The sequence below is a fragment of the Homo sapiens genome, chromosome 14 (genome assembly GCF_000001405.40).
Source record: "Homo sapiens chromosome 14, GRCh38.p14 Primary Assembly".
NCBI lineage: Eukaryota > Metazoa > Chordata > Mammalia > Primates > Hominidae > Homo > Homo sapiens.
Window position 1 is genome coordinate 37,989,019 of NC_000014.9, and position 72,089 is coordinate 38,061,107.

At 37.9% G+C, this 72,089-nt stretch overlaps 1 long non-coding RNA gene across 2 annotated transcripts, besides 2 other annotated features; it reads right to left on the bottom strand.

The window, feature by feature from the left end:
- Positions 5,700-6,373: an enhancer, noted in NCBI's record as "NANOG-H3K27ac-H3K4me1 hESC enhancer chr14:38463923-38464596 (GRCh37/hg19 assembly coordinates)". NCBI's record gives its function as "activates a minimal SCP1, AML or CMV promoter by ChIP-STARR-seq in naive H9 embryonic stem cells {active_cell/tissue: H9 hESC(naive)}" and the evidence as "EXISTENCE:reporter gene assay evidence [ECO:0000049][PMID:30033119]".
- Positions 14,093-50,597, bottom strand: LOC105370456 (uncharacterized). 2 transcript variants are annotated; one of them, XR_943761.4, is made up of 4 exons: positions 47,785-50,597; positions 41,470-41,573; positions 41,109-41,251; positions 14,093-14,350 (listed from the first exon to the last, which is right to left on the bottom strand). It is a non-coding gene; the product is annotated as an uncharacterized LOC105370456 (long non-coding RNA). The 2 variants fall into 2 exon arrangements; XR_943760.4 differs by lacking the exons at positions 41,109-41,251; positions 41,470-41,573 and adding an exon at positions 18,166-18,235.
- Positions 15,408-15,944: an enhancer, noted in NCBI's record as "OCT4-NANOG hESC enhancer chr14:38473631-38474167 (GRCh37/hg19 assembly coordinates)". NCBI's record gives its function as "activates a minimal SCP1, AML or CMV promoter by ChIP-STARR-seq in naive H9 embryonic stem cells {active_cell/tissue: H9 hESC(naive)}" and the evidence as "EXISTENCE:reporter gene assay evidence [ECO:0000049][PMID:30033119]".
- Positions 50,598-72,089: the final 21,492 nt, after the last annotated feature.

The window sequence follows — 72,089 nt, forward strand, 5'->3', positions numbered from 1 at the left end:
TAATCTTAATTATAAATTTCCTCAGTTTAAAGTCACTTATTCCCAACAGATAGTTTTATCACCTCAAGAATTTAGAATTTCTTTCCCAGGTAAACTTGGGGTTATCTTCTCAGCCAAATGAGGTTCATATTTGTCAAAGATTTGGGAGTACTGTGAAGTCTGCAGCTGTAGGAACCCAGGTGTTTTTTTGAATAGAGGTAGAATTCTTTTTATATTGACTATGCTCGTGAGGACCTCAAATCTATTCCTCCAAGTGAGTCCCTGGGATGTAAGTTACACATTCCCTCATTCTCAAAGCTGATTTATATCGACAAACTTCACCTAAGTTGCTTCATTATTTGATTAAACCAACGAATTTATTGACTGTTTGATACTGTTATTCTTTTCAGATTTTTCCTATATATCAACACAACAACACTTGCAGATATTTATGTGATAACCCATCTCATTCTGAATATCTCTTAAGTCTTTTGGTAAATTATCAAGTGAAGTTAAGGACATACATCTGTTTTATTTTAATTTAAAATATATCAATGTACAAGTATTTGCCAAAAAGCATGGGCTTTTCTTTGAATAAGGATATACTAAAAGAGTTTGTCCTTCTTGCATAAACCATAACAATGGTGCATTCTTTGTGATATTCTTTTGGAATAAGGACTTAAAAACACTTGTGAGGCAATCTGAGTTCAAGATCACTCCAGATCGTTGCAATTTCCCATCCGCATGTTTTACAACAGTTTTTCAATTTTTTTAAGTGGTTTGCTTTTATCATGTCTTTCCAAGGCATTTCAAACTTAGTTTTCCTATAAGCAATGTTTTTCTTTTTATTATCCTATTCAAGAAGTGTATATAATATTTTATCAAATTAAATAATTACAAATAAAAATCAGTAACACAACTGACTCCAGATGGTCATACATGCTAACTTACAGGAGGAGTAATGTACATGTGTATTATCAGAGAAAAGCCTTTAAGCTATGAGCACTTAATGTCTTTTGTAGAGGAAATGGAAAAATATTAACTCAAGAAGAAACAGAAAATCTGAATAACAAGTAAAGAAATTGAATTATTAATTAAAAATCCTTCCACAAAGAAAACCCCAGGCCTGGAGGCTTCACTGTTTAATTTTATCAAATATTTCATACAAAATAATGCCAATCCTCACAAACATTTTTAGAAAATAGAGGAGGAGGCAATACTAATTAATACATTCTATGAGGTCATTACAACTGCAATATCAAAGCCAAAGAAATTGTAAGAAATGAAAACTACAGACCAATATCTCTCATGAATATAGACAAAAATGTTCTTAATACATTATTAACAAATAGAATTCAGCAACATATAGAAAGGCTAATATACCGTGACCAAGTGGGATTTAGTCTAGGAATTCAGGGTTGGTTTAACATTTGAAAAAATCAGTTAGTTTAATGTACCGTATTATAGGAATAAAGCACAAAACCATATGGTGATCTCAACAGACTTAGGAAAAGCATTTGACCAAATCTAATGCCTATTCATAATAAAAACTCTTGAAAAACTGGCAATAGAGGAGAACTTTCCCCATTGGATAAAGGGTACTTATATGTTTAATAGTGAAAGACTAAAATCATTTTCCCAATTGGAAAGAAGAAAGTAAATGAGTCCTTTTAATAAGATATTAAGATACTATTAGAAGATGTGATATTGTATGTATAACATTCGAAAGAAGCCAAAACTACTAGAGCTAATAATCATGTTTACAAAGGTTGTAGGATAGATTAATATACAAAATTAATTGTATTTCTACATACTTCCCAAATTGATCTATATATTGAATGCAATCCCTATAAAAATCACAACAGGTATTTTTATATAAATTAAAAAGCTTTTTGAAAAATTTATTTGAAAATGCAAATAAAATAGCCAGAACACCTTTGTAAAAGAACAAAGTTGGAGGACTTATTTAACTAGATTTCACAACTTATTATAAAGCTATAGCCATCAAGACAATTTGGTATTGTCATTGATATGTTTGGCTGTATCCACACCCAAAATGTCATCTCGAATTTTAATCCCCATAATCCCCACATGTCAAGGGTGAGACCAAGGGTGGAGGTAATTGGAACATGGGGGCAGTTTCCCCAATGCTATTGTCATGATAGTGAGTGAGTCTCATGAGATCTGATGGTTTTATAAGTGTCTGGCATTTCCCCTGCTTGCACTTCTCCTTCTGGCCACCCTGTGAAGAAGGTGCCTTTTTAACCCTTCACCTTCCATCACAATTGTAAGTTTCCTGAGGACTTCCCAGCCATGCACAACTGTGAGTCAATTAAACCCCTTTCCTTTATAAGTTACCCAGTCTCAGGTATTTTTTCATAGCAGTGTGAGAACAGACTAATGCAGTCATAAAGATAGGAATATAGATTAATGAAACAGAATTGAAAGTCCAGATATAAACTCATATTTATAGTTGATTAATTTTTTTAAAAGGTACCCGTTTCAATGGAGAAAGGATAATCTTTTCAACAAGTGGCACTGGAGCAATTGGATATCCACATGCAAACAACAACCAAAACAACAAAACAAAAACCAAACCAAACCAAACCAAAAAATCCTTAGATTTTTACCTCATAACATAGACAAAATTAACTCAAAAGATATCGAAAGGAGGAAAATAATTTCTTTTTTCAGTCTTCATAAATTTATAGCTGGAGCAGATTCCTGTTAATTAAAGACAGATTAACAAGAGAAAAAGAAACATTTTTATGTTTAATGCATACTGTATGTACATCATGTGGGAGGAGCCTCTCAAAAGTCTCTCACAAGGTAGTGGCTTGGAGCTCTGCCTTAAATGGTATTTTAACAAAGAGCCATAAATTCTATAGTGATAAGACAAAGGGGTTCCTTGCAAAGGCAGAAAACCTGTGGGAAGGTAGTAAAATTTGTTCCCAGATTTTCCTAGCCCTGCTGGTGCCAGCTTCTGAGCTAAGAGCTGAGTTATGACCAATAAAGACAGAATTTCCATCTCTGTCTTCAGGAAGGAAGGAGAGGGAGCAGGTAGAAAGATATTTTGTCTTTGTGAATTGCTGTCCCCATCAGGCAAGCACAGGGAGAGGCAGATGTCCTTCTGTGTTTTAGTCTTCTTCAGCTCAACAATCTTCGGTATTTTAGAAAGAAATATTTTGGTTTTCTTTAGTGTTATTGACCTAAATGTAAAATTTTTGTTGAAACAAAAAATTTCTAGGGGAAAACACAGGAGAAAATCTTCGTGCTCTGCAAAGGATTCTTAGACACAAAAGTTGGAAGAGCCATTAAACAAAAAGAAATTGCTCAATTAGATTACTTTAAAATTAGAACTTCTTGTGTTTCAAAACGTAGCATTAAGAAATTGAAAAGACAAGTCACTTCCTGGAAAAAAATATTTGCGAATTATCTATCAGATACAGGGCTTGTATCCAGACTAAACAAAGAACTCGTGCAACTCAATAAAAATAACAGAAACACCAAATTTACAAATGGATAGGTTCAGAAAAGATTCTAGTGAGTGTCATCTACAGGAACAGCTACCACTATGCAGTTACAGGGATCAGCAGACACTGATGGGAGCACCTCTAGGAGCCACATAAAGACCTGCTGTTAGCAAGAGGAGCCAAGTGGAAAGCATCTTGTGAGGTTGCTGGGAGAGGCCCACAGGGGTCAATGCATGCTGTTTGTGAACAGCAGCAGGTGGTAAAAACAGATGGTGTTGAGTGCATAATGTGGGTGGGAGTACCTTCTTGCTCACACAACCCCAGCCAACTGTCATCACCATCATGGGCCATCCTCCAAGAAAAAAGGGGTGTTAGCCCCAGTTACCTATTTATGTGTGTGTGTGTGTTGGGGAGAGGAGTGGGAACACAGGGATAGTTGGTATTTTAGCATACATTTCACTGAATATAAAGAACAACAACTTCCTGCCTTGATACCAAAAGTGGTTTCAAGCCCAGAATCTCTGAGTAGATACATATATTAGGCATCTAAATACAAAACAAAACAAACAACCCCTCCCAAACAAAACAAAAAACAGTATAAATTTATGTGAGAGAAGTCTAGGACCTTTGAGTTTCAACCAAGAAACACTTCAGAAGTAGTAAATAAGTCCTGATTGTTTTTTTCTTTGTCCCATTTATTCTGCACAATAATCTCATGGAATAGGTATATTGCAAGGCAGAAAACAGAGACTCAGGTATATAAATTAATGTATCCAGGATTGCACAAGGAGCAAAACAAAAATACAGTTTTGGTTTCCTGACTTCAAATCCTGTGCTTCCATTCTGCCAAGATCTCATATTTTTTGACAAGTAAGATCCAGGAAAGATAATTTCATGTTTCTTAGCAACACACAAATTGGAAATGGTACCTTTAGCCTTGGCAAGACATATAGTGGCACCCCAGTGGGAGTGGGCCTTCTGGGATTCTTTTTTGTGCTTGTGAATAAGACATGATGTTTATATTTTGGAAAAGTCTTTCTGAGCCCCAATTTTCTCTAGAAAATGAAGATAAATTATATTTTACATTAATTAATTAATTATTTTCTGTCTCCTTTACTAGAATGTCACCTATATGAGAACAGGATCTTTACCCTATTCCCTTCCCATAGCACTGAATAAGGACATTTTGTAAATATTTGTTGAATTTGTGAAATAAATGACTATACTTTGTACTTGTCACTGTTACAGTAGGTAGCTAGTCAGACATGAGCGGGGCAGGAGAGAGGTGTCATGAAACCATCAGGTGACAGTCAGGTGGTTGTAAAAATATCTCTCTAACATAATAATTGGTCACAGCCCATGCCAGGGAAAGGCAGATTCCCAATAGACAGAAAGAAAACCCCGAAACTGGTAATCAGCAGCTTCCCAATAAGATCTCAGGAGCTGAGTGAGTGGACTCAAGCATGCACATTAAGGCAAAATGTTAGAGTTTAAGTGATATATGACCTTCCTCCAGGAACAGGGAAAAACTGCCTCAAGTAAGGGAAAAATGCCTCAAGTGAGCAAGCGTACAACATCAGTAAATCCACTTGGCCCCTCCCAAGTGCTGGTAGGCCACTGCACATGTGGACAGCCCATCCCAAGGGAAGAATCAGGGTAGAAGAGAAACAGACCCCCCAAAAGCATGCCAACATATAAAACCCCAAGTCAAAGTTCAAACTATGCACTTGAGTGTCTCAAGTCGCCCACTTGTCCCTCTTCCAAGCATACTTTACTTCCTTTCACTCCTGCTCTAAATTTTTTTTTTTTTTTTTTTTTTTTGAGATGGAGTCTTGCTCTGTAGCCTGGCTGGAGTGCTGTGGCAGGATCTCTCAGTTCACTGCAACCTCCGACTCCCTGGTTCAAGCAATACTCCTGCCTCAGCCTCCCGAGTAGCTGGGATTACAGGTACACGCCACCACACCCAGCTAATTTTTGTATTTTTAGTAGAGACGGGGTTTCACCAAGTTGGCCAGGATGGTCTTGATCTCCTGACCTCGTGATCTGCCCTCCTCGGCCTCCCAAAGTGCTGGCATAACAGGCGTGAGCCACCACGCCTGGCCTCTAAAACTTTTTAATAAACTTTCACTCTGATCTAAAACTTGCCTTGGTCTCTCACTCTGCCTTATGCCCCTCAGTCAAATTCTTTCTTCTAAGGAGGCAAGAATTGAGGTTTCTGCAGACCCATATGGGTTCACTGCTGCTAACATCACCTGAGTTAGTTCTTCAGGGCTGCTGTCACAAAGTGCCACTAACAGAATGGCTTGAACAACATGAATTTATTGCCTTATAGTTCTAGAGGCTGGAAGTCCAAGATCAAGTTGTCAGCAAGGTTGGCTCCTTCCAAGGGCGGAAGGAGAAATAGGCTCTTTGCCTATTTTCTGATAGTTTCTGATGATTTGCTGGCAATGTTTGGCATTCCTTGGCTTCTGCTGCATCACCTTGATCTCTGACTTTGTAGGAAATCAAAATAGTTTACCTCAAAATATATTTCTTTGATATATTTCAAAATGGCTGCCACAGTACCAGCTGACTGAAATTGCCCTGCAATGCTGTCTTTTGTGGGGGAAATTTGCATCTGTAGAAACACTCGTTAATGCAGCCAAGGCTTCCCTTTCTAGGCCTTCCCAGGATCTAGGAAAGATTAACTGAGACGATGACACCTTTTAAGGCCTGAAAAAAATGTTTTCCAACTATTCTACCTGAGGGCTACTACCTGTGAGGCTTCATCTACATAACAAGACCACCTTCGCTGGACAAGCCTCTTCCTTTCTCCCTCCCATAACATGTCTTGCCACTAAAACCTGGTTTACCAACAGAACCTGGTTTTGGGTTTTTGGCCATGCTTTTTCTCATTCTGTCTATATTCTCAAAATAATATATAAGCTTCTGTAACTTGTTGGGGAATTGAGTCTTGATTCTGAAAGCTCCCATGTATACCGTTAAATTCATGTGCCTTTTCTCTTATTAATCAATCTGCCTCATGTCAGTGATTTTTTCAGCAAACCTTTAGGGGGCCTTGGTGCCCACAACTTAATTTCCACATGAAATTTTCCCTGTGTGTGTGTATGTGTCCAAATAGCCCTTTGTTCTAAGAAATTACAACAGTTCTATTGGATTAGGTATCCTTATAGGCCTAACCTACTCCAGAATAACTTTATTTTAACTAATTACATCTGCAATGACCCTGTTTCTAAATAAGGTCACATTCTGAGGTTACTAGGAGTTAGGATTTCAACATATGAATTTTTGGGGACACAATTCAACTTATAACGTCACACAAACACACAACTGAGTAAAATATAGTCCTTGCCCTTGAGGCCCTCACAAAGTTCCGAAACATGACCTAAGAAGCAGTTCATAGGTTTCAAGTAACAAATGGATTTTGTGCAGTTAGAGGACCTTTTAAAATTTTAAAGTAGACTTTAATTTTCAGAGTAGTTTTAGGTTCACAGCAAAATTGAGAGGAAGTTTTAGAAATTTCCATGTATCCACTCCCCCCACACATGCATAGACTCTTATGTTACCAACATCCTTCACCACAGTGGTACATTTGTTATAATGGATGAACGTATATCATTATTACTGAAAGAATATAGTCTACATTAAGGCCTGCCTAATTGAAACAGAGTTTTGAACTGATTTGGTTTTTACATTTTAGGAGAGAAAAGCAAGTGGCAGATTATGAGGTGAAAAGTATAATACATCAATGCTTATTTTGAAAATAGGCATTGTTAGGTTAAAATGAAATGTGCACATGGGACTGAATGCTCCTAAGTTCCTTTTCCTTAACAAAGGAAAAATGCATCTAATTCAAATTGATACAATTTTGGAAATAACCATGGTTACTAAAATGGATGCACTTTACACTGATTGAGAGAAAGCATTATGACAATAGCTGCTCTTTTCACAAGAGCAAATCTCTTCATGCAACTAAAAATTAAAGAGTCAGCCTATGATTTTAAGCAACAAATTTCAGCCTGAGACTATTCATTTAAGCTAAGCAACATGAGGGCTGCTGAGATTTGGTAAACACACAGACATGTACTTCAATGAGGGAACTGTGTGATGAAAGCACGACACAATGGTTTAGAGAAGCGGAATAATATGTTTTTATTTAGTACATTTATTAGATATGGATCTAGAGAATGGGATGATATCACTAATTTCAGACATAAAGACTGTTAGACATAAAGAAACCTGAAGTTCTATTAACTGAGTTGTTGTCCACCATTATTACCACAGGGTATTGATTTTGGGAATATCCACAAACTACAAATACATTTTGTGAAAGAAAACTGACGTTTATTACTCTTAATGAGTTTCCAAAAGTCTGGGGTTGTATAAAAGTGAAATTCTTGTAGTTGAAGGTGATGCTATCACAGAGCCAGGGCCTCTGGAGCTCTGTGGCTTTCTCTGGCTTCCTGAAGGCCAGGGGCACAGGTCACAGCCATCCAGACCACACTGGCTGCTTTGCTTGAGTTTATACCTCACTTGTGGTGAAAGTCATTACCTTATGTTAGCATCTGTATTAGTCTGTTCTTGCACTGCTATAAAGAAATACCTGAGACAGGGTAATTTATAAAGAAAAGGGGATTCATTGGCTCATGATTCTGGAGGGTGTACAGGAAGAATAGCGGCTTCTGCTTCTATGCTTACAAACATGGCAGAAGGCAAAGTGTAAAATTATGGCAGAAGGCAAAGGGGAAGCAGGCATATTTTTACATTGCTGGAGCAGGAGCAAGAAGAGATGCGTCAAATAGGATGCAAATACAGAGTGTTGTTTGATTTTTCGTGTCTTTATTTAATAACTTTTTCAGCAAATATGCATTGAGTGCTATCTATGCACTATCTTCTTTGAAAATCTTTCTTACTTAATTTTAGGGAACTCTCCTAACATGATAGGAGGATGTATTTTAAATACTAGTCACAATGCACATGCTAGAGAATATATATATATATATATATATATATATATGTAATTGACCACTTTGTACTTCTAAAAATAACACTTTTATAAGTTTTGGTATGCACACATACATATACACAGGACTGCAGCTATACAAAATTTTGCATTTACAGCCATGGTTTATTTTATGTTTGTTGCTTATTTCTATTATTTTCACAATTATTTGCATTATGGCTGAGTTAGCTATTGCTATGTAAAAAAGAATTACAGAATCCCAATGACATTAACAATAAACACATACTTATGCTCCAGGTCTACTGGTCTGTTTCATGTAATCTTTTAATCTCCTTGGACCAGCAGACTCCCTGATGCATGTTCTTGTCATGGCAGTGTCAAGCTGCAAGGGGGCATGCAACACATCTTAAGGCCTAGATGTGGAATGGACGCAATGTCACTTCCAACACGTCATTCCATTAGCCAAAATATCCAAGACATGGATACAAAGAGGAGGTGACGAATTGAGGCCAATAATACAATCTACACCATGGCCTAATATTAAAAAGCAATAATTTGTCTTTTTATATCACTAAAGTGTTCGAGGAAAGTGCTTTCCAATTAGGAAGGGAATCATCATCATCGTCATCACTGTTGTCATCATTATCACCATGATATCAAACACATATCATGCCTTCCATATCCCACACACTCTTCTAAAGCTTTACATTTAATTTTTGCACCACTCCTATGACATAGTCACTAGCGCTACTTCCATTTACAGCCAAGGAAATGGAGGCACAGAGGAATTAGTAAAAATGCTAATTTTTCCTAGGAACTCAAGACTATCTGGATGAATCTCAAACTGCACTATTCTAGCACAGACTCATGTGTTGAAGGATGTGGTAATATTTAACTTCTTGTCTACCTTCAAAGTCACAGAGAGAATAAAAAGCTCTACAATGGAGTAGCCATACCACACCAGTGGGTTCTGCTAGTTACCTCTCCAATTCAGTGGCTTAGTTAATCAGATATTGTTCTGGAATGTTAGTTCATTTTACCGCCAGTAAATGAGGGAGTCGGGACCACCATTCATTATTATTCTTTTCTTTCTTAGTGATTGTTTTGTTCATCCAGTATATTTTCCTTTTAGCACACTAATGGGATTTCACTTAAACATCTTTTCTAAAGATTTTTTATGCCTTTTACATTCAATACATTAATAAATCCACTGGTACTATCTGAAGTACTTAACCCTTTATTATACAGAGCATGACAAATTTGTTCTTTGGCTATAGGAGTAACCCAGCCTAAAGAGAACCAGAAAGCCAAGGCCAGGGAAGAGTGGGGAAAAAAAATAGATTCCTAAAGCATTTCTTTCCATTTAGAATCTAGGAATGAAAACATAGGCTAAATCTGGTCCACTTTGAGAAATTACCCTCAGTAGTTTATTTAAAAAAACAACAAGGCTTCAAAGGAGTATGTGAGAATACATAGATTCACATTTTTTGGTATGTCTTTATATATCATCAATTTTATGGGATTTTAAAAGTCCTCTAATTCAGTTTTAGATGTGATTCTCAAACTTTTTGACTCAATTTTTGTTCCTATATATCCCGTGTATTCAAAGTTTTTCGCTGCATGTATTAAGTTATATCTTCCCCCTGTTATTTTCATTCATAGGCATTTAAGAATTATTTATACATTCAGGAATTAGGAAAACACTTGCTAATTTGTTCAGTAACAGGCATGTTGCTCAGCATGCTCTGTATGCCAGGGGCTGAGCTGGCTGCTAGAGTCACCAAGTGCACAAGGCTCAGGTTCCTTTTTTCCAGAGAAGTGTTTTAGGACTTACCTTGGAATCTGACCTTGATGCTCCAGTCATTTGCAGGTTGGATAACATAGACTTCACCTGAAAGGGAATGCTGTGATGTTTTATAATAGCAAGCAAGAGTTACTCTTTTCAGGCTCTTCCCAAACCATAAACAACATGCCACTCACTAGACATGTTTAGCAAATGCATTTGATAATGATATCATTTTGGAGAGTTTTCCTATTTGAAATCTTTTGGCTTCTCAGCTTTAACTGCAGTGATAGCTACTGGATTACAAGGTAGCGTTTCATGACAAGGTGGAAATGCTCTCTGATGAATACCTGTGTCCCCCACAACACTAAGCTAGACAGCAGAAGGAGGAAGACAAATGCTGAGTGAGGCTGGGCACAGCCTTGCCTTTTCCTTGGCACTGATTTGCTTTGGTAAAACAGACATCATTTTTAAAATTCAAAACTATTTATTGACTTCTTATTGTAGACTGGACACTGAGGTAAACATTGGAGATAAAAAAGGGAAAAAGAGGTGTGATTCTTGACTTCCTGGAGCTTTCACTAAGGGCTAGAGAGGAGGGGGAAGGTAGCAGTTACTAAGTAAATAAATGGACACATAAATAAAACAGTTTTAAATTGTGATCTATGTAAAGAGAAACCAAAGGGGCTATGATATGGGATAATTGGCCAGGGAGAGCCAAAGGGGGATCCTTGCTCCTGGTGCTTGCTTCTTAGGGGTCTGTGAATGACGCCCCTCCTCGTGCTCAGATAAGAAATCACCTAAAATAGTTGCTTTAAAAAATGATGGATGAAACAATGGTTCATGCATGAGGTTCTCTGGAGACCTTGACATTCTGCTCTCTTAAGTCCCAAACAGAGGAAGCCTTGGCTTTCCTGCAAAAGAGTAATGCATTCTGAGGTCCTGTTGAGCTGACAAATAGCTTTTCTTCAATTTAAATAACTTATGGTATAGAGACAATGACTTCTGTGGAAATGTTTCTGAAAGCTCAATTATTAAAAGAAAAATTACTCACAGCTAGAACATGTTTTTAGTTTTTAATATGTTTGCATGTGTCCCATACTGAACTAGTGTTACACAAATACTCCTATACTGATCACATAATAACATAATATTAACATGACTAATTAATTCTTCCTATCATTATGAGCAACTTGGTTTAGGTTAATTAGCACAATGCTAAACACATAGAAGGTATTTTAAAATATTTGTTTGTTGAGTGCTGTGACACCTGAAGAACTTGAAGAATGAAACCAATGTACTTTAGCCCAGACCCATCGTGGCTGGATAAGTTCCCAGTAAACTGCCTTTCTGCCAATTCTTCTCTAAGAGATTTCTTTAAACAAGTAGTGCACGTACACACACATACTGTTTTTCAGGAATATCTGTATTACCTACAAAATCAGAAAATTTAGAGCAAAATTTAAGACAATTTTTAAAACATAGATGAGCTGATTTTATAAACCTCTCTCTTCTAGAAGGTGGATTTTAGCATATTGCTTACAGTGAGAGCCACTGAGCTATGCCGATAGGTGGTCGCATGCTATCCTGCCTACTGAGTGTTGACTGATACACAGCCAACTGGACAGGACAGGGCAGGATGGATCAGGTTGTGGAAGCCAAACTATGAACCCACACCCACCCTTTCCTTGCCTGAACACAAGGCTAGAAGTGGATAGCCTCACTAAAGGAACAGAGCTTGTCTGCCTTGGGTCTAACCAAGGTGAAGGAATAAGCTTGGCAGAGTTTTCCCACCTGTGAAGTGGGTCTACAGATTATCAAATCCTGTGTCTCCCCTCACCTACCTCTAGTAGAGTCATTGACAGAATACCTCTTTCTTGCTCTATCATTAGCCCAGGGTGACTTGTAGAAGCACTGGCTTTTCAATAGCTAGAACAAAAGAAGGATGGAAATGGGAGTTGCAAAGAAATATCCTGATAATGTTTTTATTTCCTTCCTCCCTTCTTCTCATCCTCTCTCCTTTCTTTCCTACCTTTCCTCATTTTTGCAAAAGCATGGCGTACCTACTTGCTTCTGTCATCCATTGGGAATGAGCAAGGCTGCCAATGATAAGACATTTACTGGTCTATCGGACTTAGCACCTTTCTCTGATTCTGTGGCCACACCAACACAGGGATATTCTCACTGGCTGTCCTTGGACAAATGGGCAGCAGGTCTCAGCGGCCATGTTGACTGACAATAATGCACTGGTCAGTCTCAGCTGAAAGCAACTCCCAGCAAACAGGGCCTGGGTCCAAGACAAACTTACATAATTTTCAGACTCATTGGAGGTGTATAATTAAACAGATGCTGAGGGCTGGCTTTTGACAGTTTATGTCCCTCAAGTGAGTTAACAAATAGTAAAAGCCTTCCCTGTAAAATGTAAAGTGAACCTTTTTTGCTATTCCTTTCCTTGGTCACACACAAGCTGCAGGAGATTATAGAGATTAGTTGGCTAGTAGTGTTATTCAAATTTAATGCACACATAAATCACCTGGGAGTGAAGATTCTAATTCGGTAGGTCTGGGGTGAGGCCTAAGATTCTGCATGTCTAATAAGCACCCAGCTAATGCTGCTGTTGCTGCCCCAGGACCACACTTTGAGAAACAAGGGGCTATTATATTGGAATACCTGTGCTCCTATTTTTCAAGGATGTTTACTTTTGTCAGATTCAGTTTGAAAATGTGTTCTTAAGTGATGCTTAGTGGGATTCCTTAGTGAAGCTCTACAAATTAGCTTGAAAGACAGAAACCCGAATACAAATAGATAGTCTACCCACAACTAAAGCCTTTTTAGAGGCTAAAGTTTATCCATGTCTTTATAAACCTTGTTTTTTTTTGATATGGTCAAAGCGTGGAGAACCACAAGGAAAACTTAGTGATCATGAAAGTCAATGGTAGAGGCCATTCCAGTTTACAGGATACTTGTGACTGAGACAAGGAGACACTTCCTATATTGCCAGAGACTCTTTGCAAACCTGGACAACAAATTGACTTCTCTCTACCTCAGTTTCTATAGTCACAAGTTGCGAATGTGATAGGATGTATCATGTATAATATAGCTTGAAGGATTTGGTGAGGTTCTTTATTGAGATTATGCAATCAAACATGGGAATTATGACTTATAGACTACATATTCAATCATATTGCATTCAGATGGATCTAGGCAAATACATAAAATATAATTTTTAATAACAAAAATGCATAAAATGAGACAGTGCAAATGCTTACCATGTAGTAACACATTTTATTTCTCAAACAATGCTATGAGAAAGGAATTATAGTTATCTCTATTATTTGGATAGACAAATAGAGATGCCAAGGTGATAAGTAACTTCACCCTGCATTAAACCAAGCTCATGGACCTTTTATGGTAGGAGGTTGCAAACTGGGGATCTGTAGATAGGTTTTGTTTGAGCTGCCTGGAGATCTTTTAAAAGTTGAATTAGTTTTGACACTTACAGGCTATTTCCCACTTCTTTTGGAAAAAACAGAGTATTTGGCGCTTTAGGCTTGCATTTCCACATAGCAACAATCAGCTGGTACAGATAGCGACTCTGCCCTTATAAGGGCTGTGAGTACTCCAGCTTGTTGTAGTTCTACCTGGCCCACTTTACTTATATTTATTATTATTTCCTCACTTGTGCACTATTTGAGTTGGAAACCCCGGTGTACCTATCATCATCAAAGATCTTTATATAACTGGGAATGACCACCCTTCGCTAGTGTTTTGTTGAGGTTTCACAGGGATGAAAGTCACTGTGCTGGGTTCCACAGAACCTAGGCACTGAGGACAAATAGCTCAGCCCTCAAGTTTTTTTTTCCGATGACATCACAGACAGAACTATTTCCAGAATTCCAGAAGTATAATATTTATTTCTATATTACAGTATGATATATATACTATATGCTTCTATATTATATTAATATTTACATCTATATTACAGTATAACATTCTGTGTGCCATCAAGGAACATGGTTAAGTAACACTATGGCTCAAGGTGCGACTCCACACTGACGTAGCAGTAGTGACTCCGTTGTGCTCCATTTTGCCTGTCCATCTCTTCTCAGATTTGCCATTTTGTCTGCATCTTGATTTTTGCAATAATCCATGCTGTAAGATGCAAAGGGAGCTGAGTAAATTTCAAGGACTTGTACTTTAAAAGTCTTCATACTACACACACACGCACACACACACAAACACATACACGTGTGTGTATATATATGTGTGTATATATATATACAGAGAGAGAGAGAGAAATGTGAGATAGTTTTACTTTTTAGATGTTTTATCTTTTAGAAAAGAATTGGGTTATTTTCTTAGATAGTTAGTTGAATCAAGGCATTTTCAAAGTCAATTTGGGTATGACTGACTCGTCACCTTCCACAATCTGGGTCATCAGTGGCATGGTTCTTCTATACAGAATGTCTGGGCCCTGAAGACAGTCAGGGAAGAGTATGTGTGTGTGTGTGGTGGGGGGCGGGGGTGGGGATGGGGCATGGAGATCTATTCTGATGAAGAGAGGACTGATTCAAGGGAAAACTATTTTTCTGGCCTGGGTTAGTAGGAAGGGGCAGAGTATATATGGATAAGGCAGGTGAACATGCTTTTAATTAGCCTGAAACACCAGCTGGCATAGATTTCACCTGCATCCAAGCAATCGTGTAAGGATAGGAGCTTAGGAGAGAGCTCATTGTTATTCCTGAGGCATTCCCGGGTCCTCGGCCTCTAAGAAAGCAGCACCTGCTATAAATCTCCGTGTTCTCTGATTTCTGCAATCTTTCAGCAAAGCCCTTCTGCTCTCCATTCTGGAGCAGTTTCACAGAATGTGTTTTTGAACTATCTGTCCCCAAGAAGTTTCAGGGCCTCAACCAGTCCACACAGCTTCAAGGGCAGCAGGGGCAGGTGCAGGAATGCTGGGCCCATCCTAGAGACTGATAGTGGAGGCTGTGCAAGCAGGTATAGCTGGCAGGCAGAACACAGAAGTCATGGAAAGGGAGAAAAAAGAGAGCAAGTTGTTTCTGAGGGCAAGGTGTGCGTGTGTGTGAGTGGGGTGGGGTGGGGTGTTGGAGGAAAAGGTTGGGGCAGAAAAAGTAAGCAGGAAAAGGAGGAACTGGCAAGCAGAGGGGACAGTCAACAAGGGTTTGTGAAGTGTGATGGGGAAAGGAATATAATTTCAATAGCAAACTTTACTGGGCTCTCCTATGGGACAGGCACTGCTTTAAGCACTATGAGGTACTATTATAATTCTCATTTTACAGAAGAGGAAGCAGAAAGACAGCAGGGTTAAACAATTTGGTTAATGTCACACGGTTAGTAATTTGTAGCACTAGGATTTAAACCCAGACGGTCTAATCCTACTGCCCAAGCTCATCAAACCCCCTGCTGCTAGGGTACTTATAAAGCAGAAGAGGATGAAAGAAACAAGGCTGAGGGTGAGCTGTTTAGAAGAGAGAGGAACTGAGAAGGTGGAGAGTTCTCCACCTGCTGGAATCACATCCTGGGTGAGGGCCACCTGAGACTGGAAACCAGAGGACCAAGGTGTCTGCTTTTGCTGCACCACTTGTTAATATGACTTTGAGCCTCAGTTTCCTTATCTGCAAAGTATGAGTGACAACCTGAGTAACTGCTTGTAAGGATGAAATGAAATAAGTTAGAACACACTTTGGGCATTCTCAGATGCTTTGTATGTGGTGGGACTCTAGATGCTGAGCTATGTTTCTCTTAACACATAAAGTAGGAAGCTTAATTTGATCATTGCACCTGCATTCACAGGAAGCCACTTTTCTTCTGTGATGCATTTTCCTGGCTAATGTTCCTATGTCTCTGCTGTTGGGCAGAGCTGTCATCTTCTTTATCTGGCTCTTGTGGCTCTGTTGATTTTTCCAAGTGTCTGAAAGAGCTGTACATTTTCTTACTTCACAGGATCAGTGATCCTAGCCTCCTGAGCCTGTATTATTGAACATCCTGTTACTTACTGCCACTGCTAAGTGGTATCAGTGGCAAAGTCACTGCTATGAACTCAACAGCCACTTGGACTCCTAAAGACCATATTTTTCCTATCTTGCCATAGCAAGATGATTTGCTCCAAGTCAAACAGAATTGATTTTTCAATTTTCTTTCCAGCGACTAATACCATCCCAGAGGTTACCAATCCTTGTTTTTACTGTCCCTCATGTTGTTTAAAGGATGCTTTCTAATTGGATGAAGTGGGAAGAGAAAGGGTGTGTGCAATTGGGAGGAGAGGAAGCAGGCAGTAATACCACCTTCTTCCCATCTCACCTTTACATAGGTCATCTCAACACATCACTGTCTCTACCCAGAACCAGTGTAGGGACAGCAGTGACATGGGCAAGGCTTAGTGCGCTTTGGCCTTCCCTTTTGGGGACCTGCTCAGCAATCCACTTCGCCTTCTTACCCTTGTTTCATTCTCTGCAGCTTGTTAATTCTTACTTAAACTGTCACTGCTGCTAATGGTGGTTGACTTTTAATAGAAAAATGTGAAAAAGAAAAGCCTTTAAGACTGCCCCCCCCTAAAATACATATTTCTGGAGATAGAATGTTCAGTTTTGGCACCAGAATTCCTTGTACCCCAAATTCCTGATTCTGGGCCTTTTCACTTTTGGCTCCTTCTGCTTTGCTTTTCCTCCTGATCGTCAACTGGCTCTATGCATTTCTTCATTCAGGTCTCTGCTCAAATGTCACCTCCCTAGAGAAGTTTTAAATTGCTTTTTTATGTAGTCATAATCCCCCGCCAACCCTGATCTTGCTTTATTTTTTTCATAATGCTTATCACTACTTGACACTATATTCTATATTTGTTAATTGTCTGTGTACCTCGAAAAGAATGTAATCTGTATGAACGTCAGGAGCGTCGTCTGTTTCAATTACTGCTGTGTTCGCTAAAGCAGGATCTTATTAGGGTCTATAAGATTTTTAAAATATATTCAAGTAAGTCATTGAAAAAAGTTTTTCTCATGCTTCCTAATCTTGTTAGATATGATATGCCTTCATTTTTCTGTTTGATATGTTTATGGCTTTAGCATTTTTTCTACATTTATTCATTGATTAATAAAAATCTTAACATTTATTAAGTTGCAGTGATTGGGCTGGTGCTGAGAATAAAAAGGTAACAGCACAGTCCCATTCTTCAAGATGCTCACAGTCAAGTGAAGAAGGCAGATGAGTAACAGACAAGTGCAATGGATGTGAGATGCGAAGCTTGGCAAGACAATACACATTCTGTAGCATCTCAGAATAAATGAGAATTAGCCAGAAGACCTGGGGGTATGGGGATGTCTTTCCAGGCAGAGACTAGTGTATGTTAAGGTCAAGAAGGTATAAGTGGCTGAGTGTGGTGGCTCACACCTGTAATCCCAGCACTTTGGGAGGCCAAGGCAGGCAGATCACCTGAGGTCAGGAGTTGGAGACCAACCTGGCCCACATGGTGAAACCCTGTCTCTACTAAAAAAATAAATAAATAAATAAATAAATAAATAAATAAATAAATAAATAAATAAATTAGCGAGTATGGTGGCAGGTGCCCCTAATCCCAACTGCTCTGGAGGCTGAGGCAGGAGAATCACTTAAACCCGGTAGGGGGAGGTTGCAGTGAGCCAAGATTGTGCCATTGGACTCCAGCCTGGGCGAAAAGAGTGAGACTCTGTCTCAATAAAAAAGAAGAAGAAGAAGAATTAAAAAAAAAAGAAGGTGTAAGCATTCATGGCAAATCCTTTGAGGTGAAGGCAGTTCAAAAAGCCCATCCTAAAGGACATGAACAAATATTGAGTGAGAAATCTGAAGATAAGTGAGGTGAGGTGGGAAATTATAAGAAGTAATGAATGCCATTTCAAAGAGTTTGAACTTCTTTAAAGACACCAAAGGATTTTAAATAAGGGAAAAATATAATTAGATATGTGTTGATTTACCCTGCTGCTTCCTCAAGGATTTTCTTTTACACCCAGAATTGGCATTGGCCACAATAGGTGAGCTGTGTAGCTATGGGAAAAAATTTTATTTATTTACATTAAATATGACTGCAGTCAGCAACAAAAAGATAAAAAGGATCTAAAGTATACAAACAGTATTCTGGTTAGCATACTTATTTTTTAAACCTTTTTAAATAGAAAATTTTAAGCATAAACCAAATAAGCAAATTGTATAATTAGCCTTCATCTGTCCATCATTCAGATTCAGCAATTGTCAATATTCTATGATTCTTGTTTCATCTGAACCCCTACTCATTTATCGCTGTTACCCTACCTCAATTATCACTGTTACAGTTCTAACAGCTCTTTTAAATATACAGTTTATATATGTCTATTGAAGTGCACCAATCCTAGCTGTAGGATTTTGACTCCTGCCCATGCCTCTGCTCAGGGCAGGATTGATTGACAGCCATCTAAGAACCAATAATGGGACACTGGAGCCCTGTAGAAGAAGCTGAGGGTTGAGGTAGAACAAAGCAGGAGGGGCAGAGGAGGGTAGAGACTGTCATAAGCAAACTGTACACTTTCCTATGCTTTCTTTTTTGATCTCACTCCCACTGAAACTTCCAGGCCTTTGGTCCTCTTATGCCAATGACAAGTCATGTGGGAAGGATGAAATTAGTTCATATCATAGGGTGCTATTTCTTTCTAAACTCTATGGCATTTTCTTTAAATCAACTTTATTGAGGCGTAATTTAGATACAAAAAGCACATCCACTTTAAATGAGCAGTTCAATAAGTATTGACAAATTTATGTATACCTGTGAACCACCACCACAACCAAGATTTAAGGCATTTCCATCTCCTCAGACAGGTTCCCTGTGCCCCTTCCCAGTCCTATGCCTCCAACCATGGCAACCTCTACTGATATTCCTCACCTAAGATCAGTTTTGCCTTTTCTAAAATTTCATATAAAAGGAATTATTCAGTATGTACTGCTTTGTGTCCAGTGTCTATTCTTTCGAGCATAATATTTGTGATGACAATCCATTTTGTCATGTCAGTAGTTCCTTTCTTTCTATTGCTGAGCAGTATTCCATTTAGATGGATATGCCACAAATTAGTGATCCATTCACCTGTTGATTTTTTTTTTCAGTTTGGGGCTATTACAAATAAAGCAGCTATGAATATTTGTATATTGGTCTTTGTATGGAAAATATATTTTTGTTTCTCTTTGGTAAATACCTAGAAGTAGAATTACTGTTAAACAGATGCATATTCAACTTTTTAAGACACTTTCAAGTAGTTTTCCAAAGTGGTTGTATTATTTTACATTCCACCAGCAATATATGTGAGTTCCAGGCACTCCACATCTTTGCTTACATTTAATGTGGTCCATCTCTTATGTTATTCATTCTAGAGGATGTGTAGTGCTTTCTTACTGAGGTTTAATTTTGCCTCTGATGACTAATGATATTAAGTGCTTTTGCATGTGCTTAATGGTATTTGTATATCTTCCTTTGAAAAATGCCTGTTTAAGTTTTTGAATCATTTATTGGGTTTTTATCTTTTCATTATTGAGTTATATAAATTCTTTCTATATTGTATATGTCTTTGTCAGATGTATGTTTTGTGAATATTTTCTGTCAGTGTATGGAGGAAATTTTTATTAATTCGAGATGGAGTCTTGCTCTCTCACCCAGGCTGGGGTGCAGTGGCATGATCTTGGCTCACTGCAACCTCCACCTCCTGGGTTTAAGCAGTTCTCCTGCCTCAGCCTCCCGAGTAGCTGGGATTAAAGGCACATGCCACCATGCCCGGCTAATTTTTGTATTTTCAGTATAGACAGGGTTTCACCATGTTGGCCAGATTGGTCTCAAACTCCTGACCTCGTGATCTGCCTGCTTCAGCCTCCCAAAGTGCTGGGATTACAGGCATGAGCCACTGCGCCTGGCCCAATTTTTCAGTTTTCTAAATAATTATTGATTTCTGTGTCATCAAAAAATCTCACCTCTTAAGATCTTGAGGATATTCTCTTATGTTTTATTTTAAAACTTTATAGTTTTAGGTTTTACATTTAGGTCAAGGTTCCAGTTTGAATTAATTTTTGAATGGGGTGAAGGAGGGGTCAAGGTACACTTTTTGAGGTCAGTTTGGATGTGTGGGTTTAAGGTGTCTTTGAGAACCTAGGATAGAACAATTAGGATTATAAACATAAATTCAGGAATGATTATCATTTAAGCACATAAGCTGTAGTTGACTTCTTATACATGGGACACAAGGATCAGGCAAAGGTAAAGGTAAAGGATTAAATGAAGACTTAAGCGTTGCTGCCACTTACAGGACCAGTGAAGGAGAATAGAAAGCATCCAGGAAGATGGGAGTGGTTTGAGAGACAAGATTGAGAAAATTTCACACAGGAGGGTAATGTCCAAAATATCAAATGCTGAATGCAGGTGAAGGAAGAAAAGATCAATATTAACAGGACTGTGTTTGTTTGTTTGTTTGTTTGTTTGCAAGTAACAAATCTGACTCAAACCAGCTTTGATTAAGAGACAAATATATGGACCAGGTAGTCCACTAAGAGCAAAGATAGAAGCTGGTTTTCTATACAACTGCACCAGAAAAGAGAAGACTTCTGGACTCTGTGTTTCTTAAGTTTCCTTCCTGCATGTTGGCTTCATTTTCTCCTGTTATAAATCAGCAGTTCAGTGAAAGACAGGGTAATTAATATCTCTTGGCTTAAAATCTTACAGCTTCTCCATTATAGAGTAACTGAGGCTTTCTCTATTTCACTTTTTTTTTTCTCATCTCAGTTAAAAAAAATAATCTCTGGAAGGGTTCTTTTTTTTTTTTTTTTGAGACAGAGTCTTGCTCTGTTCCTCAGGCTGGAGTGCAGTGGTGCGATCTAAGCTCACTGCAAGCTCCGCCTCCCGGGTTCACGCCATTCTCCTGCCTCAGCCTCCTGAGTAGCTGGGACTACAGGTGCCCGCCACCATGCCTGGCTAATTTTTTCAATTTTTTAGTAGAGACGGGGTTTCACTGTGTTACCCAGGATGGTCTTGATCTCCTGACCTCGTGATCCACCCGCCTCGGCCTCCCAAAGTGCTGGGATTACAGGCATGAGACACCACGCCTGGCCTGGAAGGGTTCTGAGTAAGCCTAGCTCTAGACAAATCCCACTGCCTGGATAAGTGTTATGAGAGATGTGATGCCAAAGATGGCATCTCCAATTGGAAATATAGTATAATGTAGCAGTTAAGAGTATAGACTCTCGAGCTGCCTGGCTGGGTTCAGATTTCCAGTCACTCACTTACTAGCTATGTGAAAAAGTGATATAGTTTGAATACTTGTCCCCACCCAAATCTCATGTTGAATTATAATCCCCAAGACTGGAGGTGGGGCCCAGTGGGAGGTGTTTGGGTCATAGGGGTGGATTCCTCATGACTTAGTGCTGTCCTCATGATATTGGGTGAATTCTTGTGAGATTTGGTCATTTAAAAGTGTGGGTACCTTCCCCCACCACTCTCTCTCTCTTGCTCCTACTTTCATCATATAATGTGTCTGCTCCCCCATCACATTCTACTGTGATTATAAGCTTCCTGAGGCCTCCCAAGAAGCCAAGCCAATGTCAGCATCATGCTTTCTGTAAAGCCTGCAGAACTATGCACCAACTAGACCTCTTTTCTTTATAAATTACCCAATCTCAGGAATTTTTTATAGCAATGCAAAAACAACATAATACCAAAAAATTGGTACTGTGGGGTGGGACATTGCTATAAAGATACCTGAAAATTTGGAAGTGACTTTGGAACTGGGTAACTGGCAGAGGTTGGAAGAGCTTGGAGGGCTCAGAATGTGGGAAAGAGAGTTTCTGGGGTGCCAGATGAGTTGGTCTCCCCTGTGTGAGAGGGGAGCCATGGGTGGCCTCTGAGGAGAAAGCTCTCCTTATTGCCTTCATGTCTTTCTGCCCCGAGATCATAACTGCTCAGCAGCATTCCACAGGTTGCTCAGGGAGATAACACTCCCTTGAAGCAGTGGAGTATAATCAAACATCTTGGCTCCATCTGAAACCTACTCCTATCCATTTCAGTCTTGATAAGTTAAAGATATTAAGTAGTTTAGGCACATGCCTTTGCTCAAGGAAATTCACAGAAACCACTACTGCTATACATCTTGTTGAATGACTCATAAGTTCTCCTTCACTGATTAATCCTTTTCCTCATCCCTTCCTACCCCTCCCATCTGCCCTAAGAACAAAGAGCTTGTAAACCAATAAATTAGGCAAAGCCAAAGAGCTCTGGGCCGTGAGCAAGCCTCTGACACTCCAGTCCCCTGGACCAGCCTTTTAAACACTTATTCTGTCTCTTTCTAACTCCTTTGTCTCTGCCGGACTTGGGGAACCTGCCGGGTGGTGTGGGGCTGGTTTCCCCAACACAGAAGAAGACAGCAAGATGGGGAAAGTTTGGTACTTCTTAGAGACCAGTTAAATGGTTGTGACTGAAATGTTAATAGTGATATGGACAGTGAAGGCCAGCCTGATGAGGTCTCAGATGGAAATAAGGAACTTATTGAGAACTGGAGCAAAGGTCACATGTATCATACCTTAGCAACAAACTAGGCTACATTGTGTCCATGGCCTAAGGCTCTGTGGAAGTTTGAACTTCAGAGTGAATGATTTAGGGTATCTGGTGGAAGAAATTTTGAAGCAGCAAAGGATTCAAGGTATGGCCTGGCTGCTTCTAACAGCCTAATTCAGATGTGGGAATAAAGAAATGACTTGAATTTTGAATTTATATTTAAAAAGGAAGCAGAATGTAAAAGATTGGAAAATTTACACCGTTGCCACATAGCAAAGGAAAAAAAAGCTTTTTCTGGGAGAGGAATTCAAGCAGGCTGTGAAGCAACCACTTGCTAGAGATATTTACATAACTAAAAGGGAGTAAAATGCTAATATCCAAGACAATGATGGGAAAAGGCCTCAAAGATATCTTTGGGATCTTCATGGCAGCCCCTCCTATCACAGGCCTAGTGGCCTAGGAGGACTAAATGGTTTCATGGGTCAGATCATGCTGCTCTGCACAACCTCAGGACACTGCTTTTTGCATCCAGGCTGCTCCAGCTCCAGCTGTGTCTCAAATGAGCCAAGGTATAGCTCAAGCTTCCATTTTGGAGAGTGCAAGCCATAAGTCTTGGCAGCTTCCATGTTGTGTTAAGCCTGCAGGCACACAAAATGCAAGAGTAAAAGAGGCTTGGCAGCCTCTTCCTACATTTCAGAGGGGTATGAGAAAGCCTAGGTGCCCAGACAAGAGCCTACTGAAGGAGTGGAGTCCTCAAAAAGAATCTCTACTAGGATGGGACAGAGGGGAAATGTGGGATTGGAGGCCCTACACAGATTTCCCACTGTGTGTGGGGTACTGCCTAGTGGAGTGGTGAGAAAAGGACCACTATCCTTCAGATCTGAGAATGGTAGATCCACCAGGAGCTTGCACTTTGCTCCTGGAAAAGCCTCAGGCGCTCAACATCCTGTGAGAGCAGCCTTGGAAATTTTACCCTGCAAAACCATAAAAACAGAGCTACCCAAGGCCTTGGGTGCCCACCCCTAGCATCAGTGTGCCCCGGATGTGGAACATGGAGTTAAAGGAGATTACTTTGGAGCTTTAAGATTTAATGACTGCTCTGCTGGGTTTTGAACTTGCATAGGGCCTGTAGCCCCTTTCCTTTGGGCAATTTCTCCCTTTTACTCAATTCCTATATCTCCATTGTATCCTTGAAGTAAAAAACTTGTTCTGAAGGGCCTTGCCTTGTCTCAGATGAGACTTTGGACTTTTGAGTTAATGTTGGAATGAATCAAGACTTTAGGAGACTGTTGGGAAGGCAAGACTGTATTTTACAATGTGAGAAGGACATGAAATTTGGGAAGGGCCAGGGGTAGAATAATATAGTTTGGATATTTGTCCCTTCCCAAATCTCATCTTGAATTGTGATCCACAATGCTGAAGGTGGGCTGGGTTGTGGGTATTTTTGGTCACGGGGATGGATCCCTCATGTTCTGGTGCTGTCTTCATGAAAGTAAGGTCTTGCAAGATTTTAAAAGTATGCAGCACCTCCCCACAACTCTCTCTCTCTTGCTCTTGCTTTCACCATCTGACATGCCTGCTTCCCCTTTGCTTTCTGATATGATTGCAAGCTTCCTGAGGCCTTCCCAGAAACTGAGCAGATGTCAGCACCATGCTTCTGTAAAGCCTGCAGAACTATAATCCAATTAAACCTCTTTTCTTTATAAATTTCCCAGCCTTAAGTATTTCTTTACAACAATGCAAAAATTTCCCAATACAGGAGGGGAGACTATAATTGTCCTTTGTGTAAACCGAAGGGCATCTGGAGGATTGGCACTGAGCATATGACAGTGACATCCAATGAAAGGTGGATGTAGAACCCAAACTGAATTGCTTTGTGAAGTGAATGGGAGGTGGAGAAGTAGACAATGAACAAAGACAATTCTAGAGGCTCAGTTGTGAAGAGAGAGAGAGGGGGTAATATGGTAATTACACAGGGATCAATGCCTGCATGTTTTAAAAACTAAGGGTAAAAATTTTAGTATAATTTATATATTAAGAAGATAGAGCCACTAAAAAGATGTTAATAATAGAGGTGAAATTAAGTGGAATGATAAGCAAGGAACACGAAAAGTAAAGGAAGGATGCAATCAAGAGTTCTGTCTGGAAGGATTAGTCTCAGGCAAGCTCATACTGAAAGAAAGAGAAAAGAAGAATGTGGAGGAGAGAAATACGTAGATGGAAGGAAGGGCGAAGATGGAAAGGCAAGCATCTTGAAAGGTGAGACTATGTCTTAGGTGTCTTTGAATTGCCACCACTCAGTGTGGCACTGCATGTGGTAGGCATGAATAAACATTTCTGCAGTTGAATTGAGCTCATGCCCAATGGCCTCTGTTCTCTCCATAAAGTTGAGGTTTTGACATTGAAGGGAATGAGAAGAACATAAGGTAAGGAAAGGATGGAAAGATAAAGCTATGGACTAGCTTTGTGGTATATAGAATAGATGCCATTGTCAGACAGATGAAGATGCTTTTCTTTTTATGCACCTTGTAAAGTATGTGCAATATGGAGAGGGAATTGTTTCATCCTCAGTGTGCAAAAGAAAAGAGTAATTACTTTTGTGCAGATAGGATTTTTAAGTCTCTATATTAGAAGTCTGTCTTCATTAGAAGTTTGTTGGGGTTCAAAAATGTTGCAGAGAAGATTTTGGACTTCAACTCTGATTTTACTCTCTCTTTTTTCTTTCTTTTCCTTAATTCCTTATATCTCACTGCATATTATCAATTTAGCTGATCCCTCTCTAGTCTAACCAGCAGTACCTTTACCCAAAGCTTTCAGAAATGTCCAAGGTTTAAACTCAAGGAGTCAGAGATGTTACTCTAAGGGTCACCTCTCTTCTGGAGAATAGAATATAAGAAGAACATAAGACAAAGCACAGATTTTTATGAAACATGATTGAGTGGAGCAAATGTAACACAGTTCTAAATTTACAAATAATCCTTAATGACCTTCTGCTAGATAAAGCAGCAGATTGGATAAAATGCATATTTCATGCTGTATATTTATAACTATTCATCTATATTCTGAAATGCAATAATGTTTCGAATATATTAATTTGAATATCAAATATAATGTATAGATATTCTGGTTACTGGGCACTGTTATTTCCTATGAAAGCAATGAAGGAAAGGTTATTAGATTTTTTAAGGCCGTTTTGCACATGTTTCCGTCACCATCATTCTGCCTAAAGCTTAAAATCTTTAGGACCCACATTTTTACTACAAAAGTAGTTTATATCCTTTGTATGCTGGTGAATTTCATGATCATGAGGTATCCTATCTATCTTTCTTTCTGTATTAGTCCATTTTCACACTGCTCATAAAGACATACCTGAGACTGAGCAATTTACAGAAGAAAGAGGTTTAATTGGACTTAGAGTTCTACGTGGCTGGGGAAGCCTCACAATCATGGTGGAAGGCAAGGAGGAGCAAGTCACATCTTATGTGGATAATGGCAGGCAAAAAATGAGAGAGCTTGTGCAGGGGAATGCCTCTTTTTAAAATAATCAGATCTCAGAGACTTATTCACTATCATGAGAACAGAATGGGAAAGACTTGCCCCCATGATTTAATTACCTCCTACCAGGTTCCTCCCACAACATGTGGGAATTCAAGATGAGATTTGGGTGGGGACACAGCCAAACCATATCATCTTTCCTATTTTATTCAAATGTTACTAGGAACTGATTAAATTCTAGAAAACAGTAAACACTCAAACATCACCTACTATATGAAGGCTTCCCTAGCCTTAACCAGCTATTGGTTTCTTCCTCTATCTGTTCCTGTAGCTTCGTGGTCTTTTACCCACCTATAAAAATCTATATAGTGTTTTATAGTTACATTTTGATTTTATTATTACCTTCTCTAGATTGATGTAAGGCAGAGATTATGTCATTTTTCTCTTTGTATCTTTTGGGAGACAATTTTCTTGGCATTTCTGCACATATTGCATCAATTTTTATTATGGACTGTATTTTCAAAAATGTTTGTATAGCAAACAACCTTGGAAAATGTAGTGTCTTACCCTACAACAGAAGGTAGACTTTCTTCTGGCTAGGATAATAAAAATATTTCCCTTGAGGCAAATGATTAGGAGGTATTCTAGCAATCTCCTTTAAAGGATGGAATTTCCTAAGCTCCAGGTTCCTCAGCTGTGACACAAATCCACTGTGGGTGCAGTATCCACCTGGGATGCCTTAATATCACTTGCATACAACTAAGAGGAGGGTGGTGATGGAGAAGGGAGATTGGTGTGAACATGAAGCTCATACTGCCCACTGTGCTGTGAGTAATCAAGTCCTTTTCTCTGACCCCAGAGTATCATGTCTTCTACAACATCCACGAAATGGGGCAGGCTTGTTAGCTTGCAAGTAAGGTAAAGTCTCAGACCTTCACAGTTCTTGGCAGTTTCTCTAATATATAGCATGTTGTCTGGAAGTGTAGGGGAATGAAGTAGATTTTCAGTTTTCGAGTACATTTAATCTAACATACTTTGATTTTAACTACAGAAGAGATATTTTCATCATTTTTTAAGTTACAAGCTGTATTATCTTTGTAAATTACTTAATCTGTCTATATCTCAGTTTCCTTATGTGTAAAATGGGAAAAATAAAAGTATTGGCCTTATAGGTTTGTGGTGGAAATGGAGATGTACTGACAAGACCCCTCTTCTAGGAAAGACCTGCCCAGCTGTAAAGACAATAGTCAGCAGACGGCCTCCATCAATTTGCCCTTAAGGTCTGCCTGAGATGCAGAGTCACATTACCTGAGATCATTCCCACGTTTGGGCAATCTGCATCCAGTAATGGTGCAGTGTGTTTATGGTTTTCATAAAGGATCAGTCATTTGGGTCCCATATGGGACAACTTTGTTGGGCAATGTAATTGCTTCAGAGCCCCCTGCTGGTTTGGCTGAGGCCTTGTCAGGCCTACACCACAATTCAATTTCTCTCTCAGGGCAATTGTGCTTCCTTTCACAAATTTCCCTTTCTTTTACAAGTTTTGATTCTTGACAGACATTCTCCAAACTCTGTCCTAGCATCAGCTTCTGGAGCACTCAAACTGCATCAGGGGTATTGTAGGTAGTAAGAGAGTAAGAGCACATCAGTCATTCAATGCAATCCTTGTATGCAGTTGGTATACATTAAATATTAGCTTCTTATTGTTATAATTAATATTATTATGATGATCAACTATATGGAACACCCTAAAAGCATGGTCCCTGAAACCCAGCATGCTGGTGCTCTCCAAAAGTGTGTTTGGTAAAGATGAAAAGGATAATTAAGTTACTAAAATCCTACCATAATGGGTGATAGTTGAAACAATCAGAGATATTCAATCTAGAGAAAGAAAGCTTTGGAAAGCATCTGGTAGCTGCCTGACAATACTCAAATAGCTGTGATCTGAAAGTGAGATTAGACTGATTCTGAGGGAACCCAGAAGTGAAGACAGGGCCTTGCTGACCTGCATAGCCTCAGGACACTGTTCCCTGCCTCTATGCCACTCTGTCTCCAGCCTTGGCTCAAAGAAGCCCATGTGCAGCGTGGCCCACCACTTCACAGGGTGCAAGCTGTAAGCTTTGGTGGCTCCCGTGTATTTTTTTACAGCAATGCAAGAACAGACTAACACACCTTCATTTTAAAAGTTGCCCAAGAAGAGACGGGCAACTTTGTCAAGGAGTCAAATTGCTTTTGGGCTGTGGGGGAGGAGAATGGTGCTGTAACCCTTGATAATTTTAAGTTTGAAAGTTATTAAACTTAATCATATGTACTGGGGTAGCCCTCCCTGGCCCCTGAGGTGAAACTTACTGGAAGAAAAGTCACGTTCTTTATTCCAAAACTGTTAACACAAGCCTGTCAAAAGGTCCTAGAGAGCTAGCTCAAAGCACAGCCTATGGTGAACTCAGCATTTCTTTCATTATAAGGTGGTCTGTTAAGAGTTTGAGTGGGTGTGTGCTTGTGTGTGTGTGTGTGTGTGTGTATGTGTATATGTGTGTGTCACAGGAGAAGATAAGAATCATATCTTTTTACCCTGGGTTAATGTAGTTACACATTTTCTCTTCCCTCAATTCATGACAATGTCCTGTATCCCCTGTAGTTCTGAAGGTGCTGTGCTGTTGACAACACCCTGGTTATGGGCCTCTCCTCTGTGGACGTGGGCAGGCTATGTGGACAAGCTAGAGAGGATAGTTTCATCATCTGCAGCCAGTTCCAGTTGGTATCAGGGTCAGCTTCTTTGTGGCTGTTTGGATGGAGCAAAGTTACACATAATAGATGTGAATTTATATATGTGTGTTTGTGTGTAGAGAGGGTTGGTGGTAGATGAAAGGATGTATTGTCAAAATAGATATTTCCAGTCCATATCCAAAACTAATTTTTTGTGTCAACATAGGGCCTTATCAAAAAGCCCTTTTGTGAGTTTTCTGAACAAGGATATTCATGTTTTCAGCTGAACGTACTGCTAGGAAAGTCTCCTGAGGTGCAAGGACAGCAGGATATTTCAGGCTATAGTAAATGGCCCACTCTCCTTTCTTTGGTTATATTAATTTGAGAGACTACTCTTGGGTAGTCATTACAAGGTTGTAACACAAAGGATTCAGTCTCTTAGGGAAACTTTTTCCAGTTTCCTATAATGCTTTATGTGGGGAGACCAGAGGTAGTTGTAACACTGAGAAGAGAAAATTTGCCTTTTTCTGCTCTCTCCTGAGAAACTATCACCAAAAAGCCTGGTTTCTATGGCAGCTCACGCCTGGATCACTACAGTACTGCCAGACTCTGATTTTTGGCAGCAACATCAGCAAATACAATTAAGAATGATACATGTCAAGGGGTTGATGAACCTTTCCAGTGTCTTTTCTGTAAGTCACTAATAACCAGAACTGGCCTTTCCTGTTTGAATAAATACCACTGGCCTTCAATGATTTATTACGAAAAGGGAGTGAAACACTAGCAAGAAAAGTAAGACATTCTCTGGATAAGTGGGAGGAGCTCAAAGTGGATTAATTTGAACATTAAGGGGAATATAACCTTATTTTATGAAGTATAGTATGCCAGATAATATTGATTAGGATAAGCTAGCTCATGAAAAAGTCAGGATCATGCATACCATGACATAGGAAGAATCCAATGAGCCTGACTGGATTTCCGTCAAGCCAGATTTCAGACCCAGATTAATATCAACTGCCTTATCAGCAATACTTCATGGGTTTATAGCTCCTTTGTTAGTTTGGGAGTCTTATTCAGGTGTTGAGTGATCCTCTCTAAAGGTGAGACATTCAGCCACAAATTCAATAAATTTCAAGTACAAATATATTTGTTCAAAAATCTCAGCCTAAAAGTCTGCTGGGATGATGAGGAACGAAAGACACAAGGACTTTATTTTGCTAAGCCTAGTGAAAAAGGAAAATGCAAGTTCTCCAGATAGTAATGACATCCCCAATGAGCACTTCAACTACAAAGGAAGCAAAACTGAGTTAAAATTCATATGTCTGCAGGGGCTGATCATGAGACCGTTTGTAGAAAAGCTGGAACAGAAGATGCTGTTTAGCTCTACCTGTAAGGGTCTTGCCAGACATTGTATAAACATTTAACTCAAGGAGGAGCAAGAAATAGTGCCCATTATCTTCTGTGATAACACAGCATCTGATTACTTGTTCTCTCAGATACCCTGCAGTTCAGAGTATTAATTTCTCTATACCTTGAAGTGGCTGATAGCAATATCTTTCAGGTCTTTAATTAAAGGCTAAAAGCTGATTCTAGAATCTCTCCATTGTCTGGAGCTATTCTGATACAAACTCAACTTGCCACAAAGAATCTCTGAAAAAAAAAAAAAAGAAAATGAAAGAGAAAATAGTTGAAAAGAAAAATACCAGGTATTTAATTCAATCTCCATTAAGCTTTCCCTTCACATATAATCTTTGAGTTAGACAGTTCCTCTCCCATAAGGATAACACTTTCTTGTCACTAATCCCTGGATAACACAAGTCAGGGGAAACAGGAAATAGATACAATAATAGATTCGAGTCTCTGGATTTTTCATTTAGCCAATAGTAAGGTAGGAAAGTGGCCAGATAAAAAAATAAAACAGCACAGACAGAAAATATCTATTTGTCCATGGAGAGAACACAAGCACTTGATGGACAGAAGCCCAGAATATACAGGATTGTTTTTTCACACATAAAGCAATATTTTAAATACTCTGTGGTGTATTCATTTTAACTTAATCGAGCAAATGCAAATACATTAAAGAGTCCCATAGCAGCACTATTTTTAATAGCAACAAACAGAAAATAACTTGTTTATACTGTGACTATTATTTAGATATTATAGGTCACTAATTATTTAGATCAGGGGTCAATAAACTATGTTTTGTGGGCCAAATCCCGCCTATAGCCTGTTTTTGTCAAGTTTTATCAGAGTACAGCCATACCCATCAGTTATGTATTATCAATGGCAGAGTTGAATAGTTGTGACAGAGACCAAATATTTCACAAAGCCTGAAATATTTGCCATATGATTCTTTACAGAAAAAAAATCTGACAACCAGCAATATAAATGGTTGCACATATATTCAATGGAACACTCTGTTACAATTAAAAGAATGTAAAAGGTTGGTATATAACAACATAAAAAGATATCGATATCAAGAAAAAATGATTCAAAACAGTGTGTATGTAAGTATTTTCAGATTCCGTTTGCCTAAAAACAAAGCATATGCATATGCATCAAACTTCTGAAAGCATATACACACACAAAAATTTAATAATGATTACCTCTGGTGAATGAAATTAGGAAGTAGGACTGGGGAGAGGGAGAATGAAGAAAGGAGGGAGAATGAAGAAAGGAAAGAGGGAGAAACATTTATTTATATTTAATATCCCTCTATATCATCACAAATTTTAAAATGCCCATGTTATATAATTGAAAATAAACTAAAATGAGAATTATAGAAGCAATAGGAATTTAAGAATATTTTATTTGTAGAATGAATGAATGTAATTCTCAATGATATAATGCCAATTTTCTTTTCTTATGAATGTTTTTGTTGAATGTTTATGTAATATTTCCTGTGTCTTTGACTAAGAGTATGTGTTATCTCTTGCTTAAATATCTATCTGTGATTTTAGTATCACTATTTGCTTTAGATGATTACAACTTACCTCTTCATTAGTGAAGTGAAAAAAATCGCTAAGACATTTTATAACATATTTTTGCTGTGAGGAATTTCACATAATAGTGTTGTTTTCCAATATGATTTATAAAGCGCTATCTTAAACCTCTCGAGTTTTCACACAAATTTAACAATTTTTGGTGTTTCTAATTGTAGAGAAAGATGTTTGATTTGGGACAAATTATTTAAATATTTCATGATTTCTTAATTTGCAGCATAGAAAAATGTTACCTACCTTACCACATAAAATTTTTGTGTTAAGAAGGTTTTTAAGGGTTCCATAAATTATCAATTATTTCAAATATATTTATTTTGGCACAGTTTTAGTGCAATCAAAATGTGGACAGTCACAAGAAGATTTTTGATTGTAAGTGAGTAAGGAATCAATTAAAACAGTGTTCTAGAAGAACTGTAGTCTTGAATTTTAGACTCTTAGACCACAAACGAACCTGGAAAAGTCACACATAAACTGTACAAAATTAGATAATATGGGCTTCAAACAAAAACAACAGCAAGCTCTCTTTCGGTATGAAAACTCTACTTTTTTTTTTTTTTTTTTTTTTTTAAAGAGCCAGTCCTTGTTTTCTTGTCTCTAAAATGTGGATGGTTATACTGTATCTGCTTGCCAAATTCATAGAATTCTTGTGAAAATTAAATGGATTAATTTATGCTAGAGAAATCTATAAATTATAAATCTCTGTACAATAATTTTTCAAAATATGGTATGCAGATAATTTTCAGGGGGGTGACAAAATTTTTATGTTTTAATGATTACATATCTATATTTACTTCTTGTTTATGATGAGTGATATGCTACTTTTATTGTAGCTTCCTTTGAAATTAATGTATGGAGGTAAAAATGTGAGTCAACTTAAAAGAAAAGAAAATTACTAATACTATAGGTAAAATGTGGATATGACAAAAATCGTGATGATGGTATGTGCACAAGCGAAGTTCAGAAAACATTGCATTGTGAAGATATAAATTTGATTTAGATTTTCATATTTTAGTATATGGTTCTCAACTGGCATTGTTTAATTTGCTGTGGTTGCAAACATATTGTGTTAAAACAAGACATATGGAGCTCTTTTACAGCAAAAGAAGAAAGAAATGAAGAAACAGATGCCTGAAGCATTTGGGAAAGTAACTCCACTGCAGCTGAAATACTGGATGTTGCAGGGTCCATTGTCCCAAGTTAGTATAGGTTGCATTGATTTCATTGAAAGAAGAAAAACAACCATAGTTAGAGGACTGAAAAGTATACTTCTAGAGAGAGAGGGCCTGCAACATTTCTGAGAAATTAACTTTAGTTCACATTACCTTAAAAATTACTCTGGAGAAGTGTGATTTCTATGATGAGCACATCCTACTGCATGTCAGATCTGACTTCCCAGACCTGCCAGCCCAGTGAGACACTAAAGCTGCTTGAATTAAGTACAAGTAGCAACTAGGACATGGGTTGGCCTTTGGGAAACCACTTCTGTGTTTACAACCTAATGCTACTGGAATTCTGATTGAACCTTCATGACTTTAGGTGACAAAGGCATACCAAACTCAGGCTGGGAGGAAATGAGTTGGGGCAGTGGTGCCCATCTTCCTCTATGATCTACAAAGCAAAAATGTCATGCCATACCCCAGCAACAAGCTCACCCTCAAACTTCCTCTGATTCCTTTCCTAGTCTGCCCAGTAGACTGTTCCAAGAGAAGAAGTCCCTTCTCCAGGGCACCTGTACATTTTCCCCTCTTGTTTCCTTAAACCTGTGTTCTGCCTGAAAAGAATGCATTTTTTCCGCTCATCCAATTTCATGCCTTAGGAGTGCAAAAGCAAGCTACTGCATTGAAAATTGAGGAATTGATTCCCAGAGTCTCACAAAGCCCTGAAGCAGAGCAGTTCCAGTCTCTGCCCTTCAGTTAGGATATTGGTGCTTCCTGGTTTCTAGTACCTGCCTGTATGACTACTGATTTCTTATGTCTCTGCAAATTCCGGCGATAAGGAATTGCTTATGCAGCAGTTCAGAGGCAAGATGGAGTATCTCTTTCCATTATTTATTTAAAAAATTCTTTGAAGGCTGCCATTTAACCTCAGCAGGGAAGTTAGGATTTTTCACCCGCACATAGTGATTTTATTCCTCTGAAGCCTTATATGAATTATTAAGCTTTTAAGAAAAGAGAGCAAATAGAGTTTTGCAAGGTAATCAAAAGCAAATATGCTAATTTGGGTCTATAGGACAGTATTTTTATCAGAAGGAACATTAAGGTTAGCTCTGTTATTCATCTAAATTAAAGAAATCAAGAAAAAGAACAAGACTAGCAAATTACCTTTACTGATGGTCGAAATTAGCCCTATCTTGGACTCTTTCTTAATAGTCTTTCTCAGCATAAAACCTAGTTACTAGGATACAGCCGTGTGGCAGCATCTTTATTAGAAATTGTGTGGGAGAAAAAAAGGTCAGATACTCATTTCCAGTAACAGTTTGACAAGTAACACGGAGAAAAGGGCAGGAAGGAATTGAGGCTTGTGATGTTTTCTTATAGCAAGATTTTGAGATAATAGCACTTATGTGAATAGGAAGTCTCCAGGAATACATTTTATTAATCTCAGGGTTCAAAGAAAAAGACATGGTACCATATTATCATGAAAATTAAAACAAGCCTAAAAAGATACATAAATATCAGGTAAAGGACAAAAATATCATCATCTGTCACTGTTAAAATTTTTTTAAATCTTAACTCTAGCTATATCCAAAAGTCTTATAATTATATTGATAGAAGTCACATCTTCAATTACCATAATTGGTCAATAGTCAATAGTTAAAGGGCTTAAGCATTACAGAAAACTTTATAAGACCCAGGTGGGTCTCCTAAATCCCACAAAAAGGTCATTATCCCTCTCTGTACTGGTAGATCTTTGTATCAGAATAGAGATATATTTGTAAAATTTGTACTAATGAAAATTTCTTTGAGTTAAACTCCATCTTATCATTGTCTTCTAATGAAATTAAAGATATATTAATAAATTAGTAGGTTTTAATAATCAGAATTATGCCACTTTAGAGACATACTAATACATTTCCAAAATTCACATAAAGATGTCAAACCTCTATGGTTAAAAAGTCTAAGTTATTAACAATTTACTGTGTAACAAAGAAATCAAGACAATAAAAATACCTGACATTTCAGACACTCGGCCTTATCTCTCCTTTCCTGGGCTTCTCCCTATCTTGAGCATTGCTATTGCACACAAAGGCAGAAGGGGCCAGAACAGTGTTGTACAATTTGGCTTCCAATATGCCTGGCATTGAAACTCAGGTCTGTACTAGCTCCCCAGCAATGGTTCTTAACCAGAGCGGAATGGCTGAAATGACAAACATAGGATTCAGAATCTAGATGGCAATAAATCTCACTGAGATTCAGGAGAAAGTTGAAATGCAATCTAAGGAATCTAAGGGATCCACTAAAATGATTCAAGAGATGAAAGACAAAAATAGCTATTTTAAGAAAGAACCATATGGATCCGATAGAGCTGAAAGACTCACTGCAAGAATTTTATTATATAATCCCAAGTATTAACAGCAGGATAGACCAAGCTGTGGAAAGAATTTCAGAGCTCAAATACTGATGCTTTGAATCAACTCAGACAAAAATAAAGAAAAAAGAATAAATAAAAATGAACAAAACCTCTGAAAAATATAAGATTATGTAAAAAGACCAAACCTATGACTCATTGGTGTCCCTGAAAGAGAGGGAGAAACAGCAAGCAACTTGGAAAATATACTTGAGGATATTGTCCACAAAAATTTCCCCAATCTTGCTAGAGAAGTTGACATTTACATTCAAGAAATTCAGAGAACCCCTGAAAGATACAATACACAATGACCATCCCCAAGACACATAGTCATCAGACTCTCCAAGGCCAATGTGAAAGAAAAAATATTAAAGACAGTTAGAGAGAAGGTGCAGGTAACCTATAAAGGGAACCCCTTTAGGTTAACAGTGGACCTTTCAGCAGAAATCCAACAAGCCAGAAGAGATTGTGGGCCTATATTCAGCATCCTTAAAGAAAAGAATTTCCAACCAAGAATTTTATAGCCAGTCAAGCTAAGCTTCATAAGCAAAGGAGAAATAAAATTATTTTTAGACAAGCAAATACTAAGGGAATTTGTTATCACCAGACCTACTTACAAGAGGTCCATAAGGAAGTGCTAAACATGGAAATAGAAGATCATTACCAACCAAAACAAAAGCACACTTAAGTACACAGACTATTGACACTATAAAGCAACTACACAATCAAGTCTACATAACGACAAGTTAACAACATGATGACAGCATCAAATCTACACATATCCATACTAACTTTGAACATAAATGGGCTAAATACTCCACTTAAAAGGCACAGAGTGACAAGTTGGATAAAGAAGCAAGACCCAACTTTATGCTGTTTTCAAGAGACCCATCTCACCTGCAGTGACAACCATAGGCTCAAAGTAAAGGGATAGAGAAAGATCTATCAAGAAAACAAAAAACAAAAAAGAGCAGGGGTTACTAGTCTTATTTCAGACAAAATAGACTTTAAATCAACAATGATCAAAAAGGACAAAGAAGGGCATTATATAATGATAAAGTGTTTAATTCAACAGGAAGACTTAACTATCCTAAATATATATGCACCCAACATAGGAGGACTCAAATTCATAAAATAAGAAGTTCTTAGAGACCTATGAAGAGGCTTAGATAACCATACAATAATAATGGGAGACTTCAAAACCCCACTGACAGTATTAGATCATCAGGGCACAAAACTAACAAAGATATTTGAGACCTAAACTCTACACTTGACCAAATGTATCTAATAGACATCTACAGAACACTCCACCCAACAGCAATAAGAATATACATTCTTCTTATCTGTACATGGCACATATTCCAAAATCAACCACATGCTTGGCCATAAAGCAATTCTCAAAAAACTCAAAACAACTGAAGTCATACCAACCACACTCTCGGACCACAGCACAATAAAAATAGAAATCAATACTGAGAGGAACTCTCAAAACCATACAATTACATGGAAATTAACCTCCTACTGAATGACTTTTGGGTAAACAATGAAATTAAGGCAGAAATCAAGAAATTCTTTGAAACTTTTATCAGTTTCAAAGATACAACATACCAGAATCTCTGGGACACAGCTAAAGGAGTGTTAAGAGAAAAATTTATAGCACTAAATGCACACATTAAAAAGTTAGTTAGAAAGATCTCAAATTAGCAACCTAACCTCACACCTAGAGGAGCTAGAAAAACAAAAGCAAACCAACCTCAAAGCTAGCAGAAAAACACAATGAAAATCAGAGCTGAAATGAATGAAATGGAAATGAGAAAAAACACCCAAAAGAGAAACAAAACCAGAAGTGTCTTTTTTGAAAGAATAAATAAAATTGATTGATAGACAACTAGCTAGAAAAATAAAGGAAAAAGGAGAAAAGCCAAATAGATACAATCAGAAATAATAAAGGGGACATTACCACTGACCCCACAGAAATACAAAATGCCCCTGAGACTATTACAAACACTTCTATACACACAAACTAGAAAACCTAGAAGAAATGGATAAATGCCTGGAAACATACAACATCCTAAGATTGAACTAGGAAGAAATTGAAATCCTGAACAGACCATTAATGGATTCAGAAATAGAATCAGTAATAAAAAAACCTACCAAACAGAAAAAGCCCTGGACCGGACATATTCACAGCTGAATTCTACCAGATGTATAAAGAAGAGCTGGTACCATTCCTACAAAACCTAGTCCAAAAACTGAGGAGGAGGGACTCTAACTCATCGTATGAGACCAGCATCATTCTGATACCCAAACGTATCAGAGACACAATGAAAAAAAGAAACTTCAGGCCAATATCCCTGATGAACATAGATGCCAAATCCTGAACAAAATACTAACAAACTGAATCCAGCAGCGCATCTAAAAGCTAATCCACCATGATCAAGTGGTGGATTCCTTTTGGGATTCAAGGTTGGTTCAACATACACAAATTAATCAATGTGATTCATCACATAAACAGAACTAAAAACAAAAACCATGTGATTATCTTAATAGATGTGGAAAAGGCTTTTGATAAAATTCAACATGCCATCATTTTAAAAACCCTCAACAAACTAAGCATCAAAGGAACATATCTCAAATTAAGAGTCATGTATGACAAACCCACAGCCAACATATACTGAGTGCACAAAATCTGAAAGAATTCCTCTTGAGAACTGAAGCAAGACAAGGATGCCCACTCTTACTACTCCTATTCCACATAGTACTGGAAGTCCTACCACAACAATCAGGCAAGAAAGAGGTGTAAAAGGCATCAAAATAGGAAGAGGGAAGTTAAACTACCTCTCTTCACAGATTATATGATTCTTTACCTAGAAAACCCCATATCTCTGCCCAAAAGCTCCTATACTATAGCTATCTGATAAACAACTTCGGCAAAGTTTCAGGATATAAAATCAATGTACAAAACTCAGTAGCATTTCTATACATCAGTAACTTCCAAGCCAAATAAAGAACATAATCCCATTCACAATAACCACAAAAAGAATAAAATACCCAGGAATACTAACCAGGGAGGTGAAAGATCTCTATGATGAGAATTACAAAACACTGCTCAAAGGAATCAGAGATGGCACAAGCAAATGGAAAATCATTCCATGTTCATAGATAGGAAGAATCAATATTGTTAAAATGGCCATACTACTCAAAGCAATTTACATATTCAGTGCTATTCCAATCAAATTAACAGTGGCATTTTTTCACATAATTAGAAAAAAACTATTCTAAAATTCATATGGAATTTTAAAAAAGTCTGAATAGCCAATACAATACTCAGCTGAAAGAATAAAGCCAGAGCCATCACATTACCTGACTTTACTATAAGGCTACAGTAACCAAAATATTATGGTACTGGTACAAAAACAGACACATAAACCAATGGAACAGGTTAGAGAACCCTGAAATAAAGCTGCACACCTACAACCATATGATATTCAGCAAAGCTGACAACAACAAGCTCTGGGGATAGGACTCCCTATTCAACAAATGGTGCAGGGATAACTGGCTAGCCATATGTAGAAGATTGAAACTAGGCCATTTACTTTCACCATATTAAAAACTCAACTCAAGACGGATTAAAGATATAAATGTAAAACCTAAAACTATAAAAACTGTACAAGAAAACCTGGGAAGTACCATTCTGGACATGAACCCTGGCAAAGATTCCATAGTGAAGACTTCAAAATCAATCGCAAGAAAACTAAAAATTGACAAGTGGCACCTAATTAAAGAACTTCTGCACAGCAAAAGAAACTATCAACAGAGAAAACAGACAACCTACAGAATGGGAGAAAATATTTGCAAACTGTGTACCCAACAAAGGTCTAATATCCAGATTCTAGAAGGAACACAAATCAACAAGAAAGCACAAACAATCCCATTAAAAAAAATGGGCAAAGGGCATGAAAAGACACTTCTCAAAAGAAGACATATATAAATGCAGCCAACAAGCATCTGAAAAAAATACTCAACATCATTAATCATTAGAGAAATGCAAATCAAAACCCCAATGAGATATCATCTCACACCAGTCAGAATGCCTATTATTAAGTAAAAAAAAAAAATATGCTGGTGAGATTGTGGAGAAAAGGAACGCTTATAGACTGCTGGTGGGAATGTAAATTAGTTCAGCCACTGTGAAAAGAAGTTTGGAGATTTCTCAAAGAACTGAGAACTAGCATTTAACTTGGCAATCCCTTTATTGGGTATATACCCAAAGGAATATAAATCATTCCACCATAAAGATACATGCACATGTATAGTTCACTGGAGCACTACTTACAATAGCAAAACCATGGAGTCAACTTAAATGTCCAAAAGTGGTGGACTTGATAAAGAAAATGTGATACATATATACTGTGGAATACTATGCAGCCATAAAAAAGAATTAAATCATATCTTTTGCAGTAACATGCATGAAGCTGCAGGCCATTATTCTAAGCTAATTAACACAGGAGCAGAAAACCAAATACTGCATGTTGTCACTTGTAAGTGAGAGCTAAACATTGACTACATGGACACAAAGAAGGGAAAAATAGACACTAGGGCTTACTTGAGGGTGGAGGGTGGGAAGAAGAGATAGGAGATTAAAAAATCTACCTGTGAGGTACCATGCACATTACCTGGGTGACAAAATGATCTGTAGGCCAAACCCCCCCGACATGAAATTCACTCATGTGACAAACCTGCATATGTACACCCTGTTCATATAAATAACTTGGAAGAAAAAACATACAGGTAAATATTATTTAAAACTGTAACTCAGGTCCACCAATTTATTAGCTGTGCGACCTTGGGAGGATCACATAACTCTTCTGAGGCTCAGTTTGTTCAACTGTAAAATTGATTGAACAGTTTTCAGGCTCATTATGACAATGAATGAGATTCTGTATTTAAGTGGTAGGTATTTAATTAATATTAGCTGTTACCAACACTATTATTACTACAGTTTTGGGAAGGAGCCAGCAAGAACAGTCCTCTTCCCTGACTAAAGGTGGAACCAACTGAGGAAAAGACTTCTTTGTCTATTTCTAATGATTCCTCTGTAAATAAAATGTACCAAACCAGTCACCAACACAGCTGGACAGGGACAAGACTCTTACCTTGGAAAGAGGATAGGGATAGAGTAGAACATACCATCCCACTAGACAGGGATGCTTCAGAAGAGAGAGAGCCCAGAGGACATCAGTCATGCATTCACAGATGCTTCTAAACTCACCTATTCCTTCTACCCTGGAAGTGTGAACAAGGGGGATGAGAAAAGCTGAAATCCCTCCAGGTGGAAACACAAGAGGTAGGGGCATTGAGATTTCTCCCTAAATATTATTATGAGCTTGATGCCAATGATTTTAGGAAATTGATGATTTTATAGCTTAAAAATTTTATTACTACAATACTTGTATATTTATAATTTAGTGTGTGCATATATATATATATATTTATTTCATATATATATATATATATATATAATTTCTCATTCCTTCTCCTTTGATATTTTTTCTACTGTGGTAAATTGAACTATTTGACTCCCAATTATTACCTTTTTCCCACTAAAAAATTACATGTTGACTGGGCGCAGTGGCTCACACCTGTAATCCCAGAACTTTGGGAGGCTGAGATGGGTGGATCACGAGGTCAGGAGATCAAGGCCAGCCTGGTTAACGTGGTGAAACGCCGTCTCTACTAAAAATACAAAAAAATTAGCCAGGCGTGGTGGTGGGCACCTGTAGTCCCAGCTACTTGGGAGGCTGAGGCAGGAGAATGGCATGAATCCAGCAGGCAGAGCTTGCAGTGAGCCGAGATCGCACCACTGCACTCCAGTCTGGGCGACAGAGTGAGACTCCATCTCAGAAAAAAAAAAAAAAATTCACGTTTACCCTTTGCCACAAATTTTGTATTACCTTCCCCATAGGTGGAGTATACTTTTCCATCCCATTAGCTTTGTCCATGGCCATTTGACGTGGGTTGGTCAGTGGAACGGTTGTAGATGTGAGGCAAGCAGCATCTGAACAGAAGCTTTAAATGAGCTTGTGTGATTTTTCTCCCTTTACCCTTAACATTTCCCTCTACCATGGGAACACCATGCCCTAGGCAGTGGCCACTACTTAATTCTGGATCTCGGGACAAGTAGCCATACAAGAATGGCCCACTGGACCTAGTGCAGCCCAGTGAAGTCCATATCTGGTTACCTATGTAACCAACATGTCTGCAGCTGACCTGCATCACTCATGTAAAGGAATAAATATTGTAAGCTACTATAATTTTTGGGTTGTAAGTAGCATAACACAATTGACTAAACAGTACACCATTTGTTCTTAACAGAGTCTTGACCAGACAGCTTGAAGGGTCATGATCTCAGATGAGAGGCAAGGAGAGCAGTCAAAGCTCAGGACTAGCTCATACAAAACCTGTGCAAGTGTGCTGTGTCAGTCCCACACCTAGTAACCTGTTCCTAGCATAATGGTGACAGCCAGGTTTCTCACTGAGACTATTAACACTTTTTGTGTTTGACAAGAGTAGGCAAGGTCAAACACTGGCCAGGTGCTGAAGTGTTACATATACTGCCAGAAGCAGCACCATTCATACATACATTCCAAAGGAGGGTTTTCTTAAAGTGAATCTCCTTAAGTTCTAGTAAGTGCATGCCAGTCACAGGTATATTAAATTGTCTTAGCCCTCTTGCATAATATAATGTAACATGTAAACATTACAAATGTGCAATTGCAAAGTGGATTATCGCAAATAGACTAAATCTTATTACAATAAAACATTATAATGGAGTGCTTATGACCCTAAAGATTTCTAAAACCTAATAATGGCCAATTTATTTTGAGAAATATTAAAATAAAATTTGATGCTTTGTTGCTTTGTATAGTGGAATTTAACTAACTTTTTTTTTCCTTTTGTGGGGGCAATGTACAGCAGAGTGACTAAAGGTGCAGGCTTTTAATGAGCTAACAGCAGTCATTTCAAGTCCTGGCCACTCCATGTCCTAACTTTATATTCTTGGGCAAGCCACTTACACTGAGCGGTGTTTCACTTTCCCCATCTACAAAGTAAGGAAAACAGAAACTTCCATAACAACGTTGTAATAAGGACTGTATGAGAGTATATATGGAAAGCATTTATCCCACTGCTAGAATATTGTAAGCACTAGATATTTGTAGACATATTTTTACTGTCATTCTTGCCATGAATATGTGTAAAGCACAAGCAACATTCAGTCTTTTTTAAAGTTTCAGCTTTTCATACTTCCAAATGATAAAATGTGCATAAAATTTTATCAAAAACCAGAATCCTCCTATCATAACAGGAAAAATATGGAGAAAAAGGAAATTCTGTTTTGTTTTGACAAAAGACAAGGCAATAATTTCCGTAAATATTCAACAACTGGCATTGGAACATTTCACAATGTCACTGCAATTTAGTAATAATTATACTAGTTACACTGTATAGCACTTAATCTTTTTAAGATATTTTGCCAACTGCTTTTTTAATCCTCATAGCTATTTTATTATAGAAGTTATTTACATGTGTCATATCCTTGCTATCATTCTCTATCAAAATTAATGATGTTTTTACAAATAATCAATATTGAAAACTTCCACATCAGATACTATCAATGTTTTATATTTTTCTTCACACCTACTTCACTTTCTTCTAGAAGCTTGGATTTTTAATAAGAACAACCTAGATTTAAGCTAGCTCATTTCTTTAAAACTTTCTGTTATTTGATATAAATCATATAAAGAAAAATATGAAAATATTAATATGAATACTCACGTATGCACACCCAGATTTTTTATACTTAACATTTTTCCATGTTTGGCTTTTTAAAAAAACAAAAAACCAGAAATAAAGCTGAGGTCCTTTGTGTAACTTTCCTTCTTTTCTTTCTGCTATTCTCTAAATGCACCTGCTCTTCCTGAATTTGCTATAGTTTTTCATTCTTTTAAACTGCATGGAAATGTTACATATATTAATTATTATGATACAAATTCCATTTTTTCTCAATATCTTATTTGGAAATTTATTGATGTTCACTATTGTAGAGCTACACTGTCCATCTGAACTGTTATATAATATTCCTTTGAGCAAATGACAGTTCATCTATTTTCAGATTCATGGTTGTAACTGTTTGCAATTTAGCAGATACTGTTTTTTGCTCTTATACCCTTGGCACTCACTTCTCCAGATTGAAGGCTGCTTCCTGTGGACACCTGCAGCACTCTGCTGAAAGGTGTCTGTTCTGGCATGCTCAGAGCACACTCAGCTCACTTGCAGGGCAAGTTGAAATGCCAGAGAGACTGAAGCAGCTTTCATTCAATGATAGGCCAGGATTTGGTGGATAAATACCCTACCTGTTTTTACACCTATTGTGAGACAACTCTGAGGTATTTTCCCCACCAGTACTTGCCTCACATCCCATGGTGATAATTTGTTGATTCTGCACCCTTGGGTTTCCTGCCTTTTCCTATCTCATATCTCCACTTCCCCACTCATCCTTTTCTGAGATCACCTCCCAAATAAATTATAGGCATACCTTGGAAATATTACAAGTTTGGTTCCAGACCATCACAATAAAGCAAATATCACAATAAAGATAGTCAAATGAATTGTTTGGCTTCCCAATGCATTGAAAAGTCATGCTTACACTATACTGTAATCTATTAAGTGTTGATTATTGATTATAAGACATAATCAATAGCATTATGTCTAAAAATAGACATACTTTAATTTAAAATACCTTATTGCAAAAAAAAAATGCTAACAATCATTGGAGCCTTCAGCAAGTAGTAATCTTTTTGTTGGTGGAGGATGTTGCCTCAATGTTGATGACTTCTGATGAGTAGGGTGGTGGTTACTGAAGGTTGGGGGTGGTGGGGGTTGTGGCAATTGCTTAAAAAAAGGCAACAATTGCGGCTGGGTGTGGTGGCTCACGCCTGTAATCCCAGCACTTTGGGAGGCCGAGGCGGGCAGATCACCAGGTCAGGAGATCGAGACCATCCTAGCTAACACAGTGAAACCCTGTCTCTACTAAAAATACAAAAAAATTAACCGGGCGTGGTGGCGGGCGCCTGTAGTCCCCAGCTACTTGGGTGGCTGAGCCAGGAGAATGGCGTGAACCCGGAAGGCGGAGCTTGCAGCGAGCGGAGATCGCTCCACTGCACTCCAGCCTGGGTGGCAGAGCAAGACTCCTTCTCAAAACAAACAAACAAACAAAAAAGAGGCAACAATGAAGTTTTCCACATCAATTGACTCTTCTTTACATGAAAGATTTTTGTGTGGTATATGATACTATTTGACAGCATTTTATGCACAGTAGAACTTCTTTTAAAATTGGATTGAGTCCTCTCAAAACTGGCTTCTGCTTTATCAACTAACTTTATGGAATAGTTTAAATCCTTGATTGTTATTTCAACAGTATTCACAACATCTTCCCCAGATGCTATTCTTGATATTCTTGACATGCCATCTCAAGAAACCACTTTCTTTGCTCATCCATAAGAAGCAACTCCCAATTTGTTCAAGTTTTATCATGAGATTTCAGCAATTCAGATACATCTTCAGGATCCACTTCCAATTCTGGTTCTCTTGCTATTTCCACCACACCTGCAGTTACTTTCTCTACTGAAGTCTTGAACCCCTCAAAGTCATTCATGAGGGTTGGAATGAACTTCTTCCAAACTCCTGTTAATGTTTATATTTTGACCTCTTCCTGTGAATCATAAATGTTCCCTTTGGCATCTAGAATTGTGAATCCTTTTCAGAAGATTTTAACTGACTTTTCCCAGATCCACCAGAAGAATTACAATCTATGTCAGCTATGGTCTTACAAAATGTATTTCTTAAATAATAAGGCTTGAAGTTGAAATTATGCTTGATCCATGGACTGCAGACAGATCTTGTGTTAGCAGGCATGAAAACAAGATCAATTTCTTTGTATATGTCTATCAGAACTCTTGGGCAACCAAGTGTATTGTCAATGAGCAGCAATATTCTGAAAGGAATTATTTTTTTCCAAGCATTAGATCTCAGCAATGGGCTTAAAATATTCAGTAAACCATGCTTTCAACAGATGTGCTGTCATCCAGGCTTTTGTCCATCTATAAAGCATGGTAGAGTAGAGTTAGCATAATTGTCAAGGGCAATAGGATTAGCAGAATGGTAAATGATCATTGGCTTCAACTTAAAGTCACCACCTGCATTAGACCCTAACAGGAGAGTTCATCTCCATTGAAAATCTGTTTAGTGTTGCAACCTGCAAGAATAACTTTAGCCTGATCTGAATAATTTGCTATAGCTTCTATATCAGCACTTGCTGCTTTACATTGCATTTTTTATGCTGTGGAAACAGCTTCTTTCCTTAAACTTCATGAACCTCTGCTATGTCAAACTTTTCTTCTGCAACTTCTTGACCTCTCTCTACCTTGATAGAATTGAAGAGAAGTAGGGCCTTGCTCTGGATTAGGCTTTGGCTTAGGAGGATGTTGTGGTTGATTTGATCTTTTATTGACAACTAAAACTTTCTCCATATTAGTAATAAGATTGTTTCACTTTTTTATTATTTGTGTGTTTACTGGAATAGCCCTTTTAATTTTATTCCAGAAATTTTCCTTTGTATTCATAACTTGGCTGTTTGGTGCAGGAGGCTCAGTTTTCAGTCTACTTTGGCTTTTGGCATACCTTCCTCAAAACTAAACTTAATCCTTTCTAGATTTTTATTCAAAGTGAGAGATGTGCAACGCTTTCTTTTTCTTGAACACTTTCTTGAACACTTGAGACCATTGCAGGGTTATTAATTGGCCTAATTTCAACATTGTTATGTCTCAGGGATTACAGAGGCCCAAGGAGAGGGAGATGAGGGAATGGTTGGTTGGTATAGCAATCAGAATATATACAACCTTTATTAATTAAGTTTGCTGTATAATATGGGCACCATTAATGGGACCCAAAAACACAACAATAACATCAAAGATCACTTATCACAAATCACTATAAAAAATAATAATGCAAACGTTTGAAAATTATAAGAATTACCAAAATATGTCACAGAGACACAAAGTGAGCATACATTGGTGGGAAAAATGATGCTGATGAACTTGCTTGACACAAAGTCAAATTTGAAGCCCAGGGATCAGTGGAATTTGAAATACAGGAGTCAAAATCCAGCCTGCCACCTGTTTTGTAAAGCCAGTGAGCTAAGAATGGATTTTGTATTTTTAAAAGATTGAAAAGAAGACTAATTATCTTCGTTTTTTGCCACTATAATAAAATAGCATAGACTGAGTAACTTATAATGAACAGGAATTTATTTGGCTCATGGTTCTGGAGGCTGGGAAGCCCAAAATCAAGAGCCACATCTGGCGAGGGCCTTCTTACTGTATCATAACATGGAGGAAATGAGGAAGACATCACACTGAGAGGGAGCAAGAGACAGCCAAACTCGCTTTTATGACAAACCTACTCTTGTGATAATAAATGCACTCCAATGATAGCAACATTAATCCATTCATGAAGGCAGAGCCCTCATTACCTAATCACTTTTTAAAGGTCCCACTTCTCAACACTTTTGCAATGGGGATTAAATTTCCAACACATGAACTTCAGAGGACGCATTCAAACCATAGTACTAATTTTTCATGACACACAAAATTGTTTTAAATTAAATTTTTACTGTCCATAAGTAAGTTTTTGTTGGAGTTCAGTCATACTCATTTGCTTATTATCTGTGGTCATTTCTGCACTGCTACAACACAAATAAGTAGTTGCTACAGAGACTCTACGGCCTGCAAAGTTTAAAATATTTATTATCTAGATCTCTGCTGAGAAAGTTCACTGATCCTTGCTCTAGGCTATATATTTAGAAGTAGAATTTCTATGTTAAAGATAATGCATATAAATAAATAAATAAATATTTAAACATTATATATATAATATAAAATAAGAATATTTATATTATATAGATATATACTATAAACTTTGCCAAATTGCTCTCCAATGTAGTTGTTCCAACTTATACTTCCACCTACCAGGAGCATTTGTGTGTTTTCACTTCTTTGTATTCTCACCAGGATTTTTTTTTTTTAGCTCTTTTCTAACACTTGCTAAACTATCTTTTTAACCAAGTAAATATTCATGTCTCAGGCTCCTTTAAAGACAATGGTATCTAGAATTGTTTCACTTTAAAAAAAATATTTATTTTTATGGATTACCTTTAAACTTGTGACAAATGATATTGGCTTCCTCTTAGGGGGTGATAGTTTCCTTTTAAAAAATTTTAAGGAAAAAGAATTAGTCAATTAAAAGATAAACGTTAAGTGTATGATAGTAAAGTGATATCCAGATGTAGTGAAACCATAAAGATGGATTCTGAATGATTGAAATTTGTGACTCAGTGAAGCAGTGGAAACTTGCAATCTGTATTTTAATTGTGGATCAATCATTTGCCAGTTGTGTGTTCTTGGAAAAATTATTTATACACTCTACATTTCAGTAAAATGAAGATAACTGCTAAAGCTTCCCTATTTCTTTCATAGTGTTCTTTTGGAGATCTATTGAGATTATAAATGTAGGGTACAATGTAAAAGTAAGACATTGTTCTGTTGTACCATCTCCAGGTGGTGCCTGTATCACAACCTCCCTGAAGTTTCTACTGTTCTCCCCAAAGACAATGGACATGGTCCACTTTTGGTGTTTGGTTTTGCTCACATTGATAACTCTGTCAATAGCACTAACTCCACACTCTCCATTTCTGCTAGTAGAAATTCTATTGACTGTTCATTAGCCTTTTTCTATTAAGTGTTCCCCAGATTCTATTCCCTCTTGTCATGTTACATGTCTTCTTCCAGTAAATCTTCATATCATTTAAAGATATTCTCTGACAACATGGAATATATTTCACTGTTTATTCATTGGACTGCTTATGCATTATGAACATAGATGTTGTACTCCTTTGGCAGCTTCTTCAGACCTAGCATAGTTTCTTGCACAAAATAGTAGCAATGAATATATATTGACCTTAATTTCTTTTATAAGGATCCATTATCCCTTTTAAAAGTATGTTTGCCCCAATTTTGCCTACATGGCTGAAAATATGAGGCCTTAATGTGGTGTACAGGGTCCTCTAAGGTTGACCTCATCCTACCTCTTCAGGCTTATCTTATAATAGCCTGTCTTCTCTCTCTCTGCTTCAGCTGCACTGACCTACCAGTCCCCCAAACATGCATGCTCCTTCAGCAGCAGGGCTTTGGCACATTTTGCTCTGAGTACATAGGACAGTCTCAAATTTCCTTTCATTTATTAATTTTTACTCACTTTTCAGACTTGATTTCAGTGGTGTCTTCTCCAGGGAAGCCTTGCTGTATCTCGACTATGCCAGATTCCCCTCTTGCATGCCCTGATAGCACTAGACTATTCATTGGCAGCATTCATCATAGTGGCAACTTTACATTTATTTATGTGATTATCTGGTTAATGTTAATCCTACCTGTTAAGTCTTGAGCTTCATGAAGACATGGGAATATTTGTTTTTCCTCACCATTGTATCTCTTGCATCTAATAACATGGTACATTGTAAATGCTCAATAAATGTTTGTTGGATGTTTGACTGAATGACTAATGAGTCGCTCTATTCCCTGCAAAATCAAATCAAACATAGTGTCCTTTCTTGCTCCCATCTTCCATGATCAGCAAGAAAATACATACGATCAACGGCATAAAATGAGCTTTATCTACTCTAGCCAAGTCATTTGGGAAAACTTCCAGGGTGTCAAGACACCAGTCATTGCTTCCAGGAATCAGTGACTCCCTGAAACAGTTGTTAGTGACCTGCTATTACTGAACCCCTGCCCCTTGAAAGCTATATCTTCCCCAAGCAAATGCCAGAATGCTTTCTGTGATAGCTGGACTCCAGCTGCAGTCCTCTCTAAATATATCCATGTGCCATTTTACCTTAAATTTCTATCTAAAAATAATCAGGTTGTTGAACCACAGCAGAATAATACACAATTTAAATTCAGTTGCCAAGCAGCACATTTTTGCTTAAGAACAGGCAATCATGCACTTGGTTTCTGACATAAAAAGACCTGTCTTGCTGTAAAGCATGAATTACAGATAACCCTTGAACATTACACATCAAACCTGACACTAAGGGCAGCCTCCATATATATATACATATGTATGCAATTATTATTTAAACTCTATATTTTAAAAGCTTCCTTTATAGCCAACAACAGTAGACTTTATCACCACTTATTAGTTTTAATACAATGACAATATATTATGGCAGAGAGGATTTTAAAAAGTACTTTTCTTTTTGCCACTTCAGTAAATCATATTCTTCTAACTCTGACCCCAATCTCTTTTTTTTAGAATTTCCAAAGTGTTCCAAGAGGTTGTATTTGAGTGAAGATAAAATATAGTGACTTCAAGGTGCCATGTTTACATATCTTTATTTTAAATATCCTCACAGTATAGCTCTGGCAAGGACACGGTCCATGAACAGATGTCGGCATTTGATAGGATATAAACAACAACAACACCACTTCTCATGTTGAAACTCGGCCAAGGCCTCTTTCAGCAACAACATCTACTGTCTCTCTACAACCCTGTTAGCCCGTGTGTGCTACTTAGGGCCACACAATTGAACCATAGGGAATCATCTTTTCCAAGATTTCATTGTGGACAGATACTTACCTGTCTTGATGTAAACTTACCTCTTTAACTTTTGGAGCCCGAACAAAACAAATACTTGAAAGAACAAATACTTGCTTTTAACCAGAGGAAATGATCAAGCAAATGGCCTGGATAATATAGCAGCGAGTACTTGTTTAGTCACCGACCTAATCAGGGAGAGAAATTATTACAGAAAATGTTAATATGTAGTTCTGGATTTTCTAAATTAATGAAGACTCTCATTTCCAATTTCAAAGAGTGCTGTTGGGTATCATTTGTGTTTAACGCCACATTGTTGCTGGGTTGGTAGTGGATTGGCACTGAAATGAAATACAGAAAATGTGCCAGTGAATACCAGAGTGGCCCAGGAAAAAGAGCGCCAATAGAACATCTGGGTTAGAGATACAGCTGCTTTGGGGAAGGCTCTTATCCTTGTAGATTGGGTGATAAAATTCAGTGACTCAGAACTTATATTACTATGTGTTTCCCAATAACTTTCTAACACAGTGTTAGGGTAAGGCTGCCAGGCCTGCTATTTATGGTGGAACCATTTGTGTTTCATTTTATTTTGCTTGATTGCTTCCATTGTGTTGTAATAAAACTTGCACAGAAGTTTTGATAAAGAAGACATCTTAATATTTTTAATAGTGCACTTCACATTTTTATTGAAAATTGAGTGTGTGTCAATATAAAACTCGTGTTGTGCTTAATTTTGTTTGGTGGAACAAAGAAACATTGATGTGAAAAGGAGTTTTTAACTACAAAGTGATATATCGCTAGCTCAACAGTGGTTATTTCTGGCTGGAAAGTTTTGAATGATTTAAAATTATTCCTTTTTCTCTGATTTCTAAATGCCTTACTTGTATTATAAAAGTGCACACACATACATGTATGTGCATGTACATGTGTGCATATATACATATACAGATATATTTAAGTGGATATTTTCCTTAGGCAGAGGTGTTATTTCAAAAGAACATGATATTTTCACCCTCCAAGATTCTATCTCAGAAGTGTGTGTTTATGAGGTAGGAGAAATGAAGAGAAGGGGAGAAAGGGTGGGACAGAGCAAAGCAGAAAACTTCATCTCTTGTCTGTAGCTGTTGTCTGCAGGTAGGTCTTTTGCTTTCCATTTTTCTCTTGGGTCCCATGTGGCTTGGTTATAGAAATGTCACTTTTGCAACTATGAAATTCAGGACAGGAGAAACTAAATAACGTGACATTCTGATGACTTCCTGGGAGCCATGTGCTTTGCTGCCTGAGGCTGCAACAAAGACCTTCCACTTGTGTGCATCATAAATCTTACTTTGGGAAGTCTGAGGTTTGTTGGTGTTGTGGACATTGTTGTTTGCCTAGTGTTTATTTAGGAATTGGGTGGCCATATGGTTCATCTCTTCTTTAGCTGCAAGGAGTAGAGATACTGCACATTTTCTTGTCTAAGTCAGTTATGTGATTCTGTTCCCCTTGCCAGTGATTGGTGTGAGGTGGGCATGTGACACAATGATGGCCAGTTAGATAGAAATGGAAGTTCATTGGGGGGTGTATAAGTCCGTTCTCATGCTGCTATAAAGAAATACCCAAGACTGGGTAATTTATAAAGAAAAGAGGCTTAACTGACTGACATTTCCTTATGGCTGAGGAGGCCTCAGGAAACTTTTAATCACAGCAGAAGGCACCTTTCCACAGGGCGGCAGGAAGGAGAATGAGTGCCAGCAAGGGAAATGCCAGACGCTTATAAAACCATCAGATCTCATGAGACTCACTCATTATCACGAGAATAGCATGGGGGAAACTGCCCCCTTGTTCCAGTTACCTCCACCTGGTCCCACCCTTAACACATGGGGATTATTACCATTCAAGGTGATATTTGGGTGGTGACACAGAGCCAAACCATATCAGAGGGCTTTGGGAAGTTTTTTTTCTGAATGTTAAAGATGGGATATACAACACTGATGTATGCTTTTTTTTTTTCTTTACTTGAATGTTGTGTGAAGATGAGAACCTCAGAATTGCTGCAGCCATCTTGCTACCAAGGCAGAACAAATGAGAAAGTCAGTATGCTAAGGAAGGCAGCTGAGGAAGGAAGAAAAATCTTGGGTTCCTGTTGACATTGCTCTGTCCCTGAAATCTTCTACCTCTGAATTTCTTGTTATGAGGCAATAAACACTCCAATTCTTTATCTCCTTTTTTTGTTGAATATCTAAACTTAGAGCCAAAATCATCCTAGCTGGTTTAACCTATAATCAGATTTCAAAATGAAAATGAGTTTTTCCCCTTCTTATAGGGGATAAATAACTCAGAAAAGTGAAAACTGCTACTTAGATAAATGCGGCATTTATACCACCTCTTATTCACTTTATGTACACACACACACACACACACACACACACACAGAGACACACACACACATACAAATCCTGCCAAGTGCTTTAACATGACTGTTCAGTGCCTTGCTCACATTTGGATTAAGAGTTTGGAATTAATTTAAATATCCACCAATATGAGTATAGTTAAATATGGTATATAATAGATAACGGAATAGCAGGCAATAAAGAGCATAAGGTAGATCTACATGAATTTTATCTGTAAAAGTCTTTAATATATATATTTAGTGAAAAAAGCAAGTTGCATACCTATGTACACAATATTTCACATTTGTGCCTATGTATAAATGTTAAATGATATTTTCATTTATATGTTTATTAATAGAAAAAGTTCTAGAAGATTTAACAACAAATGGATGGTGGTCATTACCTTTGGGAAAGGAGCAAGACTGAGGGATGTAAAGCGGTATTTTTAATTTTTACTCTATATATTTAAGTAACATTTGAATTTTTATTGAAATAATTTATTCATGTTCTATTTACATAATTAAAAGCATAAACAATTCACAGGTTTTGTCAAAATATTTTCAATTCATTTTGCCCTTGTGATGTCACTTCCTACCTAGTCCATCAAACAAAAATATTCATACATAATTTACTTTCTTTTTTATTAATATTTTGAACAATATATAGGTTTATGCTTTTTATTTTTTTTTCCTGTGGAGCACATACCACTCTCCCATCCCCCAACGCATACCTTCTAGGACCACATCGCCCTTTTGTAGGACTTCTCTAGTGTGTAGAATCTAGAAAGGATGGGTGTTCCCTGACTTCAGACTTCCACTTCTGGTCTTTAGTCTGCAGGGCTGAATCCTTAGTTCAGCCAGGAGTCAGAAGTGCTTTTTTCTGGGACTTTTATGTGAGTGATTCAGATGGAAAGAATGTTTGGCGTCAGATCGGTCACAGAAGAAACTCGAGGACCAGACCTTCCCTGTGGTGGGACACGAATCCTGCCTATGCTGTGCAGCCTACTGACCCGTTTGAGTTTCTGTCTGCTCTCCAAGCCTGGTCCTGGGAGTCCTTGATAGCCTTCTAAATCACTCATTTTTTTTTTCCTTTGGATAGCTGAGTTTACTTTTCTTGCTTTCCGCCAAGAACTGACTGATATAACTAAGATTAAATAAAACAAACATGTCTTGTTTTTTTCTATGTGAGATGATAAATAATCACTAGGAACTTCCTATGGGAAAAGACTATAGAATATGAATGTCCTCAGCAAAGTTTTAATTTGTGATTTCTGCAGCAGCAAGCCAGCTCTGGGTCTTTCTCTATTTAATCATAGTAATGATGATGCATTGTTCTTTTACATCCATCAGGCTGCTTTCACCTTTGGTTACATGGGGAAGGAACAGAAGTCCTAAAGATAATAAATGGAAATATTTTTTCACCTGGAGTTTAACTCTTTTAAAAAATTATATTTGTAACCTGCTTTACAGTGATTGATTATAGATCTATAGAATGGTTGCCATTGAATTTAGTCTCTGAAGAGAATTCAGTAATTATCTAGGAGCATTCCCTCAATTTATAGCTAAGAAGCTGAATCCCCCAGTAGTTAAGAGACTTACCCAAATCACATAGCAACTTAAAGGCACAAAATTAGGCTTAAAATTCATGACTTCTGAATCTTAGTAAAAAATTCTTTCTCTAGATGTCACTCTCCAAAGATTTCATGATTTAAACAAAAGGAATGATGAATGAAATAGCCACTTTTCTTTGAAAAGAATAGTAAATAAATTCATAATAATACTTTTTGGACTATGGCTAAATAATATTCCACTCAGTATTTGCTTCAATTACCACCTATGTTGCTTTGATTAGCATGTCTGGTAAACTCTGTCTTTAGATAAGAAATAGAAAAAAGTGGAATACATTTTTGGATGATTTTTTATCCCCTCTTTTTCTTAATTATACATCTTAAATATATTCTTTTTCTTACTATATTGAAGGTGGTTACATAAGCAGAAAACGCATGTCTGATATATCACCATTCTTTCTGAATGCGTGACTTTTGCCTGGAGCCCTGCAGAGTGCAGCTAACTGGGAAGTTTTAGTGCTCCGGGGACAGTTGCTATATCTCCAGGCTTGGCTATTTCATATTATGTTTCCTTTCTGTGTGTGTCTTGCCTCCTGAATGAGATTGTGCTCTCAGGGGGCCTTTAGCAAATTAGTTTTGGTGGCTTAACTTTCATTCAACATATATGCACCGAGCATCTACAACCTGTGCTGTGTACTGTGGTAAGAATTAGTGGCACAAGTAGGAGAAAAACCTCCTGCCCTCAGGGAACCAACACTCTATTCAGAGCAATGTGTATTTTAAAGTGACAGATGATAAGAAATAATACACAATTAAACAAAGTAGGATACTGAGCTCTCTTAAAAATTTATTATTATATCCTTAAGAACTGAGATTAAGAAGTTCTGTTAAGACATTCTAACTAGTACTTTGGGCAGCCTGGAGGGGACTCTCCAGCAGCCTGCAAAGACAATTATGCTGGTAAGTAAGACAAAATGTATTCCTGTGAATAATTAAAATAATTAAACTGTTTCTAATGTACATTAGTCATTTAATTTCTGATTTTTGCAAGACAGAAAGGATATCTGTTTTTAGCAAATGCTTAGAAAAGGTCAATGTGAGCCAAATGGCAGCAAATAGGCTGACAACTCTGTGAAGGTGAAAGGAAAATGGGTAACATAAACTGTAGAATGATAGGGCTGACATGCTAGGGGCTTAAAATCACCTTTGTCTTGGCAATAATATTCAAAGGCTCCATGTTTTTTATTGCTGTACAGTTTCATTCATTTATTCAGCACATCCTTTGAGCACATTTTTTTGGAGCAGACACTGTTCTAGACACTTGAGATACCTCAGGACAAAGATGCCTGACCCTGTGGGCCCACATTCTCAGCAGGGGAATATAGGAGATAAGCAAAGAGCATAGTGAATATGCAAATGATATAGTATGTTGAGGGATATAAAGGCTAGAAAACAAAAAGGAGATGTGGGCATAGTAAGAGGGATTAGCAATACTTGAGTGGAGAGTTTATAAAGTGTTCACAATAGGACTCCTTAAGATAGTGACATTTGAGCATTGCTTGAACAAGATCAGGGAGTTTACTACATGCAGGAAGATCATTCCAGGCAGATACCGTAAGTGCTAAGATGGATACAAACATGCCAGATAGGCTGGAACAGAGCGAGGGAGAGGCAGTGGGTTGGAGATGAAGTTAAATCATATAGCACCTTTCAGTGTGGTGTAAGGACTTTCGCTTTTACTGTAAGTGAAATGTGGAGCCACCAGAGCAATCTGAGCAGAGGAATTACATGATCTGATTAACACTTAGAAAAGGATTAGTCTGATAACTGTGCTGTGTATACACTGGAGGGCAATGGTAACAGCAGAGTCCAGCAGAAGGTGATGGCCCAGTCTCAGATAGAGAAGAGGATAGTGCAGATCCGGTGGGTGGCAATTCAGGTGTTGAGAAGTAGTACGTTTCTATTTACATTTTGAAGGCAGAACCAATAGGACATGCTGATGATAGACGTGTGATGTGAAAGGAAGGGTCAAAGATGACCCTAAGATTTTTTCCTAAGAAATCCCATTAATTCAGGTGGGAAAAGTTATGGATGGAGCAGATGTGAAAGAGATGGTGAGTTTAGTTGTTGGCATGTTGAATTTCAGATGTTAATTAGATATCTATCTGGACATGTTAAGTAGGCTGCTGGATATATAACTTTGGCATTCAAAAGAGATGTCTGGGATAGAGATATAAATGTAGGAGTTGTTGGCATATAGATTTTATTTAGGATGCAACACTGAATGCAGTCAGCAAAAGAGTGAGCATAGATAGAGAACAGAAGAGGATCAAGTAATAAACCATATGGCACTTCAACACCAAGACATCAAGAAGAAAAGAAACCCTTACAAGAGAAAAAGGAGTAAAACAGAAATGTAGGAGAAACCCAAGACTGCGAGTCCCAGAAATGAGTTCTGAGTACTGGTTTCTGAGGTTACTTTGAAGAAGTTTTGAAGCCTCCAGTTAGTGAATTGAAGAGTTAGGTTGACTTGTTAGGCCAGGCGTATACAGATGAGACCAATTGAAGGGGATTACCTCCAAATAAGATATTTTTTACTTTTAGTTTCCTAACAGAAAAAAGGGAGAAAGGAACAGGTAACAGGCTTTTTAACAGAAAAACCTATCACAAGATGGTTTTTTTAAACCGGAAATCCATATAGGATTTGAGTACATCTCCTGGCACAGGATCAGTATTCGATTTGGGACAGTGCAGAATTTTGACACAACAGTGACTGGCTAATTCCACTGAATTTCAGGATTCCCTCATGTTTGTCTGCTATTGTCACGGCTGCGGGTTACCTCCAGTACTGAAGAAGATGGATTCCAGCATCAATTCAGATAGAAATAATATTGGGAACAGAAAGGTGAAGTCTAGGATATTTGAAGAGGCTTGTGTACACTAATGTGGGGATCGGGGGTGGAGACTTTTAGATGGCAGAGGTTGATATAGCATCAAATTATGCTTATATAATAAAGGAAATGCAAATGCAACCAATGTCCTTTATGTTGCAGCAAATATTTTTCTTTTGGATGCAGGACTCAGCAATAATTCAACTGAATGACATTACTGGGTCACAGCGTTGATCCTCTAGGCCAGGGTCAGTTCCTTGGGCCCCCTGCTTAATATGTCTTAGTAGGGTGGGAATAACTATCACTCACCAGGATCCAGTAGAGTAAACCATGTGGACCTGTTTCATGGAAAATTGTATCTATTAAAAAGCTATGTATCTTTCCTAGCTTGTTTTTTGTAGCTTTTCTCCTCTATGGCCGAGGTGAGTGAATGAAGTGAAAGGGAGAAGGGACAGTGTTTGAAGTTAGAGCACTTTCCCTAAAACAGAACGTTGTAAAATATATTTAAATTTTTAATTATATTCCAGGATCCATATTATTATTTGCTTTAATAAGTAAATAATGTATGAAATACCTTTCCAAAGAGTAAAATTGAGACATCAGCAAGTGTGGCTTTTGTCACCTGAGCACAGAGTCTTGCCTTAGACCAGATAGCATGCTACTAACAAGGTAATTAATTACTTTACCAGATGAGGGAAGACAAGCTTCGCACAGCTGACTACCTCTTTCCTTTTCTCCTTTCTAGTAAGCTAGATTGAACAACCAGGCATCCCAGGAAGAGGCAGAGGCAGAGAGGAGGCAGAAGCATAAGTAAAAGAAAGAGGAAGCTGAGTTAAGGGGGAAAAGTAGGTATAAACACACTCTTCCTCCCTTTCTCTCCTTTACATTTCAGCCCAGGTGGGGTTGCCCCTGACTGTCTTTTCCTCATCATATGGAGATTGAAAGACCACACAGATGGCGGGATTCTGCCAGTCTTGGCCTGGAGAAGACAGCACGAGACACATTGATTTTCCCAGCAGTGAGAAAACAATCTTATTTATTTTCTTGTTTTGCCTTATTCTTTGACAAGGCTGCTGACCTCCTAATTATGACAAATTTAAGACCAAAAAGGGGAGGGCTCTTTGATTTCAGGTTACATATTTCTTATTTTACATTTAGATACAAAAGACTTTGCCAAGCTCTCCATATGTATCATTTTATTTAAACCTTATATCTACCCCCATTGTGATAGTTACTGTTACCACTATTATACAGAACAGAAAGCAGAAACACAAAGAAGTTGAGTCTTCTTTAAAACCACACAGGGAGTAGGTAGTGGTGCCAAGATTCAAGGTCAGATTTGTTTCATTCCAACTTCTTCCTGTTTCCTCTGGAGCATTTTATTCATTTTATTGGGGAAGAGGACGTGAAGCTTTTGAATTATGGCACCCACTCTAAGAAGTAACACACTCAAAACTTTTGCTTATGCCCATGTTAGAGTAAGTGGGACCAGACTTCACCATAAACAACTAGAAAACTGGAACAAATATATGAAACACCTGTTTTCAAATACTGAACATCAGGCAATGTTGAACTGTAACCTTTAGAGAAGGGAAACAAATGAGGTGAGCCCTACAGTTTCCTTGGCTTTCTGCCTGGAGGCATTTCTGGACCACAGGAACAGGGAAGGGCCTCAGCCTGAATACAGTGGTTGCACTGAGTTAAGAAGAAAAAACTGGAGTTGAGAGAGGCTGAAGTAGCTAGAATTTATAGGACAAATAGAGAAATAACACCCGAAATTTGCATAACAGTCCTTTTGATTTTTTTGCTGAATACCAAGCCACAAGTGATGTTGGAAAAAGAACAAATGGGAAGTTTTAAGCTAAAGCAGTTCCCCTGGCTCATGCTAGGCTGGGAGACACTTGAGTTCCAAACAGGCAAAGTAGAGAGTCCTCACTGAACACCTGGGACATTCAATGGAGACCCAAGAAGGATCGTGTCACAGTAATAGGTCTAAACCAGACATACGCTAGCAGAACTAGACATACCCTAGCATACCCCTATGTCTAAACTAGACATACCCTAGCGTTAATAGGTCTAAACTGTACATATCCTAGCAGACTTACCCTAAACTAGACAAACCCTGGCAGGTTTGTTTTTGAGGCTTAAAAACAAACCTCAAAATGATCAAGGTGATTCTCAAGTAACTTATCTACCTGATAGAAAAATGTTCAGCACTATTTAAGAAAACAAACAAACAAAAAACACATGGAACTCAACAACAAAAAATTCAGATTGTCCAGCATATCATTTTTAAAAATCATAAGTTCAAAGAAAAAAGAAAATGTTACCCATTACCAAGAGAAAAAAATCAGCTACCACAAATGAATACAGAAATAACAGAAATGTGAAATTAAAAGTTGAAAGGTATAGACTCAAGGATTTGAAGGAAAGCATGAACCTCATGAAAGAGAAATGGAAAAAAGACCCAAATGAAAATTTTAGAGCTGAAAATACAGTGTCAGAAATGAAAAATTCAATAAATGACATTAAAGTAGGTGAACATGTCAGAAAAAAAAAAAAACAGTGAACTTGATGACATCGTAGTATACATTATCCAAAGGAGGGCACAGACAGCAAAACACCTAGAAAAAAATGAACAGAGCCTCAGTGGCCTATGGCGCATTATCAAAAAGTCTAAAGTATGTCAATGGAGTCTCAGAAGGAGAGAAGAGAGAAAGAAACATAAAGATATTTGAATGAACAATGGCTTAACATTTTCAAAAGTTGATGAAAATTATAAATTGACAGATCCTATATGCTCAATGAACTACCAGCAGGATAAACACAAAGAGAACCACGACAAGCATATCAAAGTCAAATTGCTGGAAATCAGTGATGAAGAGAAAGAAACAAAACAAAACAAAAAACACACGATAAGTACAGAAAAACAATAAATTACTATAGACTTCATATAAAAAACAATGCAAGCCATGGGACACAATGACATCTTTACATTTTAAGAGTAAAATCATTCTACCTAGAATTCTGTATCCAGTAACAATATCCTTTTTGAATAAAACCAAAGTAAAAGCATTTTCAGACAAACAAAAGCTAAAAGAATTTGAAGAACTTCTTCAACAGACCTTTATGAAAAGAAATGTAAAAAGATTTCTCAGGCAGTGCAAGCAAAGAAGTGATAATAATAATTGGCCATGGAATTTCAGTTGAGTAAGGGAAGAAGATAAGATGTCAAAAGGACAGGGTAAAGGTGAATGAGTCAATAAATGGGTTGCAAAATGGCATTATGAGGTTGTTGAAACTGAGTTTCTTGAGGGAATGAGGTGGAAAATAGGGTTGTTAGAAAACAAAATACATGAAATTGAAATATTGAAGAATTTGTAGTTACTGATAATAATGAGGTTCATAGCAAAGACTATAGAAATGGAATTTGTGTGAAAAATGGGTGCTTGCAGAAACAAGACATAACTGAGAGAGAGATATTCACAAAGCAACAATTTGAGCTATCATGACAGGAAAGAGGAGCCTCATACCTTTTCTCACCTATACAACTGCTGATTATCCCTGCAGGTACTTCTTTCTGGTCATGGTCTTTTACCTGACTTCTATTTCTGTCTCAGGCTCAGAGGGAAGTGGTGGGTCACCTTCCAATTTTGGCTTTCTTGAAAATATTTTCCAGTGAGTGACACACTTGACAAAGTAATATTAGAGCAGAATTCTATATCATTAGTTTAACTGAAATGTTATCGGTAAAATAAAAATATTTTACACAGAAAGAGGGAAGACAGAGATGGAAGCAGCCTTTAAAAGCCCTTTGGGGGCAATTGTAGTTCCAATTAGACCCATAGGCCATCACCCTAGCAATCCCATGGCCAACCATTCAAACATCAAGTCACCAGGGACATGCTTGTCATTTTGACTAAGTGCTGCAGAGTGACTCCTCTTCAACTGCAGGTCACTGTGACTTTTTGTCTGGGAAGTTGATGGGTTGCTTACAGTGGCTGAAACAGGCAGATGCTGACATCATGTACAACTCTGTTGAGCATTGTTGACATTCTCTACTTTCAGAATAAGTATTCTTAGACTTCCTCAGGATTTATCTGTATTTTTTTCTAAGCTAAATAACAACATAATGCAACAGGACTAAAGACATCTATGATAGAATGAAAAGACAGCAAAATAAATCTACTTGAGAATTTAGCCAAGAATGGATTTTAAGTTACTTGAGTTAATTCGTTTCCCAAAGATTATGATTCTAATGTCTCTGAAGGAGATATTTTATCAACCAAAACAGTAAACACTGAATAAAATGACAGTTGGGTCTCTTTCTGGTAGCTCATAGGTAGTTCCTCCTAAATGTGACCAGTTTAAATTCTACCCCTCCTTCAAGAGATTGCTCAAGTTGAACATCCTCAATAAATCCTATGACTGCTCCAGTTTTTGGTGGTCTCTTTTTCATCTGAGTGCCAACAATGAATATAATCTGCCACACATAGTTAGGTACTTTTTGACTTATCTTGCATTGCTTTTTTTCTAATTGTTTTATTTTCAAGCTTGTTCCATACTTGTATCAGTTTATCTCTATAACATGAGGTTAGTTTCCCTAAAGACATAGCAGCATCTAACTCTAGCTGAGCATTTGTGATACGGTGTGGCTCTGTGTCTCACCCAAATCTCTTCTCAAATTGTAATCCCCATGTGTTGAGGGAGGGATCTGGTGGGAAGTGATTGGATCATGGAGGTGGCTTCCCCCATGCAGTTTTTATGATAGTAAATGAGTTCTCTCATGAGATCTGATGGTTTAAAAGTGTTTGGCAGTTCCCCTACCCTCTCTCTTGCTGCCATGTAAGACATGCCTTGCTTCACCTTCTGCCATGATTGTAAGTTTCCTGAGACCTTTCCAGCCATGTGGAACTGTGAGTCAATTAAATCTCTCTTTTTTTAGAAAAAATAAATTACCCAGTCTCAGGTAGTTCTTTAGAGCAGTGTGAAAACAGACTAATACAATATGACTGTAATTTAAAGCATATTTATCCCATTGATGAGAAATTTATTATAGAGATTTGGCAATTGACAGGTAGAAGATAATTGAACAATTATGAATTCATTTAAGAAAAATCCTATGGTTTATTGTATTTGTTTGGATGGTAAACTCTCATTGGTTCCTCATGTGTTGTCAACCTTAAACAAGTATTTAGCTGTCAGGCACCATGTGAGACACTTGGGATATGATAGTGTTACAGCATCGTCCCTTATCTCAAGGACTCTCTAGTGTTAAGGGAGAGACAAACAGAAAGGGAATTTTTGTGGAGTGTGATGTTAAACATAGAGTGTGTTAAACATAGAGTACTATGGGAACACAGAAGAGACATCTAGACCTGGTCTGGAGATAGAGAGAGCTTCTGGAGGAAATGACAATTTGAGCTAGCTGAGACCTGAAGGTTGGGTAGGGGTTAAGAGGGCTGAGAATATCATTGCAGCAGAGGGAAGTGTATGTGCAAATATCTGAAGTTTGAGTAGAACATTATTTTTTTCTTTCTTTTCAGAACTTGGAAGTAGCTATGCATGGCTGGAGTTTAGAGTAAGAAAAACAGAGGGTCAAGAGCTGGAGAAACGAGCAGGGCCTTATATGTTGTGCTTGTTTTCGATTTCATCCTGAGTATATAGAGAATAATTTGAAGTGTCTTAAGCAAAAAACAGTAATGTGTCCTATTATAGAAAGAACATTCTAGATGTAATGTGAGTGAACTGGAAGACCACATGAATAAATGCAGAGATAGCAGTTACGATGTTGACAAGTACTGTATTTCACTAATTTTAAGACATACAATTTTCCCCCCACATTTTATTATCTCTAAATCTGGATTCATCTTACCGTTAGTGGCATGTCATAAATTAACAGAAAGCTTTTATTTTCTTTCTCAGTGATACAAAGCATAATAATGTAGTTTACAAACAATGGCAACTTAGATTCAAGTAAACAAAGTCAGAAATGATTGCAGCCTTCACTAAAATGGCAGTTGAAGAGAAGTGAATGTGAAATTAACATGTATTTTGGAGGTCAAATCATAAGAATCTGATGACTGCATTTGGGAACATGAGGTTGAGGAAAAAGTTGATGACTCCTATTTTTATTTTATTTTATGTTTTTTCATTTGTGCAGTTGGGATGTGGTGGTTCCATTCATTGAGGTAATGAACTCAATTGGGTTTGTGAGGATGAGGTAGGAAGGTGTGGGACAAGATAGATAAACAGTAAAGTTCTACGCGTAATGGTTATGAGGTTCTAGTGACTATCCAAGTTAGAACATTCCATCAGTGATTGCATCTACACTTTTGTTTATGAAAGGAATCTGAAGAGAAGATGTGGGCTCTTCTGAAAGATTTTTTACCAGCAAACCCATAAAGTAACCACAGTTGCCTTGGGCTACAAGGGAAGCAGTTTCCATCCAAAGGCTCTTCTATCTTATGTTTCATTCTTGTCCTAAGAATCCCTGAAGTGTGAACTCTGATATTGAAGTCTACATCCTCTTTATGCCTGGTAAATGTCCCTTAAGAAAAGTCCAGTCTTCTCTTTCCTGCAACCCACATGTCTTCTAGATGGTGCATATTTGAAGAGTAATCTCACTATCTTATGGAAAAGCTGAATGTATACTCATTCTGTCTGGGTTTCCAGATTTAAGAGAAATTAGATGGAAAAGGCTTACCTTTGTGACTTTGAAGTCAAGGATTGAGGTATAAAATTGTCTGCAGGAATAGTGGAAAGATAAGGAAAAGAGTAGAATATTCTGATCATGACCTTGCCACCTCTCTCTCCATAAGTTTCTCCTGGACCACCGGTGTCAGGCACCTCCTGGTTAGGTGTCTGCCAAGAACCTTGCCAGGCACTGCTCCTCCTTTCTGAGTGGTGGTGCTCAGAACCTCTGCACATGCTGCCAGGGTATGTGTTATGCCTGGTGGGTGATGCAGAGGAGACTCTGGACCTGTCTCTTTGCTTTCCAGGGCTTTATAGTTTTGGAGTGAGGATTGGGAAATATGATACAGCCATGAGAGGCTTCCCCTATTTCATTTAGACTCATAGTATTTACATTTTATCAGAAGCTTTCTTATACATTACCTTATTTGATCCTCATGAGTACTTGATGAACTAGATTAGTTGGGCACTGTTATACCCATTGTATCTCCACTGATGACCTTGTGTTTCAGAAGAGAAGAAGTCCAAAGCTAGACATGGATCTGGCAATATTAGAATTTAGTTCTCGTGAATTCCAGTTCAATCCTTTTCTCACTAGACCAGTGAAAAGGAAAAAGATTTCTAAAGGTTTTTTAAGATACCTTAGCTGATATTGAATGGAATTCTCTGAGACAAGCCTAATATCTAAGGGTCTTCTAGAAGCTGAGGCTATTTCAGAAAAGCCCAATGTCCCTTAAAAGTAGTGGTGGTACTGAGGATCTTTGCCACTATTTAATTCAGACCAATAGAGCAGGGAGGTCTCTAAGAGGGGTCTTTTAGGAGTCATGCATATAGAATTTGTTTGCTCCCAGAGGCCAGCAAATACCCTGTGGTTTGGCCCTTTTATTTTGATGTTGAACTCAGCACAGTACATGTTTTGCCTGCCCTTTCCTAGGCTTAGAAAAATATCCAGGTGAAAGAAGGAGAGTATTATTCATTACCCTAGGCAATTTGTGTGGAATGGTTTGGTTCCCAAAAACTGTCACTCCAAAGTGCAAAGAGTTCAGATCTGGAGTTTTGCAGTTGAGAGTGTGTTGAGCACCTTATGACAGGCAGTTCTGTAAAGTGAGGTTACAGAGTTCAGCAGTGGAATGTATTAGAAAGGGAAACACTCTCTGGTGTGTAGAAACATGCCCTTCAGCAAATCTGTTAACTTCATTTTAGCCTGGACCTTTTCCTTCTTGAATGTAATAAAGCTTCTGAAATGACTGCACTTGGTGAGAGGGCCTCTTCTGTCATTTACAGCAGTGGAAAACTCACAGAGTAAGTGAATTACTTTGGTTTTCAATAAAAATGTTAATATCTACCTTAGATGTGAACAAAGGACATTGCATTTCAATAATGTGATGATCAAATCCACAGGGGCTGAGAGAGAGGGAGTGTATGGAGCTGCCACTCAGTGAGAGAATGAGAGAGAGAGAAAATGAGAGAGAGAGAGAGAGAGAGAGAGAGAGACTGCAGAAGAGAACAAGTGCATGAGTACAAGAAGGAATAATTGGAGATACACCGTGCTTTAGAGGAGAACTCAAACTATGCCAAATACAATTAAGAAGATGGCAAATCAAACTGCTCTCTTTGAACAATAACAGGTAATGCAGTGCTTACAATTTTTTCCAGTACTAAAAAGTGACTGCATGTGTTTTTCTTGTTTGACTCAGAGATGTCAGTGGTCATGAGAGAAACTTCAAAAAGTAACATTTTTTCAACTACATAAAATGCAGGTAGAGTTTAAAGAGGAGCAGCATAATTTTAACACATGGAGAACACTGTTCACACCGATCAGCATTATGTTATTTTGTGTATTTCAAGACTCAAAACCCCCATCACCAAAAATCACAAAGAAAATTATGCGTGCCTTGTTAAAAAGATAGCACAGACTTGTCTTTACAAGATTCTCACTGAAACATTTTTTATATAGTGTTATTAATAACAGCTATCATTTAATGAACACTAAGTATGTGCAAGGAATTGCATTAAAATAGTAGTATACAATATCTCTTTAACTTTGGAGAACTTTAGAGGTTTTATAATTACCCCTATTTTATAGATATGTAAATTGGGGCTCAGAGAAGTTAAGTAACTTGCCCAGGGTCAAAGGGCTAACTGGGAAGAGTTGAGATTTTAACTTAGTGTGAGGAGGAATCTGTGGAGAAAATTAACTGAAAATGGCATTTTTAGGCAGTGTGCTTCCATTTATCCATCTAAGACTCGGGAATAGGCAATTCTAGAGCTTAGGTTCTATTTAAGAATGATTTTAAGATACTCCTGGTGCAGCTAACGTCTTTGCTTTATCTTAGCATTTCACTCAAATTTCAATTTCATTTCTCAGTAGTGCAATCTTGTTTTTTAAATGTATAAGTGATTGATCTGAATAATTGAATAGTTCTAGCGATCGGTATTTATATAAGATGTATCTTCAGACCACAGATATTCTGGGGCCTTTAAAAATCCCTTTCCTCTTTTACTTTGTTCAGTCTCCTATAAATAAAAAGAAAAGCCAACTATGGAAGTGTTTTCATTCATGGAAATCTGTGTGTATTCCTCTATCTCTTTACTTAGAATGTTTGGCTTACTTTAGTCTCTGTAGTTCCTGAGGGTAACCTATGTAATATTTAAATTATGCCTATAAATAAATACAGATTAACCAGCCTATAATAATTTCCTACAGAAAGCATGGTAATAAGATTAATTTAATATTATTTACTATGTTCTATGTAAAATCTGATACTTTTACTGGGAAGATGACTCATCAGGTACTCCAGAGCTCAGTTGAACTCAATAATTCTAATTTATCTCAAATAAATGCAGTGATTGGAAAAGAAGGATATCTCTGGGTGACTGTGAAGGAAATAAGGAAGAGATAAGGAGACCTATGACCCTGGATAACCCTATAAGGACCTATGACCCTGGATAGCATCTCCCTGACCTACTTCAGAACAGGTGGCTGCCATTTTTTGAATGTCAAAATTTGAAGAAATAACATTTAAAAAAACAAAAACAAGAATTTCTCTGAGGGATTATATCCAAATGTCAAGTTTGAGTTGCCCCAGAAAATAGATAATTTCTGGAATCATGGCCTTTTTGTGTGTGTTTGCTTAAAACTGTTCCTCTGGTATAGGTGAGAAGGCAAAAATCAAAAGTTTATGGAACTCATTACATGGCCATCCAAGTGTTTCTCATCCACAAAAATATTTTAACTTACTGATCCTTAACTACCAAGTAGCATGTCAACCAATATCATCACACTGCAGTCTCTGCCAAATGTTGATGCTGCCATCACTTGTAAGTACATCACACTGAATTATTTTATATTATCCCTTAAAGCTTTTTCAATGGGCAATAATTCTCAAAAATTCCTGGCATCTGCCAGATGGGATACTGTGGCAGACACTCTACAGTGATTCCAATGAGACATATCCTTGTATATCTTCTTTCCCTTGAATGTGGAATGGACCTGTCATTGTTTCTAGCCAATACAATATGGCAAAGGAATGGGATGTCACTTCCGTGCTTAGGTTATATTATGTGGCAAACGTGATGGGACCTTACTCTTGTGATTATGTCATGTTCCATAAGACTCCTTCTTAGCAGATAAAAGTGAGATGTTCTGGTGGCCTGCAAGACATAGGCAGAATACTGTGAGATGGCCACTGGAGGGGGCATGTGACAGGGATCTGAGGGTGCCCCTAGGAGCTGAGAATAGCCTACAGCCAGTTGCTAGCAAGATAATGGGGCCCTCAATATACAACCACAAGGAAATGAAACCACCATTGCAAAATTGTCACTGAGACAGTGAAACAGATCTGACTTAACCAACTCCATCTTGCTTCTAACCTCCAAGCTGTCCTTGTTTATTTCTGGGAATAGGCTAAATAAACTTTGAGAGGAACTTAGTTTATAGTTTAAAACAAAGATAATAACAGCCCTTTCTCAAAACAAACTTCCTTGCCTGGGGACTAACCTGCCTTCACAGGACTAACAAACTAGCCACGAGTTTAGAAATTTTGCTATCCATGAGCATGGAATGTTCTTCCATTTGTTTGTGTCCTCTTTTATTTCATTGAGCAGTGGTTTGTAGTTCTCCTTGAAGAGGTCCTTCACGTCCCTTCTAAGTTGGATTCCTAGGTATTTTATTCTCTTTGAAGCAATTGTGAATGGGAGTTCACTCATGATTTGGCTCTCTGTTTGTCTGTTATTGGTGTATAAGAATGCTTGTGATTTTTGTACATTGATTTTGTATCCTGAGACTTTGCTGAAGTTGCTTATCAGCTTAAGGAGATTTTGGGCTGAGACAATGGGGTTTTCTAGATATACAATCATGTCATCTGCAAACAGGGACAATTTGACTTCCTCTTTTCCTAATTGAATACCCTTTATTTCCTTCTCCTGCCTAATTGCCCTGGCCAGAACTTCCAACACTATGTTGAATAGGAGTGGTGAGAGAGGACATCCCTGTCTTGTGCCAGTTTTCAAAGGGAATGCTTCCAATTTTTGCCCATTCAGTATGATATTGGCTGTGGGTTTGTCATAAATAGCTCTTATTATTTTGAGATACATCCCATCAATATCATGAAAATGGCCATACTGCCCAAGGTAATTTATAGATTCAATGCCATTCCCATCAAGCTACCAATGACTTTCTTCACAGAATTGGAAAAAACTACTTTAAAGTTCATACGGAACCAAAAAAGAGCCCGCATCACCAAATCAATCCTAAGCCAAAAGAACAAAGCTGGAGGCATCACGCTACCTGACTTCAAACTATACTACAAGGCTAGAGTAACCAAAACAGCATGGTACTGGTACCAAAACAGAGATATATATCAATGGAACAGAACAGAGCCCTCAGAAATAACGCCGCATATCTACAACTATCTAATCTTTGACAAACCTGAGAAAAACAAGCAATGGGGAAAGGATTCCCTATTTAATAAATGGTGCTGGGAAAACTGGCTAGCCATATGTAGAAAGCTGAAACTGGATCCCTTCCTTACACCTTATACAAAAATTAATTCAAGATGGATTAAAGACTTAAATGTTAGACCTAAAGCCATAAAAACCCTAGAAGAAAACATAGGCAATACCATTCAGGACATAGGCATGGGCAAGGACTTCATGTCCAAAACACCAAAAGCAATGGCAACAAAAGACAAAATTGACAAATGGGATCTAATTAAACTAAAGAGCTTCTGCACAGCAAAAGAAACTACCATCAGAGTGAACAGGCAACCTACAAAATGGGAGAAAATTTTCACAACCTACTCATCTGACAAAGGGCTAATATCCAGAATCTACAATGAACTCAAACAAATTTACAAGAAAAAAACAAACAACCCCATCAAAAAGTGGGTGAAGGACATGAACAGACACTTCTCAAAAGAAGACATTTATGCAGCCAAAAAAACATGAAAAAATGCTCACCATCACTGGCCATCAGAGAAATGCAAATCAAAACCACAATGAGATACCATCTCACACCAGTTAGAATGGCAATCATTAAAAAGTCAGGAAACAACAAGTGCTGGAGAGGATGAGGAGAAATAGGAACACTTTTACACTGTTGGTGGGACTGTAAACTAGTTCAACCATTGTGGAAGTCAGTGTGGTGATTCCTCAGGGATCTAGAACTAGAAATACCATTTGACCCAGCCATCCCATTACTGGGTATATACCCAAAGGACTATAAATCATGCTGCTATAAAGACACAGGCACACGTATGTTTATTGCAGCACTATTCACAATAGCAAAGACTTGGAACCAACCCAAATGTCCAACAGTGATAGACTGGATTAAGAAAATGTGGCACATATACACCATGGAATACTATGCAGCCATAAAAAATGATGAGTTCATGTCCTTTGTAGGGACATGGATGAAATTGGAAATCATCATTCTCAGTAAACTATCGCAAGAACAAAAAACCAAACACCGCATATTCTCACTCATAGGTGGGAATTGAACAATGAGAACACATGGAAACAGGAAGGGGAACATCACACTCTGGGGACTGTTGTGGGGTTGGGGGAGGGGGGAGGGATAGCATTGGGAGATATACCTAATGCTAAATGACAAGTTGATGGGTGCAGCACACCAGCATGGCACGTGTATACATATGTAACTAACCTGCACATTGTGCACAGGTACCCTAAAACTTAAAGTATAATAATAATAATAAATAATAAATAAATAAACACATCCATTTAATTCTTAAAAAAAAAAAGTTAGAAATTTCGATTTAGGAGTCAGGCAACTGGAGGCCATAACATTCTGACCTTCCCTCAACTGTTCCTAAGATCAGTTCTTGAGTTATTTTGCAGATCCTGCACTTGATGGATCAACTGGTACCACCCAGATTGATAAACTGGCTCACCTGATCTTGTGGGCCCCATCCAGAAACTGACTCAGCACAAGAAGGCAGCTTTGACTCCTTATGATTCCATCTCTGACCTGACCTATCAGCACCACCAGCTCACTGACTTCCCCCCACCCACCAAGTTGTCCTTAAAAATTCTGATCCCTGAATGCTCAGGGAGACTGATTTGAGTAATAATAAAACTCTAGTCTCCTACACAGCTGGGTTTGTGTAAATTAATCTTTCTCTATTGCAATTCCCCTGTCTTGATGAATTGGCTCTGTCTAGACAGTGGGCCAGGTGAACCCACTAGGCAGTTACAGAAATACATTTTCCAAACTGAATGAGCTTGGAAAAGGAACTCTAACTCCAGGTAAGAACACAGCCCAGCTGATACCTTGATTGCAGACTTGTGATGTCCTGAGACAAGGACCCAGTTAAGCTACACCAGAATCCTGGCCCAAGACAACAGTGAGATTATAACTGTGTATTGTTATAAGTGTGTGGCAATTTGTTACACAACAATAGGAAACGCAGATGCTATAGACTGCCTATCCTACTCATTTTTCTGTTGAAAAGAACTGCCTGATAACAAAATGTAGAATATTAATATATTTTAAATGGTTTCAACTTTTAAATAGCTTACATAAAATTTCCTGCTAAATAGACCTTTAATTGTATGTAAAAATGAGGGACTAATGAGAGACAAGTCATTTGCCCATTGGATCATGGGATGGATTATAGGAATCACATTGTTGAGCCAACAATATGATTGCTTGAGTGTGGCTGAGGACCTATGTTGAGAATCACTGCTTTCTATTTTCGTATTTGCCCTTGCTGAGGAATCTCAGCTGCTCCTAAAATTGTCACTGCAAAACACAAAGGTGTTTTCTTTTTTCCTTTTTATATTATTATTTTTATAGAGATGCGATCTCACTATGCTGCCCAGGCTGGTCTTGAACTCTTGGTCTTAAGTGATCCTCCCACCTCAGTTTTCCAAAGCACTGGGATTACAGGTGTGAGCCAATGTGCCCAGTCACAAAGGTGTTTTTATGTCACCTTTGCTCTGTTTTCTGGATTAATGATGGGTAATGTAATCAGAAGGGTCATCCTATAGAAGAGATAGAAGAGGGAAGTTGTGGACTGGGACATTATTCCTGGATGAAGCTGAGAACCATAATTTAATGTGAGGGTCTCCTTAGTTAGCTGCTTGATTCAATTTCTTTTAAAAAACTACCTAGATTTGTAATTTTAAAAATTAATGTATCCCCAAGGTAAGAATATCAAGCCACATAAAAATATACACTAAAATATCTTTGACTTCTGATCTTGGACCCTGTATTAGTCCATTTTCACGCTGCTGATAAAGACATATCAGTGACTGGGCAATTTACAAAAGAAAGAGGTTTAATAAACTTATAGTTCCATGGGGTTGGGGAGACCTCACAATCATGGTGAAGGCAAGGAGGAACAAGTCACATCTTACATAGATGGCAGTAGGCAGAGAGTGAGAGATTGTGCAGGGAAACTCCCATTTTTAAAATCATCAGATCTCTTGAGACTTATTCACTGTCATGAGAACAGCATGGAAAAGACTTGCTCCCATGATTCAATTACCTCCCACCAGGTTCCTCCAATGACACCTGGGAATTGTGGGAGTTACAGTTCAAGATGAGGTTTAGGTGGGGACACAGCCAAACCATATCATTCAACCCCTGGCCCCTCCAAAATCGCATGTCCTCACATTTCAAAACCAGTCATGCCTTCCCAACAGTCCCCCAAAGGCTTAACTCATTTCAGTATTAACTCAAAAGTCCACAGTCCAAAGTCTCATCTGAGACAAGGTAAGTCTTTCTGCTCATGAGCCTGTAAAATCAAAAGAAAGTTAGTTACTTCCTAGATACAATGGGGTTACAGGCACTAGGTAAATACAGCCATTCCAAATGGGAG